The sequence below is a fragment of the Mesoplodon mirus genome (assembly GCF_964341445.2).
Source record: "Mesoplodon mirus genome assembly, chromosome: 9".
NCBI classification, from domain to species: domain Eukaryota; kingdom Metazoa; phylum Chordata; class Mammalia; order Artiodactyla; family Ziphiidae; genus Mesoplodon; species Mesoplodon mirus.
Window position 1 is genome coordinate 64770854 of NC_138985.1, and position 72089 is coordinate 64842942.

General features: G+C 40.3%; 4 protein-coding genes and 1 long non-coding RNA gene across 7 annotated transcripts in view; 1 reads left to right on the plus strand and 4 right to left on the minus strand.

Moving 5' to 3' along the window:
- Nucleotides 1-3856: 3856 nt before the first annotated feature.
- On the minus strand, nt 3857-6053 carry CYCS (cytochrome c, somatic). Of its 3 annotated transcripts, none has more exons than XM_082632179.1 (3): nt 5919-6053; nt 4379-4555; nt 3857-4265 (listed from the first exon to the last, which is right to left on the minus strand). In XM_082632179.1, exons 2-3 carry the CDS (start codon nt 4545-4547, stop codon nt 4117-4119), a joined length of 318 nt encoding a protein of 105 aa, XP_082488305.1. In that variant the 5' UTR covers nt 4548-4555; nt 5919-6053; the 3' UTR covers nt 3857-4116. The 3 variants fall into 3 exon arrangements, with proteins under 3 accessions (XP_082488305.1, XP_082488307.1, XP_082488306.1); XM_082632181.1 differs by lacking the exon at nt 5919-6053 and adding an exon at nt 5832-5900; XM_082632180.1 differs by lacking the exon at nt 5919-6053 and adding an exon at nt 5460-5752.
- A 111-nt stretch (nt 6054-6164) lies between these two features.
- Nucleotides 6165-49480, plus strand: LOC309810193. Its single transcript, XR_014294956.1, has 4 exons — nt 6165-6232; nt 13942-14053; nt 14685-14801; nt 49399-49480. It is a non-coding gene; the product is annotated as an uncharacterized lncRNA (long non-coding RNA).
- Nucleotides 17935-45444, minus strand: SPMIP4 (sperm microtubule inner protein 4; the record flags this gene model as incomplete). The annotated part of the gene is made up of 6 exons (XM_082632976.1): nt 17935-18200; nt 20383-20564; nt 26440-26469; nt 29842-29913; nt 37636-37812; nt 45314-45444. The coding sequence occupies 6 exons, from the start codon at nt 45442-45444 to the stop codon at nt 17935-17937; spliced, it is 858 nt and encodes a 285-aa protein (XP_082489102.1).
- LOC309810192 (large ribosomal subunit protein uL13) lies at nt 27797-28473 on the minus strand. Its single transcript, XM_082632065.1, has one exon. It carries the CDS (start codon nt 28435-28437, stop codon nt 27826-27828), a length of 612 nt encoding a protein of 203 aa, XP_082488191.1. The 5' UTR covers nt 28438-28473; the 3' UTR covers nt 27797-27825.
- Nucleotides 49481-69539: 20059 nt separating the features above from the next.
- The window catches only part of NPVF (neuropeptide VF precursor), a gene marked incomplete at both ends in the record, with an annotated part of 3292 nt that continues 742 nt past the window's right edge, over nt 69540-72089 (minus strand). Inside the window, 2 exons of the mRNA XM_082632392.1 lie at nt 69540-69591; nt 71113-71519. Coding sequence (XP_082488518.1) covers nt 69540-69591; nt 71113-71519 — 459 coding nt within the window. The remainder of the gene's footprint in view (nt 69592-71112; nt 71520-72089) is intronic.

Below are 72089 nucleotides of genomic sequence, written 5' to 3' on the forward strand. Positions count from 1 at the left end.
TTAACTAGTCCAATGGTTGTTTTTCAAAGGACACTTCCAGCTATAGACACATATTTAATGGCACCAATGTGAACACAGGCACATTTCTAATGAATAAAGAGCAAAAAGGAAGCAGCCCATTTATATGTCTGGTAAAATGGGGTTAGACTAAGACCAAACTGTGGTCGAAGTATCTTGGTGGTGGTTTCAGCTATGTCATTCAGCTAGTTTTTTCCAGTGTAAATAATGTTTTTTTTTACTTCTTTAATCTTTCTTAGTATACATTTTTTAAACATCTTTATTGGAGTATAATTGCTTTACAGTGTTGTGTTAGTTTCTGCTGTATAACAAAGTGAATCAGCTATACGTATACATACATCCCCATATCCCCTCCCTCTTGTGTCTCCCTCCCACCCTCCCTATCCCACCCCTCTAGATGGTCACAAAGCACCAAGCTGGTCTCCCTGTGCTATGCAGCTGCTTCCCATTAGCTATCTATTTTACAGTGTAGACAATCTTTATTGGGAGGTGTTGAGTGCAAGAAAAAATGGTAACAAATCCAGAGGGATGGAAAAGGAGGCAGGGCATGTTCCCCTCCCCTAAGTGAGGACTTTGTAACCAGGTCACTGGAGCAAGAGCACCTGACTATGGCCACTTTGGGTCCAGAACCCCTCAAATAAGCTCCCAGGCAGGAGGGCTCCTCACATGTGGGAAGGGAGCAACACTCTGGAAAGGGTATGGGCTATGTCCCACCCCAGGCTACTTGCCTCCTGCCCACAGCATACCTCAGTTCCTCAAGAGGAAGGCGTCACAGCTCACTGTAGGGGTGTTTCAGGACTGAGTTACTAATAGGTGTTACTAACCCTATCCCTCTCCAAACCCAGGTATCTGCCATATGCCTCAGTTCCCCTGCTCTGTGATTTGCTAGGTTGGACTACCAGGTCCCGTTAGTGGTCCAGCTCAACTGAGTAGTTCCCATAGTTTCCTGAGCCTAAATAAGTTTAACTTCACCTCTCATCTGTATAATAGTGCAGCTGGATTCTAAGAATCTCTAAGATCTCTTCCAGTTCCAATACTGAGACCTCTAATGCGACTAAAATAGCCAACTTTAGTTCATATAGGCATCAGCCTTGCCTGTATGAACTGTACCTTAATAGCCACTCTTATTCTGTGCTCAGCAATCTTACTTGGTATCTCAAGGTACTCTAATATGAAGAGCTAAAAGACCTCATCACTAGAAATGAAGCTAAGTTGTAGCTAAGTTGGTTTTGGTTTACTCTTGTGTGACCTTGATTGATATGAAATAGCTTTAGCCTAGTCAACTGGGGAGGGCGAGCCACTGGTAAGGCCTCTTCATAGACAGCATGTGAATTTCATCACACCATTTTCAATTTACACCAATCTTTAGGGGTTAAAGCAAAAATGTACAATATGTCTATGAAGAAACTGAAAAGGGACTTCCCTGGTGGTGCAGTGGTTAAGAATCCGCCTGCCAATGCAGGGGACACGGGTTTCAGCGCTGGTCCGGGAAGATCCCACATGCCACGGAGCAACTAATCCCGTGTGCCACAACTACTGAGCCTGAGCTCTAGAGCCCATGAACCACAACTACTGAAGCCCGTGCTCCACAATAAGAGAACCCACCGCAATGAGAAGCCTGTGCACTTCAATGAAGAGTAGCCCCCGCTCACCACAACTAGAAAAAGCCCGTGCACAGCAACGAAAACCCAGAGCAGCCAAAAATAAATAAATTAATTAACAATAAAAAATAAAAAAAGAAACTGAAGAAAAGTTTGAGGAAAAGGATGACAAAAAGGTGTATCCCTACATACCATGAGAATAACACCTAACTAAAATAAATTGCCAACTTATGAATGGAATATGTAGAATGTATGGTAAAATTATAAAGGTGAGCATATCAGATTTAGAGACAGGAATTGGAATCAGTGCTCAAGGGCACTTAGTGTACTTGTAAGAATCCTAGATTAAGAAAACAAAGAGTTCAGAGGAAGCACTTTTGTTATAGACCACGCATGGTTCTCGTTCTAGACCTGTGCTGTCAACACTCTCGCCATCTGTGGCTACGCAAACCTAAACTCATTAAAGTTGAATAAAATTAAAAATTCAGTTCTGTAGCCACACTACCCAAATTCCATAACTACACCTGGTTGGTGGCTAACTGGACAGCACATATTCAGTCTGTCATCACAGAAAGTGGTATTGGATAGTGCTATTCTAGACAAAATCCAGAATATAGGGGGCACCTGCAAGAAACACTTCTTAAATACACCTGGCTCTCACTTTTGATACTACTCACCAAGCCACCTATGAAGAAACACTAGGAATGAAGACATGTGGGTTATACAGTGCTAGCTTTTTGGGTTTCTCTATTTCTAAGAGAGCACACACCCCTTACAGCTAGGAATGTCCCTTCTTTTGAATTAACTATAGGAACTTATAAATCACTAGAGGCACTTATTGAGTACAACTGGCCTAGAAAGCAGCAGGGACTCAGCAATTCTCTGCCAGCATAGGCCATAGTTGACTTGGGAAACACAGAAATAAATCAGTTCCCTGGTCTCCATGTCTTCCCATATTGGTCCAGAACTCTCTCAGAAGCTAATTCCTACACCATCTCTGGATACCATCTGAATTACAGCAGGCTTTCTTTTGCTTCCTCAAACTGTTTCTGCACGTTTCCAGACTGACTGCTTTCTCACATTTCTCCAATGACTGAAAATAAGATTCACAAGTTACAAAGTGCTTTGCCAGGTCTTACAGGCCCACCTACTCATCCCCATCACTGTTGATAAGGCTTCTTCCTGGTTTCCTCACTGTTACACAAAGAGATGGCTCTCACTACCGGCACAGACTTACTTCCCCCACCGAGAATTTCTCTCAGCATTCTTTATGGCTTAGTTCAAGCTCACCATTCCATAAAGTTTCTAGGGACTACTCTAAACATGCACAAACTGTGTATAAAATAATTTAGTACATATACTACAACCATGTACTGTACATACCACAAAACTATGGCCAGAAACACATTCTTCTTTCTACATTTGGCATAAATGCTGCAGTGCTCATTCTGGCCAAAGAAACCAGGTGGATTACTGAAGTGTTCTGGGGCAGGCTGTCCTAGAAGACCAAGTAAACACAATCTAGTACTATGACGAGTAATAATGCTGCGTATTTTGAGGTATTATATTTTTCAACCATCTTGGTATGTCATTAAATCAAGCACATTAGAAAAATCATGATCTGTGACTGTTTTTAATTCTCAAGCCTTATGATCAGATAATTTACAAATCTGTGTTAATGATAGAGCTCCTCTACCGTAACCCTTCTGAGTTGGCAAAAGCATCATTACCAATCACACATCTACAGTAGTTCTACAGTTGTGTTTCTGAATACCTGTTTAAAAGACAATCCTGAATTATAACTTAATCTGACTTTGTAAAGAATTCACAAGCAAGTTTCCCAACCTATCATGTCACAGTGAATTTTAAAAGCATCTGATCTTAAAGATCATCTATAAAATGTGAGAAGTACTAAATATTCTTTATCTGATGCTATACATAAACCACACTAAAATGCCCTTCATTAAGTAAAATGCAATATTTTAGATGGAGAATTTTAATTAATTTGGCATATTTAGGACCAAAAAGATAAAGTGGACATTGTCAGTGTATCTTCAGCCCTTGCCTTAACAGGTGAATGAACACAACTTGAAACACAGGTGAATCTTGCTGGTCTATGAGACAGTGAAGGGAGCTTCTCAATATTTAAATATATTAATATAACCAGTTATAGAAATCTAAATATAAAACCAATCTCCTATAGGGTTTGAGAAGGCATTCACCATATCCCTGAAAAGTTTAACATTCCTTATTCAAGTTTAATCATCTCTTTAGAAGGGGAAAACAGGGATAGTACTTGCTGAACCAGAATTACTATCAAAATTCAAAAAGCTGACCATATTCATTTAGCCACAAGCCAATCTTATTTAAATCGGGACAGAAATATTACATCAGCTATTCATGGTATGAATTCTAGTGTATGAGATCAATTTAAATATGGTACACATAAAAAGTCATGAGACATTTGTTTCATAATAAATAAGGCAGTGGCCAACTATTACTCATTAGTAGCTTTTTTGAGATAAGCTATCAAGTCTGCCCTTTCTCCCTTCTTCTTAATGCCAGCGAAGATCATTTTTGTTCCAGGGATGTACTTCTTGGGATTCTCCAAATACTCCATCAGCGTCTCCTCTCCCCAGGTGATGCCTAAACAAGGAGGGGTGTATTGTTAAGTATGTCACACTCCTGAAAAAGTGTTTACCAAAGGTTACATTCATGCAATTTGTGCTTATGTTAGTTAACAATGGCCCCCCTCTTACCTTTGTTCTTGTTGGCATCTGTGTAAGTGAATCCGACAGCCTGACCTGTCTTTCGCCCAAACAGACCATGGAGATTTGGCCCAGTCTTGTGCTTGCCTCCCTTTTCCACAGTATGGCACTGGGCACACTTCTGAACAAAAATCTTCTTGCCCTTCTCAACATCACCCATTTTTAAATCTAAAAATGAAAGACTCAATTAATTTTTTCTCCAAGTAAAAAAAGTGTAAACCAATGATCAACTCTAGCCACTAACTCACTGCAAACTTATGACATTATATACCAGGTTGAATTTTGTTTTACTTAGTTCACTTGCAAAAGATTCTTTAACACAAAAAACACTATCTGGTAGAACTTCCTTAAAAACACGTCTCTGTGTGTGTGTCAACTAAAAACTGGCACTTGACATCTGCCTCTATGAGCATGAAGGCACAAGCCACCGCAGCTGCTGACCTTCAACACATCCTGAAAAGTTCAGGGTAGAGATCAGGAATGAGGCACTCTGTGGTCTGGGAAAAACTGGCAAAACAGGCCTTTAGATAAATAACCCCTGGTTGGGGAACCAAGATCCCACAAGCACATGCTGGGGCCGAGGAAAAAAAAAAAAGAAATGCTGTCTCGCAGTCTCTGGTCCCCATTTGGCCCCAAATAGAACTTACAACTCTTACGTTGTGCATTTTTTTCCAGTTGACATAAGTGATGAAAGCAAATTAGGAACCTACTTCAAAACCATTTCAAAAGATGACATCAAGGTCACAAAGTCACAAATCTGAATAAGCTGAACTATGAATATATTAAACCCAAACCACCAAAATTCCAACTTTTAAGGCGGTCTAATTATTCATACTACAATTTAAAGCCACCTCTCTCTGAAGATAAGGCAAAACACATTTTGACAAAAAGGGAGATAATGGTTGATTCAGCCTGCTCAGGTCCCTCTAAATTGCCTTGCTGTGGGTGGGAGGCCAGCAGCAGGCTTTTGAGGTCTCCCCGGGAATGCCCATTCTCCAGCTCTGGGATCCCCGGGGGAGACCACGAGGTCATTCATCCAAGCCAGTTTCAAGGAGACTGTGATGAAACCTACCTCTCCGAGGTGCCTGAGCAGGTTAAGGGGGGAAGCGACAGGTGGCCAAGAAAAGTAATGACTTATTGGAAGAGCAGCAGCTTCTGCTCTCTTGGAAAGAGGACGTGAAGCGCTGCGCACCGTCCCCCGACTCCCGCCCTCACTCCGGAGAAAATCTTGTCTATGATTGCCAGAGCCCCGCAGTCCCAACAACGGAGGGCCCGCGTCTCGGAAGGAACCGCGAACAAGCCGCCTCCGAGCTTTCAGGACCTTGACCGAGACCACGCCACGACCTAGTTAGGGTCCCGCCCCACCTCACGCCGTAGCCCGCCGGGCCGGGCGCAGTCCGGGGCCCCCCACTCCCTGTCCCCCACCCGGCCCCCGCTCACGGGCCTCAGTCCACACGCGCGCCCCCCACGCAGGCGCGCGCCCTCATGGCTCGGTTTCTCGCCCGCCGTGGCCTCCGCGCCCCGCGCCCACCGTTCTTTCTCCGTGTACGACTAAGCCGTTCCCGCTCCCAAGCCAAACGTCCCGCTTTCTAATCTCAAGGACACGCCGGTCCGCGTCTGAGTACGGGTGAAAATGCAACCAAACTGGCTCCGCCCTCTGCCCTCCTGACGTAAGGCCCGGCGAACTGATACGTAGTGACGTCGCCGCGCCCCATTGGCTCGGGTCTCCGGGGCTGAGTTAGGACCCTGCGCGCGCGCATGCCGGCTAGTACTGTGAGGGGAACAGCGTGAATGCCCTTCCTCTCCCGGCCTTTTCCTCCCGGCAGTTACGACAGGCCATTAGAGGTACGACACCGGGGTTGTGCCGGGAGGGGCTGACATCACCTCGGGCCTTAGGGTGCATGCGCGTGCCGACGGGGAGGGTGGAGCGGAGTCGAGGGGTGGATCGAAGGCATTAGCCTGTAAGGTAACGGGTCTCCTGCTGGTTGATGTAATGCTGTTTGAGCCGCACGTTTTGCCTGCTTAGAGGGAGACGGTCAACTTTGACAAACCTAGAGGTCTCCTGGCTATCATCCCTTCACCTGGCGACCTTTACCCAGACTCGGTCGTATTTCCGCGGCTGGCGCCAGCTGCACCCCAGAAAAATAACCCGGAACCAGGAGTTTAAGAGTTGGACACGAGCTCCTGACCTTGTGCTTGTTTTGCTTCCACCCTATGACTTTAAGTGATCTTCTTCCAAATCTCCCCTTGATGGAGCCTAGAAGACTGGGGCAGGTGCGGCAGCTGAGGCAGAGACTGGATTATAGCTCCGGTCCTTCAGCCGCCGGCTTCTTTTCTGCCAACACCTGCTTCTCGCGTTTGTGTGCAGAAAGAGCGAGGAGTGGGTGCGAACAGCCTCCAGAAAGAAACATTTTTACGTGGTTAGAGAATTCTTGGAAATCTAGAGAGAATTTGCATCCCAGCTAACCTAGGCGAAGGTCATGTTCAATTAAGCTAATGTGGTTGGCCTTTAGATAAATAACCCCTGATTGGGTAACTAATATTAGAAATTCTAATTCTAATATTAGAAATGCAGTTTTGATCACTACAACTTCCGGTAATCATACTTTTCCTCCAGAACTAGCTCCCCTTCCTGACATGCTCCGTTTTGTCAGTGGGAAATTTCTCGACTCCCTTCTCCCTCAAATTAAGCCCCCGAGTTCGAATGCATTTTCCTCCTTTCCCATATTCTGTCTAACGCTGCCGTATTCATTCAGTCAAGTGTTTACTGAATGCATATTATGTGCCAGGCACTGTCTAGAAACGTGGAGTAATCAGCGGGGACTTCTTTGGTGGAGCTAACATTCTACCATCTTCCTCTCGCCTCCAGATTAAGCAATAGATACCAGGAGGTTAACCCAGATTGCCTCAGATCCCTCTTAAACCACAGTTCCTATAATTTTTGCTCCAGACCATTTATTTCCCCATATGACTAGATTATTTTTATTGTTTTCTAACTGTGTCCCGATTTCCCATTTCCCTCTCTCTAATCTCACACACTGCTGCCACAGAAGTGTGCTATAAAACAGAGCAGAAATCACAACTTGAATATTCAAGACATTTTGTGCCTTTTGGAGGGGACCAAGATAGTGTTTAAGTGTCCTACTGAAGTAGGCTCATTTGGCTAGGTACCCAAGTTTTTGAAAGACCAAACTTAGCAACACTTTGCAAATTCAGCCTATACTTCTGAAGCCAAGTCCTCATATTGCCGCCCATATCCCTTAAAGGAATACTTGGTCCTTAAATAGGTAATTGTCCTATTAAAATCTTCTGTGTTTGTGGTATCAGAAGTTACTAGTCTTTGTTCAATGGACTGATGGGGAGTAACAGCATAGTGCTGGTACTGCAGGTCATGTAGAAGTAGCAATAAATCAACTGGCTTAGTGAATTGATTGACATTTCAAGTTTATTCCTATGAGGGGGAGAATAGAAAACCAGAAGTTCTTAATACTTTTAACTAAGGAAATTGTGGATTAAGAGTCTTGTTATTGAAAGTAATGGGAAAATGAGGAGAAAGAGAACAAGAGCAAAAATGAACACTTGGTACATTCCTGTAGTAAAGCAGATACCATAAAATTTGTGCTTAATATCGTGTATTCAGGTTCTAAAGAGATTCATAGTGCTTACAGTGTATTCAAGATACCTGAGAGAATTAGTTGAGGAGAACAGTAATATTCTGCAAGTTGCTCTGTTTCGTATTCATATATCTGTTCTCTCCACATCCATCTTTTCCTAGAGTAGTGGCTGGTAAGAGGTATAACCATTATAAAACAAATGCCTTAGATTTCTCCTTCCAGCAACACAATGGGTGACATTTTTAAAAACCTTCGTGATGAGAAAAATCGAGTAAAATACCACCCCCTGAAATCAAAATATAATGAGGTTGCAAGAAAGTGAGGGAAATCTGGTTGGGGGCAGGGGTGAGGCAGGGAATAAGAACTGAAAACTGTGATAAGCATAAGCTGATTTCTAGAGCCACCTTATGGACGTTTGCTGAAGTGAAAGAGCCTTAGGCTTTAGGAGCAGCTCTGGAATAGAAGTAAAGCTTATACAAGGGAGGAGTGGGGGAGAGGGGAGGGGAAGGTTGGTTGAGACCCCTGCATAACGCTGGAACACTTGAATCTAAAGGATAAAATATAGTCTGCTTACTGGCAAAGGGAAGAACCAAGGTAGTCTTGTCTGGCTTGGCCTTAGGTACTGGGTGGGAGGAAAAAGTATCCCCTGATAATTCATAACCACAGGTCTGCCCTCATGCAGGTTTAGGGTTTGATTTTATTTTACCTGCATGGTCTGAGGAACCTCTAGCAGAAAAATGAGCAAAGTAGTTGTGTATGGGCAGTGTATTCTGGTGTCTGGCAAAAACAAACTCAAATTTCCAGAGGAATGTCTCAACCCAGGCCCCTTGAATTCCCACACTCTTAAGAAATGCCAAGCATGAGATGATGAGAAACAAAGAGAAAAATTACAGTCCATAGGTGTTGGAATTATTAGATATCGTTGGGGAGGTAAAAACCTTACCAACAAAGAGGGACCTCTTCACATCACTGTGGAAAGAAAGCAAACACATTTACTGTTGAATAAGCACATTATAAAATAGCTGTATATAGGTAATCCACAAGAAACTACCAAATCAGAATAAGACCTCACACAATTTATACAGCTAAGCTAATTATAATCCTTTTCTCTCATGCTATTTTTAGCTAGCATATAACATGAGGCTTTGGGATCAGTAGTACCCTATTTTCCATTTGGCAGCACGACTATCACTTATTATTTGGATTAATAGTAACTTGTTTTCCATAGGAGGATTTGACATCACAGTTTGTGGCCAGATCCTTCTTAGTTTTTATTTTTTCATATTCCTTCACCCTAAGTTCACTTGGGATTTGTGGTAGCCATTTGTTTAATTAGTTGTCCTCATCCAAAAGAAAAATAAAACTTTTATTTTCCTGAGAAACAAATGGTTACACCTATATTAAGCTCCCAAGGTGAAGCTGTATCTGCCTAGGTGTTTACATTTCAAAACAGTTGAAGCCCAGGCCTTCAGAGAGACTTATTTACATTCCAAAAGGTTAGAGTGAGAATTTAGGCTCTTTAGAGTTTCCTAGGAAACACTCTTAGAAGGAGGGAGAGAGCGGAAATCGTTTCTTTTTCCTTTATAAACAGAAAAAATAATTTTTATTTATCTTTACAACGTATAGTATGAAATGACATTGAAAATATTTAGATAAACAAAAACTTGCAACAAACAAGGGACTATCAAAAATAATGTGGCAGATTTTAAAAAGAGCCAAAGATAATTTCAGTAAATGAAAGTTATAATCATTGAAATAAACTTAATATATAGTATGATAAGCTTTATAGAAAATTCAAGGACAAGCAAATCTAAGCCATAGCTACAACTAAAGGAAATGATAAACACAAATACATACTGTAATTCTGAGAGGGCAGGCCAGGGAATGGAATGAGGAGGAGCATATAGGTAGATAGAAGTTTTTGATAATATTTGAGTGATTGGATTATAGATTAATTGGTTTTTAAAAAATATAAAATAAGTAAATATGGTCAGCCATCCCACATTAAAAACTCAAAAGAATGGGCCACAAAGCACATTTTAAAAACAGTTTTAAAAAAGACACAAATGAAAGAAATAATGAACTGGAAGGTAGATATAAAGAAATTACTAAAGGTAATTTAGAAAACAAATGGTAGACTATAGTAAAGAGAAATTAGAGAAGTTAAGACATAGGAAAGATAGAACAAGGAGGTCTATTTAGAGTTCCAGAACAATAAAATGGAGAAAATTGGGGAGACGCCTATGTTTGACAATATAGTGTCTGAGAATTTTCCAAAACTGATGTAAGACACGAGTCTCAGATTCAGGAAGCATATGAATGCAAGCAGGATAAACAAAATCAACACTAAGACACATATTGGTGGAACATCAGAACCCTCAAGACAAGGAGAAGTGTTTAAAATAATCAGGTATAGAGACTTCCCTGGAGGTCCAGTGGTTAAGACTCTGTGCTTCCACTGCAGGGGGCACAGGTTTGATCTCTGGTCAGGGAATTAAGATCCCACATGCGGTGTGGCCAAAAAAAAAAAAAAAAAAAAAAAAAATCTGTTGTAAAATATTATCTACTTAAAAAATCGCAAATAGATGTATAACAGGTTTCTCAATAGCAACAATGAAAACCAGAAGTCAGTAGAGTAGCTAAATAGTAAAGTAAAACAGTAGAGTAAAAAATAGAAGTCCTTAACATCTCAACTGATTGAAAAAATAGGTGTAAAGCCAGAATTATGTATCTAGCTAAACTTTTATTCAAGAATGAAGGCAAAAAATATTTACAGAAAAGCAAAGTGAGAGTTTATCACCAACAGTTTCTTACTAGAGAAACCTCTAAAGAATGTACTTCAAAAAAGGTAGAAAATTATCCCAAAGGAAGCCTGAAATTCAAGAAGGAAGGGTGAAAAAAGTAAATACGTGGGGTCTTCCCTGGTGGCGCAGTGGTTGAGAGTCCGCCTGCCGATGCAGGGGACACGGGTTCGTGCCCTGGTCCGGGAGAATCCCACATGCCGCGGAGTGGCTGGGCCCGTGAGCCATGGCCGCTGAGCCTGTGCGTCCGGAGCCTGTGCTCCGCAATGGGAGTGGCCACAGCAGTGAGAGGCCCGCGTACCGCATAAAAATAAAGTAAATACCTGGATAAATCTAATGAAAACATTAACTGTATAAAAAATAAAAATGTCTAATTTGGAAAGTAAAAGCCAAAGTAGTTAAAATATTCACTGTAATATTTAAGATGGGAGAGTATGATCAGAGTTTAGTTTTTTGTTTTTTTTTTTAAACAAGATGTTGGGGGTAGGAGTTTATTAATTTATTAATTTATTTTTGCTATGTTGGGTCTTCGTTTCTGTGGGAGGGCTTTCTCTAGTTGTGGCAAGCGGGGGCCATTCTTCATCGTGGTGCGTGGGCCTCTCACTATTGCGGCCTCTCTTGTTGCAGAGCACAGGCTCCAGACACGCAGGCTCAGTAGTTGTGGCTCACAGGCCTAGTTGCTCCACGGCATGTGGGATCCCCCCAGACCAGGGGTCGAACCCGTGTCCCCTGCATTAACAGGCAGATTCTCAACCACTGTGCCACCAGGGAAGCCCCCAGAGTTTAGTTTTAAGTTCAATATATTGTTCTTGAAGTAGTCATGTTAAAACTTTAAGCATAACCACTAAATGGATAGGAATAGAGTGTATAACTTCTGAAACACTTAAAGGTAAAATGGAATTTAAAAATTTACCCAATCCTGAAGATGTTAGGGAAGGAGAAAAATAAACAGAATGTCAAAAGTTCTGCTTCCAGGAACAACAGAGTAGTTAATGCAGATGAACTCTTTGCTGAAGACAATTTGAAAAGCTGGGTGTTTTAGTTATCTACTGCATAACAAGTCACCCTAAAACTCAGCAGCTTAAAACACAAACATATTTATCATCTAACAGTTTCTGTGGGTCAGGAATCTGGAAACAACTCAGCTGTGTTCCGATTCTGGCTCAGGGTCTCAGGAGTTTGTAGTCACAAACTGTTGGACAGAGAGCTCAAATAAGACTGGAGAATCCAATTCCAAGCTCATTTGTATGGTTGTCAGGCTTCAGTTCCTTGTCGGCTCTTGGCTGAAGGCCTCTGGGTGGGACTGCTTACACTGTAGAAGCTTGCTTCCCCCAGACTGAGAGATAGAGAACCCAAGACAGAGGCCAGTCTTTTATAACCTTTTATAATCTTATGATATACCATCACTTCTACCATTGGTCACAGAGACTAACGCTGGTACAATGTAGGAGGGGCCTTCCCAAGTGTGTAAATACTATGATGCAGAGATCACTGGGCACACTAGGTGATAATAGCCACATGCTTATTTATCTATAGATATCTAGGTATCTACCTATATCTCTATAATATCAATTCAGCTCTTGCAGAGGTTATGGAACCTGGTACCTGGTAAACAACTCTTGCATTAGGTCAGCATTTCAAAGGGCTGCACCCTGGGTGTGAGGGTGAACTGGAAGGAAAATAGTTCATACAAGGTTTGTAGCCTGACTTCTTTTCTGGTTGGCCAGGGGAAACCTAAAATTTTGAATATGGAGTAAGGAATTCTGTTGCCTTCAGCCACCTGGCAAAACCAAATGAAAATTCTCTCTGGAAGAAGATAAAATCAGACTAGATCTCAAATTATTTCTACAATAAAGTTTTAAGATAAAGTACTCAGCAAAGAAAGAAAGATAACTAGATACACAATATGAGTGAGAACCAGCAGAAGCAAGGAAGAGATCATAGGGACTCCAGATTTTGGAATTATCAGACAGACTATAAAACATTTGTTTATTATGTTCTAGAGATAAAAGCCAGGCTTGAAAATTTTAGAAGGGAACTGGAAAGTATATTTTCAAAAAATATGACATAACAAATGTGAAAAAGAATCAAATAGAAATTTTGGAACTGATAGAAAACAGAAGAAAATACAAGATTAAAAAAATAATACAAAAAAAAGAAAACAATTTAGGATACAGTGATAATGTATAATGTACTTTTCATGGGGTCCCAGAAGGAGAGAAGAGAGAATGGGGTAGAAGCAATATTTGAAAGATATAAGACCAGAGATTCAAGAAACCCTGTATTTCCCAAATCTGTAAAAAACCAAAGACAAAGATAATAACTTAAAGCAAAATGAGAAAAACACATTCGAAGACCTTTTAGACAGTTAAGTTTTCTACAGCAACAATAGAAGCCAGAAGACAGGATATGGATAGCTCCAACGTACTGAAATAAAATAACTGTCAAGTTAAATTCTTTATCTGGCAAACATATCTCTTAAGAATGAAAGAAAAATAAAGACATTTCAAACAAAAACTGAGCTTGCTACCAGCATACCCACACTGAAGGAAATTCTGAAAGGTGTTCTTTAGACAAAAGGAGAATGATTCCAGATTGAGAGATCAGAGACGAAGTTAGAGATTAACTATTTTTTTTAAAATACGTGATTGTATTGGCATTTTATTTTATTTATTTATTTATTTATTTAAATTTATTTATTTATTGGCTGCGTTGGGTCTTCGTTGCTGCGCGTGGGCTTTCTCTAGTGCAGGGAGCGGGGGCTACTCTTCGTTGTGGTGCACGGGTTTCTCATTGCAGTGGCTTCTCTTGTTTTGGAGCACAAGCTCTAAGTGCGTGGGCTTCAGTAGTTGTGGCATGCGGGCTCAGTAGTTGTGGCTTGCAGGCTCTAGAGCGCAGGCTCAGTAGTTGTGACGCACGGGCTTAGTTGCTCCGCGGCATGTGGGATCTTCCTGGACCAGGGCTCGAACCCATGTCCCCTGTATTGGCAGGTGGATTCTTAACCACTGCACCACCAGGGAAGTCCCGAGATTAACTCATTATTGACCAGGGGATTTTTGCAGAAACTAATGCCCATGACCGGCGATTTTTATTTTGGCTGGCTAAAAATTAATTCTGTTATTTCACTATCACTTTGCAGGTTATTTACATTCAATAGTTACACCTGACACACCTGTAAAGTCTTATAATTTTCATGAAATGTTGTCTTCAATCCACTCTTCTGTAGAAGCAAAGGAGCAATCTCCAGCACCGTGAGTTTCACTTTCACTTTCCACATCAGAACCAATCACTAAGGTTTTTTGTCTTTTTCTTGGCCTAATATTTACATTGTCAGAATCAGAACTATATTCCGAAGAACTATCATCTTCTGAGACATTAGTATATATGTTGCTGAGACAATCAGAGAAAGTATCTGCATAAAATTCACTGAAAAATTCTTCTTCACTCAAAATTTTGTGATGCGTCATTTTTGAAAAATTTACTTTTATAATATACACAAGGTTGGAACAAAAACCTAATGGAGCAAAATGTGAATGATAACGACAATCACAAGTTGTATAATGAACCCTTGATAAATGTTAAGCTCTAACAACCTTGCATGGTGATGTTAATTGTGTCACTCTCTAAAAATGTATTAATATGTCTCCAGTCAATCATGTGTTTAAGAGCAATAAAATAGGTAAATATGTGGTTGAATCCAAATGAACACTGGTCAAATAGTAATGTCCTTTGTAGTTGAAATATATACATGACAGCAATAGCATATAAGTCAATAGAAAAGTAAATAAAATTGAAATATTCTAAGATCCTTGCATTATCCAGGAAGAGGGTATATTTTCTTTCTTTCTTTCTTTTTTTTTTTTTTTTTTTTTGGCCATGCAGCTTGTGGGATCTCTGTTCCCTGACCAGGGATCAAAGCCGGGCCCCTGGCAATGAGAGTGATGAGTCCGAACCACTGGACTGCCAGGGAATTCCCTATTTTCGAGGGAAACTAATAAGGTAATATATCATATTAAAATAGTATATTTTCAAAGTAATGGGAAAAACAAAATGGTGTTTAATTTTTTAAAAAAATACAAGAAAAAAGAGAAAAATAACTTAAACAGGCAGAAAAAAAAACACCACATTGTAAGATGGTAGAGTAAAACCCAATTAGATCGGGAGGGTGGGAGGGAGGGAGATGCATGAGGGAAGGGATGTGGGAACAGATGTATATGTATGACTGATTCACTTTGTTATAAAGCAGAAACTAATAAAAAAAAACCCAATTAGATCAGTTGTTATATTAAATGAAGTTAATTCTGTAGTTTTTTATTGTTGTTGTTTTGTTTTGTTTTGCTTTTTAAAAAAAATCTTGGCCAGGCCACACAGCTTGCAGGATCTCAGTTCTCTGACCAGGGATTGAACCCGGGCCATGGCAGTGAAAGCGCCAAATCCTAACCACTAGACCACCAGGGAACTCCCTAAATTCTGTAGTTTTATTTTTTTTAAGCATTTATTTATTTATTTATTTATTTATTTATTTATGGCTGCACTGGGTCTTTGTTGATGCACACAGGCTTTCTCTAGTTGTGTCGGGTGGGGGCTACTCTTTGTTGCGGTGCGCAGGCTTCTCATTGTGGTGGCTTCTCTTGTGGAGCACGGGCTCTAGGTGCACAGGCTTCAGTAGTTGTGGCACAGGGGCTCAGTATTTGTGGCTCACGGGCTCCAGAGTGCAGGCTTGGTAGTTGTGGCGCACAGGTTTAGTTGCTCCGCGGCATGTGGGATCTTCCCAGACCAGGGGTCGAACCCATGTCCCCTGCATTGGCAGGTGGATTCTTAACAACTGTGCCACCAGGGAAGCCCTCACAAATTTATTTTTTAACCTTATAATTTATTGAGCTGTAATTCACATTCCATACAATTTAAATTGTATAATTCAGTGATTTTTAATATAGTCAGAGATATGAGTAATCACCACAACAGTCAGTTTCAGAACATTTTTATCACATCAAGGAGAAAACCCCATATATTTAATTATTACTCCTCTGCCCCTCTATCCCCCCATTCATATCACCCCAATCCCCCAGTCCTAAGCAACCATTAATCTATTTTCTGTCTCTATAGCTTACTAAATCCTGGATTTTTATATCAATGGAATCATGTAGTATGTGGTCTTTTGTGGCTTCTTTCACTTAGTATAATGTTTTCAAGATTCCTTCATGTGGTAGCATATATTAGAACTTCATTCCTTTTTATGGCCAAATATTCCATTGTATTGATATACCACAATTTGTTTATCCATTCATCCATTAAATGATATCTGGGTTGTTTCCAATTGGGACTATTACAAATAAAGCTACTGTGAATATTCATGTTCAGGTTTTGGTGTGAACATAGTCTTCATTTCTTTGGGATAAACGTCCATCAGTACAATTTATGGATCATATGGAAGTTGCATGTTTAGTTTTTAGGAAATTGGCAAACTATTTTCCAGCACTTGCTAGCAATGTTTGAATGATTCCGTTTCTCCATATCCTCACCAGCCCTTGGTGTTTTCACTATTTATTTTCGCCATTCTGATAGATGTGTCATGATATCTCATTGTGGTTTTAATTTGCATTTCTCTAATGGTTAATGAATGACGTTGAATGTCTTCTCTTATGATTATTTGCCATTTGTATCCTCTTTGGTGAAATGTTTCTTTATGTCTTTTACCCATTTTCTAATGGGATTGTTTGTTATTTTACTGTTGAATGTTTAGAGGTCTTTATAAATTGCAGATATTAGTCCTTTGTTATATATATGGCTTGCAAAATATTTTCTCCCAGTCTATAGCATATCTTTTCATCCTTTCACCAGCCAAAGTTTTAAATTTTGATGAAGTTCAATTTGTCAGTTTTTTCTTTTATCGATCATGTTTTTTGTGTCAAGTCTAAGAACTCAAGCCTGAATGAAGCACAGACATATGTTCTCAGTAAGGTACATCACAGACTTCCTGCACTTAGGAACAGTGCACATGCACTATCTTGGGCCATTTTACACAGCAAAATCACCAACAAAGGGCACAAAATGTGAAAAACGTGGCATGAAATAGACTGCAAAAAGGACACATGTTTACAATATGAGAGCTGAGACAAGAAGGGAGAGCATTGCCTTGTTCAACCTTAGCTGGGAACTCTTTCTCCTGGAGAGTTGATGTCTGTCAGTTTTCTGGTAGCCTAGCGGGGAAGGGAGCTGCACCTCTCAGCCCTCAGGAGTCACTGGTTGTCCTCTTTTTGCCTCTATAGATCCATTTCCCCCTTCTTTGCCTTAGGACATTGTTATCTAAGGACTGCATCACCTGGGTTCCCTTGCTCTCTGACTTCTGGTTGGATTTGGCTAGTGGGAGGCACTGTAACAGTGGGCCCTTCCCTTTTCCTTAAGGGATGGGAGTGGTCTTGCAATCACTAGTTCCTGGGAACCTCATTGGAGGCTCCCTTAACTCTGCCCACATCTTGTAAAGAGTCCTTTCGCTAAACTCCCCTCAGTGAAATCCTTTGAGGGTCTGTTTCCTGCTGGGATCCTGACTGATACAAATACTTACTCCCCTGTTTTCAGAACAGTATCCAGTCCTCAGCTATGCCTGGTGTTCTCCATACCAGGAATACTCTTTTTTACCTTTCTTTGGAAAATAATCCCTCCAGACTTCTATCAGGGTGGGCAGTTGTCTAGCACTGGGGAATGGGGTGGGGTGGGGCAGGGAGAGATTCTAAGAATCAATTGTGTCTTAGCTTTCACCCAATCTTCCTTAATTTAGCAACCCTCCATCCCCGCCCTACGCCCTGCCTTTACTCCCAGACACGGTCACTCCTGGGACTGAGTTCCAGAGCCTTTTGAGGATTCTGCTGTATAAACTGGGCTGTTTTGCCCACTGCCGGTATAGGGTTCTGGTGGCTTTAGCCAGCAAGGATCTGTCTTTCATCATCTCTTTTCTAAAATGTTCCTAGTGTCCCAGCTCTGCTCCCCCAACTGACCTGGCTAGTTTATGCTCTGGATAAAACAAAACCAAAATACAGTAAAAACAAAAAACAAACAAACAAAAAACAAAGCTAAAAAACTTTCCTGTAGTTTTAATGTGCTCTTTAGAGTGAGTGAAACTAGACGCATGGAGTCAATCTATCTTAATCCGGAAGCCTCCATAAAGATTTTTCAAAATTGAGTTTGTGATGAGCAAGACTTGGAGTGTAGATATTCTCTGCCACCAAATGAGGCCAGATCCATTAGCTTTAACAACCAGCAGAGTTAGGAGGAGAGCTGACATCCTCTTATGAGAGTTGAGGAGGATGTCTAAGACAGATGTCTGAAGAGAAGGTTGCATCACTTCTGCATAGAGGCGGATGGAGTGAATACCCATAGTCAGAATGCAGTTCTGCAACCCTGTGCCCCAGTGCAACCCAGGGAAAAATGTTCAGTTAAAATTCCAAATTCCTATACTGCAGAGTTGCATCTTCCAAAGTTTTTTCTTTGGGAGTCTAGTCTGATGATATGCTCTGTGATAAAAGGATCAGATTAGTTTGAGAAACGTGCACTCTATCCCCCTCACTTTAGACGTTCCAAATATGTTTACATGTTAAAGGCTATGGAGAATCCTGTGATTAAGTCATGTGGTTGGCTTTCTTGCCCCCAGTTTTCCCCAATGTTATTTTATCATGTAACTTTTTGCTTTCTACAATACCTAATATAACTAGTGCTATAGAATAAAATTTGGAAAAAATTCCATAATTTTAGCCGAGAATAGTTGTAAAGAGGGTGTAACCAAACGACATGTTGGTCATGAAACAAAACCAAAAATTTAGAAAAAATCTCAACAAAACACTCATAGAAATTCCTCATGAACTTTCCATGGTAAACTGTGTCTAAAATGTACCTCTTGGCATAGTAAATGAGTTGACTCACATTTAGGGGTTAACTAAACCCTTGGTGGACACTTTCTAAAAATCATGATATTTAGAGACTTCCCTGGCAATCCAGTGGTTAAGACTCCGCGCTTCCACTGCAGGTGGCACAGGTTCCATCCCTGGTCAGGGAACTAAGATCCCGCATGCTGCGTGGTGTGGCCAAAAATTAAAAAAAAAAAAAATCGTGATATTTGGCTTTAGAATAATTGATATCAAGCCATCTGCTATGGTCTGAATGTTTGTGTCCCACCAATTTATATATTGAAATCCTAACCCCCAAGATTATTATTAGGAGGTAGGGGTCTTTGGGAGGTGATTAGTTCCTGGAGGCAGAGCCCTCATGAATGGGATTAGTGGCATTATAAAAGAGGCCCAGAGAGATCCCTTGCCCCTTCTACCACGTGAGGTTGTGGTGAGAATACACCTGTCAGTGAGGAAGTAGGCCCTCACCAGACACCAAATCTGCCAGTGCTATGACCTGGACTTCCCCACCTCCAGAACTGTGAGAATAATGTTTGTTGTTTATAAGCCACCTGGTTTATGGTATTTCATCATAGCAGCCCGAACAGACTAAGACACCATCCTTTCTTGCCACAGAGTTCATCAGTGACTAATTAAAGAGCCATTGCTACGTCTTCACAATGAAATCATTTTTTCTTCATAAAAGAAATGGTTATGTTTCTATATCAGAAGGTTAAAGGAAAAGAAACATCCAACTTAGAATGCATGCATGGAAAGCATTTTGGGTTTTGTCTTTTCTACTAACTTATTTTGTCCACATATTTGCATAAAGGAATAGGGTGCACACATTTACTTTATTAAGGTAATGTAGTTTGTAGAGCGGTCTGTCCCTCAATTAACTAGGTTTTGTCTTTGTACCTAATGTTATTTTGTACAAACATTTACATATAGGGACAGTGTTCATATATTTATTTTATTAAGGCACTATAGTATATAGTATATAGTATATAGTATATACAAAATATACTTTGAAATGTCCCTGGAAATCCTCTACCTCCAGTGAAATTTTATTAGAGATATAAAGGTCTCTGAGGTACTCCTTTGGCTCAGCTTAGCCAAAATTGTGTGCCTCCCACTTCTCCTTCCCTGCCTGAAATGACACCATATGATATCTTTTATGGATTTCTGACGAAGGTTAAGTCACTGAAATTCAAATAAAAAATTTCATTCTGTAGACATAACTGCTTTACAAATAGAGTTTGTTTTGTATTTTCAAAAGGAGGTATGAGCATAAAAGTGAATGAATGAGTTTCAAATTGTTCTCATTACTTCCTGAGTCTTATTTCAATGATGATCTTTTCAGTTTTATCACAACAGCTACACCCATGTCTAGACTCTGATGCTCTGAACCAAACATTGACCTTTGTGCTGATCACTTGAGCTAGGATGGAATTTTTAAAAGCTAAACCATAGAATGGTAAGGAAATAAAAATTGAAAATACAAGTAGAATAAAAACAACTAATTCTACAATGTTTGGTTTCTGGTTCTATCATTGGAAGCTCTGTCTAAAGAAGAAAGGGCATCTGCAGAGAATCTGATTTCATTGGTCTGTGACGGTGTCCTTTCTTTAATTTTATTATTGAATAAACTCCAAATATAAAAAGAATTAATGCTGTTCTGATTTCAAATCACATTTTACCTCTTGTCTTCAAAACCGCTGCATCGTAAGGCCTTGCTGGCACAGTGGGAGGAAGTGGCTGTTGGCTTTGGGCTTTAACGCCAGTGTAGAGACCCTCAGGTGATGGAGACATCGGGAACGTGGCTCCGCTGGAGCTGTGTGTGTGGTAGAGGTGTTCAGGCGGGTATGGGCAGCAGACTTCTCTGAGATTTAGTTGAGCCAACAAGACAAAACAGAATACAAAGAAGTACAATTGAAACAACTTAATCATCAAATATTTATTGGGACCCTTTCTTTGTGGCAGGTACTGTTCTAATCCCTGGGATATGACAGTGAGTCAAAGTCCTTGTACTCGTGGAATTAGCATTCTGGTGGAATATATACCATAAAACATATGAAATTTTCTTAATTTTTCTAGATAAATAAAAAATAAGTTTTATTTTTAAAATAAATCATACTGAATTCTTTATCAGTGCATAACTTTTGCAACTGATATAAAAATATGAAGTGGAAGATATATGAATTTTGTAGTTTTTGGAACATTACAGGAAGAATTTCTCTTTGCTTTCCATTCCTGCCCCTTGTTTTTAGAGGATCCCAGTACTTTATTTTATGGAATCCTTTTAGGCATTCAATTTTAATGTGCAAAATGATCCTTTACCATCTTGGACTGACCTTTCAACCAGATCATCTGTTTCTTTAAGCACTCAATCAACAAAATATGCCACCTGTTTATGTACACAGTGTACACAGTAAGTACTGTTTAGAAATCAAAAAGCCAAAAATAGCTCATATACTGAAAGAAAAAAAACCCCAACAATTTTAAAAGGCCATGGGGATACAATTTTCCTATCATTTGAAGAACTAGCAGAGTTCTTAAAAAGAACTAGGAGAGGTTTAAGAAAAAAACTGTGAGAGCTGTCTAAATTAGAAGAGAATCAAAGTTAGGAAGTCCATGGAATAGAGAAATGTTACATATAATTAGAAAATAAAGTAAAAAATCCAAGACCAGTGTTAGTGGGTGAATTATGTCCCTCCACCAAAAAAATGTGTATGTTGAAGTTGTAACATACAGTACCTCAAAATGTGACCTTATGTGGAAAGAGGGTGACTGCAGATGTAATTAGTTAGGATGAGGTCCTACTGGAATAAGGTGAACCCCTAATCCAATATGACTGGTATCCTTATAAGAAAGAGAAATTTGGACACAGACATGCGCACAGGGAGGATGCCATGTGAAGATGAAGGTAGATCAGGGTGATGCATCTGTGAGCCAAGGAACACCCAAGATTACCAGCAAACTGCTAGAAGTCAGGGGAGAGGCATGAAACAGGGTGTCTCACAGCTCTCAGAACGAACCAACTTGGCTGAAACCTTCATCTTGAATTTCTAGTCTCCAGAACTGTGAGACAGTAAATTTCTGTTTTTCTTTTTTTGTTTTTTTGTTTTTTCCCCCAGCAAGTACAACCAGAGAGAACTCAGACTTCCAACAGAGCACATGCAAGCAGTGAACAGGAAACACACACCAGGAGTACAGGTGCTCTGGGCTCTTAAAGGAGAAGAGCTAGAGAAAGGGTTTCAAAGATGAACTGCATTCCTAGTGCTCACAGTGAGAACCCACAGAAGCTATGGGAAAGCTGTGTAATGTCTGTATTTACCAGGCAAAATAAATGTACAGGTTATTCCGTAAATGTTCGTGTTAGTGTCTTGTTACAGAAATTATTCTTTCACTCTTACCCATCTAAGTATTGGCAGAGTTTGTATAATAGCTTCTGCAAGTCACTATGGATGGTGTGACTATGAAATAATGAGAATAATTTCTATAAGAAACATTTTTAAATGTCTCATTGCTTTTCCATCATATGATATTTTTCAATCCCAGTCATTTTTGGTTGGTTTGGCCATGTGTTCTCATGACGCTGATGCTAATCTGTACTGAATTTAGCAACCTTGGCATCTTGGTGGGCTCTCTGAAATACCTCTCAGTTCAAGATTCTTAGGAAGTTCCTGGTCTCTTACAGACGCCACAAGAAGTTAAGATTGATTTGTAAGAGAAAAAGCCTGGACTCTTAAGCAAAAGTCATTTCTGAGGCCAGTCAGCTCTTTTTGTTTTTGTGTAAAGTGATTCGGTTTTCCTGCTCTTGTCACTTGAACACATTTTTGAATTGGGTATAGCATTATTTTACCGCTAGTCACTAAACACTTTTCCAGTTTATTTACTTTGCTTAAAAAGTGCCACATCAACTACTAGACAGCTTGGTACAAGGTATTGAATATAAGGTTGTCACCTCTGTGATGACAGGAGAACACAGAATCAGGGCATTCCTGAATTCCAAATGACTGATGTCCCTGGGAGTCATGAAAACACTGGTGTAGTGACTGCTCTTTCATTGAAGCAATACTGGCTGTACTTCATTTTATTTGCTACACAATGATTTTCATTTGTTCTAAAGAAATATTACCGGTATCCAATTCAATGGATTCTATGGTGAACTAACCCCCCTTTGTGAGAGGAAATTATTTCCTCTTAACAACCTGTTTGAAAATAAGTGAGCATTTTTATAGTTTGAGCAAACTGTTTGTGTGAATAAAGCAGGAACAAACATGTCTGTGCTTATGGAGAGTGTCCAGTCTACTTGAATCAGGAAAGGATGGAGTTTCCTGTGGTCTAGTAAAACCCACGTTCTAAGGGAGGTCTCGCACATGCAAAGCCTTGGAGGCTTGCCTCATTCACCTTCAGGGAGAGCAGTCAGGAAGCAGGGAAGAAGGAAACCCTAGGGACAGTGAGGAATGAATGAGAAAGGCTGGGCTTCCAATATTGTCCAATAGCCAGGAGACACTGAGTCATAAAACACACTGGAAAGAATGGCTAATGGAGTAAATCGAATGCGAAGATTGTCTTAGTGCTAATTAACTTTTTCGGGGCAGAAAATTCATTTTGATTCTCTTGGGTTCTTCCCAGTATGTGCCAGGTTGAGCTAAGGTGTAAGAATCAGTAGTTATGTGGAATCCGTGGGATTAAATTTTGAACTTCTGATACCTTTTCCCATGGACTTGATGCGGTTTAAGGAAATGTGGTATGAGTACTTCCCAAAACGGTCATGTCTGCCCACTGTCCCTAGAAAATATCTCAGTAGGTAATCTGGGAAGGTCCTCAGCATGGGCAGGAATTATACTCAGAGGACATTGCCTTTAAATGTTGTTAACTACAACAGTAACTATGATACTAATAAAGCACTTATGTGCCAGGCCCTGTGCTAACTGCTTTATCTACAGAGAATAACCTGCTGATATGCATTTAGCCCCAGGCCAGAGTGCAGGGCAAGGTGACCCCATGTTTTACTAATTTGATGTTGCTAAGAACTTCCTGAACAAAAGCCATTACATTTGTTTTCATTATATCTTGTTTTTGTTACAGAGACACCAAAAAGTAGAGATTAACTTGCTAATTTAGAAAATAAGTTCTAAAGGCCAAGAGCTTGTTAAATCACCAAAAAAAGAACCATGAGGATTCGATAAGCTATTTCTTTCTGGGGATTGGTCCCCTTGATAGGAAGTAAATCTGCAAAATGTATATCGGTAGTTCTTGGGATCTTCTGGTTTTGTCTGTGTCCTGGATTTTCGCTTTGTGTAGAAGGGGTAAAGGTGGGAGTTAGGAAGGTAGGGAGAGGCCCCAATTAATTCTTATCACTTGGGATTGAGGCCAAAATTTTCTTCCCCTCAGATTCTAGAAATGTATATTTCCTAGCAAATAGCATTAAGTTATAGCTGGTAATGATTTAGGAAAATGTTTTTTACTTTTAAGACCTGAAAGCTGTGGACTCTGTGTGTCTTGTGTCTATTACATTATGAAATTTAATTTAATATCCTGTATATGTTGCAAAGGTTATTTTTGTTTGTTAAAAAAATTGCAAATTATACCTTCAACTAAATTTTCAAGTTGTAACCCATTCAAGTTTTGAGTACAATGACCAGAATGTATATTTATTCCTTTAAATTAAGACTGTGTAGAAAATAATCATATTATATTCCTGTTATATTAAATGATTTATAAATATTACTTTTCATTTTGAGTCCCTAAATAGAGAAGAAATAATAAGGAAAAGGCAGAATATCAAACACTCACCTAACTACATACACATTTAAAAGGAATTCAGTTTCTCTTTGAATCATTCAGTTAGAGGCATGGGCTGTCTCTGAACTCAATCTTCCCTGTTGAGCAGGCCTACCAAGATTTTAATCAAAATCTTACACAGCTCTTCCAAGGGGATGTTTGAGGAGTTGAGGTCAAAGGAAGAGACTTTGGAACTTATCAGGCTACAAGCAGAAAGGTGATCCGAGAAAAAAAAAAACAAAGAAACAAAAAGGGCTTTACTTTTCATGTCGCTACAAAGAGAATTTGAAAAGTCCAAAACAAAGGTCTTCACATAGTTGATTTTTAAAAAAGAAAACCCCGAACAACCTAGACTGTAATTTTAATAGCCTTTTGAGCAGATCTTTGCTTTAACTGAAACACAGTTTTTAAATGCCAGCTTAGTATTTCCGGTTAAGATTGACAGGGACTCCAGTAGTATCAGGCACACCTAGTACTCAGATCGTGGATTCTCATACCATTGTCCAGTGGAAGGAGCCGCGCTCCTTGGAGAAATGGCTGGTTCTAGGGCTGGGGCAGGACATATATAAGATGAGCCTGCAGTATCTTGTAGTGCCAGAAAGTAAGGAAGTGCTAAAAGGAAAAAAGAAAGAAAGAAAGAAAGAAAGAAACCCCACAGTGATAAGTGATGAAGTATTCAAAAACAAACAAGGAAAAAACCCAAAAAAATCCCTTATACACAAAACCCCACAATGATAGGGGTGTGGATATAGGAGCCAACTGAAAGAGCTCTCAATGGCCAATTTGAGTGACAAAATTAACAAAGTAGTACAGGACTACTACTAAAGTATCAAAGTACGAAATAAAATCCATGAGTCCATACTGATATAAATAAGTGATTAAATAAATAAATGAGGGAGAACACACACTTTTCCCTTACAAAATACCAAATAATTTATGTTGGTACTCTGCCCTCAAGAAGGTGGAGTATAATTCCAGACTTTTAAGTGTGGGCTGCACACAGTGACTTTCTTCTAAAGAGTACAAGATGGAAAAAGGAGAAAAAAAGGTTAACTGCACACTGGGGGAAACTGGTAAACACTACCTCAGCTAGGTAATCAAGGTTAGTGTCAGCAGTGATGTTATGTTGGTAGCATGTATACTTTTGATAGGATGTGATGAAAATGGTAGTTGACCTCTGTGGTCTTCATCCCCAAAACACACTACTCCAGTCTAATCATGAGAAAAACACCAGACAAATCCTAATTGGGGGACATTCTACAAAATATCTGACAGATAATCCTCAGACTATTGAGGTCATTAAAAAAAAAAAAAAAAAAGGAAAGGAAAGTCTGATAAACTGTCACAGCCAAAAGGAGCCTAAGGAGACATGACTACTAAATGTAATGTGGTGTCCTGGATGGGATCCCAGAACAGAAAAAGGATATTAGGGAAAACCTGAGGAAATCCGAATAATACTAGTGCATGAGTATTGGCTCATTAATGTGACAAAGGTACCATACTAACGTAAGATGTTAATAATAGGTGAAACTGGATATGAGGTAAATAGGAACTCTGTACTATTTTCCCAGTAATTTTGTAAATTGAAAATAGTACTAAATTTAAAAGTTTATTTAAAAAAAGGTTAGCAGGGAATATAATTGGGGGAAAACAGTAATACTGTTACTTTGGACTTGTACCAGCCTCTTCTCCTGCTTGTTTAAAAAAAAAAAAAAAAAAAAGGTGGGAGGGAGGGAGACGCAAGAGGGAAGAGATATGGGAACATATGTATAACTGATTCACTTTGTTATAAAGCAGAAACTAGCACACCATTGTAAAGCAATTATACTCCAATAAAGATGTAAAAAAAAAAAAAAAAACTTCTGTGAAAAGTCTCACTTGTCCTCACACTGTCTGAGATATACAGATGGCCAATATTTTTTTCTTGATTATAACAGAGAAGGAAAATATAGTTGTCTACTTACCCTAGTGTTGAATTAGATGGTGTGGGCATCCTAGAATAAAAACAGGAAACAAACCCTAATTTATATTAAGGACTTTTTAAAGCTTACATTCCTGTTAGAAACTTGCTTAAGAATAAAGATGTATCCCATTTGCAAACTGCAGTGTCTTTAAGATAATGATTTTGCATTTCTAACTTCTTCTAATGATAATAGAGCTCTGGTTCTTACTGACGTTCACTCTCACAGGTAGAGCACCAAAGTGTTCTGAGGTAGCCTGACACCATGCATGGGGTACAATTACATGACCTAAAGTGATCTGAATGTGGCCTGGTTGGAGAAAATATATGAGTACAGTGTGTGCTTTGTCCCTTTGCCCAGGATTGCTCATCTCTCATGATAGTAAATGTTGCCCAGTTGCAGAGAGGCTAGAAGAAAACTGAACAAGTTCCCAGAGGCATGCCTTTTCTTTTCTTTTTTTTTTTTTACATCTTTATTGGAGTATAATTGCTTTACAGTGGTGTGTTAATTTCTGCTTTATAACAAAGTGAATCTGTTATACATATACATATGTTCCCATATCTCTTCCCTCTTGCATCTCCCTCCCTCCCACCCTCCCTATCCCAGAGGCATGCCTTTTCTGAATCACTTCATTCAAAGGTTGTGTACTTACTAATTACTCTGAGCCCTACATGCCAAGAAATAACAATGCAGCCCAGGGACAAAGTCCACACTAGAGAAGGATTGTCCTCTGCTTTCATTGGATTTCAGCAATTAGTTTCAGCCTATGCAAATATTTCTGAAATATTTCAGTTATGAAAAATGAACTGACTTATCAGTTAATAGTAAAGGCAGTAAAATTTTTTTTTTTTTTCTTTAAAAATAATTTATTAGTTTTGGAGCACAAAATACAGGGAAGACACAAGGGCAATGCCTGTGACGCCTTGGGCCATACTTCCCTTCCATGAAGGCCTTTTAGAACCCTAACTCGTGCTGCCCACGCACTCTCTCACATCCTAACAGCTGCAGAGTATAGTACCTGACCATGCGGGAAGCTTAGACTCCCTGTAAGCGACGTGAATGACCCTTCCAATTAGGTCTTCCAGCTCACTTTTGCCAGTACGGGAACAGCACTGGTTGTTCGAGAACTGTTCATGTCCTAAAACTCTCACGAATGAATACGTCACAGGCAAATTCTGCCTGCACAGCCCTTACGACTGTCTATGCTTTTAAAAAGGCCTTTCTCAAACAGCAGTGGCTAAGGCGCCTTCGCTATACCCAGTCTTCTAAGCCCCAGGCTGCCTGTGGCACCTGGATGGCACCCCTGGGGGTCCCCCACATCCTAGGGTGGCGATGGAGGAAGGGCAGGCCAGGCCAAGCATGAAGAAGAAACAGTCAATTTTATTGGGCTCAGACTAAGAATCCATGGGTCTTGAGGACCTCTGTGAATCGGTCGATTTTTTTCTCTATGTTCTTTTCGGCCTGCTTCCGTAGCCTCATGAGCTGCTTCTTTTTCCGGTAGTGGATCTTGGCCTTCTCCTTTCTCTTCTCCTCCAGTGTAGCCGTTACTGCCTGGTACTTCCAGCCAACCTCATGAGCCAGGCGCCCTAGGTAGGCAAACTTCCGTGTAGGCTTCAGACGCACAACCTTGAGGGCGGCAGGAACCACCATCCGCTTTTTCTTGTCGTAGGGTGGCGGGATCCCATCAAACACCTTGAGGCGGTCCAGAGCGGCCTGGCCTCGCTTGGTCTTGTGGGGCAGCATGCCTCGCACTGTCCGCCAGAAGATGCGGCTGGGGGCTCGGAAGTGGTAGGGGCCACGGGAGGGGTTGGTGTTCATCCGCTTGCGGAGGAATGCCAGGTACTTCAACTTGTTTCTATAGAAATTGCCAGAAATGTTGATGCCCTCACAGCGCACAACCACCACCTTTCGACCCAGAAGCACCTGCTTAGCCACGATGGCCGCCAGGCGGCCCAGGAGATGGCCTCGGCCATCGAGAACCAGGACCTGCCCCTCCGCCATCTTCGGCAGCTGCCTGGAAGGCAGTAAAATTGAATATACTGTTTGCTTTTTTTATATGTTTCTCTATTTAGAAAGTGGTACATAAGCCATGTAATTTTATTAGTCCATAACGTATTAAAAACAGACAATTCATGTGAACCTTAAAAGGTTTATATCTTTCTTTATTTGGACTCTAAGTTTGTTGGAACTAAAAAAAAAAAAAAAAAAAAGCATGTTTTCCAGTTATATTTCTGGTTGAGTAGGGGAATGGGAAGCAATGACTATAAGAATCTATGAGATCTAGAGTTACCAGATTGGCTATTATATATGAAACATTAAATCAGCAGCTAAATTTTTTCTCATGTGACAAATTTAGCTGATATTGACAAGTACATGCCTAAAATTGATTTGATTCAACATGGATAAAATTATACATATATACACACATATATATGTATAACTGAATCACTTTGCTGTACACTTGAAACTAATACAACATTGTAAACGAACTATAATTTTAAAAAATGGAAAAATAAGAAAAATTAAAAAAGAAAAACTTTCTTAAAAATTCCAAGTTTGAAAGGATAAAATGAAAATGAAAAATGCTCAGAGACAGCAATTCCTTGACCTGAGCCTATCCATTTTACTGCCACTCTATCTAATACTTTTCAGTTTACTAATCCCAAAGGGATAGAACAAGGCCCAGCAACCACAAATTTCATGTCTTTTTGGCTCCCTCTTGTGGCTGAACTCTATATTAACTTCTTACCTATAAACAGATTCCTAACAATTCTAACAAAGGTAAAAACGAATGTTTTCATTTTTACTTCAGTGCTGTTGGTGTTTTATTTTTATCTGAAAATTTAAAAGCATGCCTTTGTAATATATACAACAAACTATTTCAAAGAGCAAAAAACAATATAGTAGAAAATAATTCCTCTAAGCAAAGGGTAAATTAAATATTCTTTATCTAAAAAAGAGACTTAGGGAGTAATTTTATTAAGAGTTATTTGTAGATTGTCATAACAACCTCTCTCATAAAATTCTGATTAAAAATTTTGTTGAGGGCACTGGGGCTTTTTATATGAACCTTTTAAGAAACGTAACAGATTCTTATTAGATTGAATAACTAGGTCAAAGGCAGGGAAATGGGCCAAGACGATCTGTATGAATCTTTTCAAACATTACTATTCCATATTTCCTACTTTTTTCTTTGTTTAAATGCAACAAACTGTTAGTGGATTTTAGTCTATTTATTTTTGTTGTTTTGGTCTTGGTTTCTATAATCAATTATCTCTATTAAAAAAAAGGAACACTTGTTTTTCTATAAGTTCCCACTTTGGAGCTTTTTTATTTTGCATATAACTCATTTCCACTTGAAAATGTTATTTGATCTCATGTAAGGAAAAGAAACCTCAAACTTACAAAGAATCATTTCCATAGACATCACTTTTTTTGTTCTGTGACAGATAATAAAATTGTTCAAGAGGAAGCTTTCTGAAAAGAAAGAAAAGATTAAATTGAACATCTTTTTAATAACACAGTGTAATGGTGAGATAGTAAAAGATAAAAATAGACTAATACAACGATGTATATATGGTAATTCAGTATATGAAAAGGTGGCATTTTAAATCAGTGGAAAGAGTTTACTTTTCAATAAACAATGCAGGAAAAATTCACTAGCCATTTGAAAAAAAAGATTTTTATTTCATATTACTCACAGAGATAATTTCAGATGGATTAAAAATCTAAAGAATTAGGGATAAGCATACAAGTATTAAAAGAAAATATACAAGAATATGTTTTTTTTCTTAGTGGTAGGGAAAACATTTTAAATAAGACTTTAAAAAAGTCAAAAATCAAAAGGAAGTTTGATAACATCAAGTGAAAAACTTCTGAAGACAAGACAGCATAAAAAAGCTCAAATAAAACAAAGATTGGAAGAAATGTTTACAATAAAGATACATAAGGGATTAATATCCAGAACATAAAGAACCAATAAGAATCTATAACTAAAAGACAAGCAATAAAAATGGGCAAAGAATAAGAACAGAAAAGGAAATATAAACGGTCATACATAAGAAAACATAAACGTAAGAAAAAAAGTACTAACCTAATCAGAGAAATGCATTCTGATAACGATGATAACATTTTTTTCATTAGATAGGCAAAAATTATACAGTTTGATAATATAATACAATTGGCCAATAGTATGGTGAAATGGATACTTTTAGACACTACCATGAGAATATAAAGTATTTGGCTATATCTACTAAAATTAAAAATATTCATATATTGTGACCCATAACTTCGACTTAGGATTTTCCCTAGAGAAGCACTCATTTGTGTATTGAGCTCAAGGAGGCCTGTACAAAGATATTTATTACATTCAGTTAATACAAAAGAAAAAAAGAAAAAGAAAATACAAGAATGGCTAAATAATCTGATGCATCCATATTGTAGAACACTGTGAGAAATTAAAAAGAATGAGATAGATTGTATTTACAATCTTTAGATTGCAGTTTTAGGTTCACAACAAAGTTGAGAGGAAGGTAGAGAGATTCCCAAACACCCTTTACCCTGCACATGCTTATCCTCCCCCATTATCAACATCTCCCACCAGAGTGGTACCTTTGCTAGGACTGTTGAACCTCCACTGACACATCATTATCACCTGAAGTCCATAGTTTACATTAGCCTTCACTCTGGGAGCTTGTGATGGGTTTTTTTTTTTGTTTTTTGTTGTTTTTTTTTGCGGTATGTGGGCCTCTCACTGTTGTGGCCTCTCCCGTTGCGGAGCACAGGCTCTGGACGCTCAGGCTCAGCGGCCATGGCTCACGGGCCCAGCCGCTCCGCAGCATGTGGGATCTTCCTGGACTGGGGCACGAACCCGTGTCCCCTGCATCAGCAGGCGGACTCTCAACCACTGCGCCACCAGGGAAGCCCATGATTTTTAATATATATTGTAGTGCTGAACTGTTCCTCGCTGCTCAATATCTTTTGAACACCCACCCTGTATCTCATCTACCCAATGTAGATTCCAAAAAACTTGCTTTCTCAGCCTTTGAGATTGGCCCTAAAGTATGAGGGTTATTCATACCCCACAAGAACGCTCACCGACAGAACCCCACACTGAGGATGTTTGTAATTAGGTAGATAATATGATCAAGTCTGTGGGCATCAGCCAGGCTTTCTCCAGTCACCCTGGTGCTTGCTCAGTGGCTTCATAAACTAAATTATCATGGGGGCAGGGGCAGAAGTTCTTATTTATGGACTCAGCAACATGACTTCCTCAAAGCTGACCTGGCCACATGTGAGTTTACCAGCAGTAGTTACCAACCCTAAGTAATTCATAGAGAAAAATCTCTCTGGGTGTACTGGTCAGCCACCTAGTGGGAGGCTGATTACATTGAACCCCTTCCATCTTGAAAGATGATTTATCCTTACAGGACACTTCTAATTATGGATTTCCCTTTCCTCCTCACTTCACTTCTGCCAGTTACATCATCAGTGGAATGTAACTGAATGCCTTATTCACTGCATGCCATCTTAAACAATATTACTCTTGACTAAGGAACTCAATTTATCACACAAAAAATAAGGCAGTGGTTGAATTTAAGGGTTCACTGGCCTTGTCATATTTACAGAATGGTAGCATAGCCTATTGACAATTCAGCTATGGCTGAATGTTATCCTGAAGTGTGGCACATGTTGTGAAGCGGTGACCAATAAATAGTTTCCCCCATAGCCAGAATGCATGGTCTAAAAAGCAATGGGGGGAGGTGGGAGTGATGCCTCTCCCTCTTATTATTACACTCGAAGAAATCTTTACTTCCTCCCCAGCCACCTTGGGCTTTGCTGGTTTAGAGGTTAAGGGAGAAATGCTTCCATCAGATGACACAACAACGGTCCCATTGAATGGGAAGCTGAACTGATGGGGTCGTAATCTGGGGCTCCTTATGATTCTGGAGAAAACAGCCAAGAAAGAATTATTCCAAGTAGGCTGGGATGATTGATCCTAAATATCAAGGGTAAGAGGATTGCTGCTATACCATGCTGGGGGAAAGGAGTATTCCTAGAACCTAAAGCATCTTTTGGACACCTCCTAGCATAGCTTCCAGTGGCATAAAATTAATGGAATACTGTAGTATTCTATTACTGCACAGGCAGAACCACTAAGAGCTTAGATCTCTCAGGAACAAATTTGGGGCTGCCCCACAAGGTAATGAATTCCTACTAGCTAAGGGCAAGGGAACTTGAAATGGGTAGTGGAGGAAGGAAATTACAACACCAATAATAGCCTCAGGACCAGCTGTAGACTGCAGTCACCTCCCATATTTCCTTCCTTGCCATGTCCTGTATACATACATATATATATGTATATACATATATATATATATAAAACTTTATTTCCTCTCCCGTTTCCTTATTATCTCATATAGGGTGTGTTGGCGATGGTTTACTTTATTTAATGCCTAGGTGTGGACTATCAGGACAATATTATGACTGAAATAGAGAGGAGTGACCATCACCAAGTGATCCTGGACTTGGAGCTGGATGCAGGAACTGATGAGACTTTGGATCTCCCCTTTTGGGGAGGTGAGTGCATTTTCATTTGTATGAAAAATGTTGCATTTTCTTACACTGGAGCAGCAATTCTCAAACTTTGCTGCACGTTAGAATTACCTGAGGGATTTTATTAAAACGCATATTCTGTTTCAGTAAATCTCGGGTGGGGTCCAAGATTTTGCATTCACCATTTCCTAGGTGATGCTCATGCTGCTGGTCCATGGACCACCTGTTCAATAGAAAAGCACGTTACTGTTGTTGCTGCTACTGTTTAAAGTGACAGTCAGCTGGCACTGATGGCTATCTAACATCTTTACCATATCCTCTGTACGTTTTGCTAGCTTCCCACATTTTGAACACCCCACTTCCCTAGGTAGCATCCAGAAAATCTACTTCCCAGCCTCCCTAGCAACCAGGGTGCAAATGTGTACCCTAAGTTCTGCTGTCATCCACACCTGCACTAGACTTTGATTTAAATGTGAGTAGCCTCAGAACACAGGCTTCAAGTGGGGCATCCATATTGCTCATTAGGTAGAATCAGAGGTGTCCACTTCAGAGGTGTCCACTTTTAGCAGAGGCACTTCCCTGGACGAGGCCAGTCCTGGGAATGAGTCTGCCTACTATTTCTGGAAGCTTAGCAATTAGACTATTTCTCTAGCCCTCCTACAGTTTTGTGAGTTAACCTATTATCCTCTAATAACCTCTTCTTAAATGAGCCAGAATGGATTCTGTTATTTGCAACTAAAAATCCTAATGCATACAAATGAATAAGTTGTACAATTAAAATTTAATTAAAAAAAAGGACTTCCCTGGTGGTGCAGTGGTTAAGAATCTGCCTGCCAATGCAGGGGACATGGGTTCGAGCCCTGGTCTGGGAAGATCCCACATGCTGCCGAGCAACTAAGCCTGTGCGTCACAACTACTGAGCCTGTGCTCTAGAGCTCACGAGCCACAACTATTGAGCCCACGTGCCACAACTACTGAAGCCCGCACGCCTAGAGCTCGTGCTCTGCAACAAGAGAAGTCACCAAAATGAGAAGCCCGCATACTGCAACAAGGAGTAGCCCCTGCTCGCCGCTAGAGAAAGCCCGCGAGCAGCAACGAACACCCAACGCAGCCAAAAATAAATAAATCAAATTTAAAAATTCATTAAAAAAAAGAGGAGTGAGAGAAAGGGGCAGAAAAAAATATTTTAAAAAAAGAACAAAAGTAGTTTTATTAGAAACATGAACTTTAAAAAAAGCAAATGTAATTTGGTCTAAATGAGATGTCTATAAAACACTTAGCACAATGTGTGGTATATAAAAATTCTTGATTAATGCTGCTGTTTAAAAAAGATATTTTCTTATTTTTATGGAATGGCACATCCTTATTATAAACATTTCAGTAAGTACAAAAAAAGCACAAGTAACCTCATATAGAACATGATTCTAGGTATCTCTCTAAAAAATAGATGTAAAGAAGTAAAGAACGGAGAGATGGACAGCTCTAGTCAGAACTAAAGTTTCAAGAATTGGATCAAAGTCCATGCAATTTCTAAAAGAAAATTAAATTTTTTATTTTGTTTTCTGGCCGTGCCATGTGGATTACGAGATATTAGTTCCCCAACAGGGATTGAACCTGGGCCCTCAGCAGTGACAGCATGGAGTCCTAACCACTGGACCACCAGGGAATTCCCTAAATACTTTTAATTTTATTAGCATCTAACAGATGAAAAGGTAAACCTGAAGGAATTCCTGAACTATAGATAAATATCTCTTTATTACATAGATATAATTTTATACAGATATTTTAGAAATTTAGGAAAAAGTTTTTGAAACATTTAGGATTTTGGAATCATTATCATTTTTTAGATAATACTGACTCTCAGGCATGAAAGATAAGATGATAAAACCCAGTTTCACTGGCTTCTGTTTCCTTTCCCTGATCTCCCCATTTTGGTTGTTTATATAATCTGTACTTTGCCAGGGCTTATAACATTATTGTAGAACACTGGTTCTATAATAATAATTTTCCCTCTACAGGGGAAAATTCCCACTCCTTCCAGTCAGGGAAGTGCCCATACCCAGGGGCTTCTGCTCATTCCCTGAAGTCATCACTGCATTCCGGAAGAGCACACATTCTGCAGAGCTTCATCTCTCTTGAAATCTTGCTGTTTTAAAATAGGGGCTTCTACCCTTGAGGCTTTTTGTCTTTTCTAATAGGATTATCTACTCAATCTTTTAATCCCTTCAAATTGGAGAATTAGCAGATTTTGTAGACTCACCTTGCCTCAGTATGCATTTGGAATGTAGGGGTGGGGTTAGGTATAATGCCTCTCAACCAATAGTGTGGCTTCCCCCTGTACTCCCAACGCTTACAGGGAGAGTTTGAAAACATGTGTGGGTGGTTTCATTTTGGTTGTCACAATGAATGCAAGATGCTACCGGTATTTATAGGTAAAGGGACAAAGATGCTAAATATCTTGCAATGTGTGCAACAAAGAACTGCCCTGTCCAAAATGCCGTCTTGAGAAACACTTAGGAACTGGAATAAACTACACAGAATTATCTTTCCTTGGCACATTAAAATTAATGGCATAATTTTATGGCATCTTTTTGTTGTTTGGGGGCTGCTGGTAAATTTTGTATTTGTTTCATTTTTTAGGAGATAGGAGTGGGATATTCTGTGATCCTATTCCCCACAGGGAGTGGGGTGAGTTGTATCACAACACCCACCAAAAATCTCCTCCAGGGAAGGTGACAGGGTGTGGTTATAAGAACAAGCTTTTACATGGGCCAGAGGAGGCTTGACCCGTCAGAGAACTGAAAAATACTCTGTTAAGTTTGTTCAAAAGGCTCTTCTTGGGGAAAAAGAAAAATATTGTGATAGAAGTTATTCCCTGTTAGGAAATAAGATAAAACCTATTCTGTAGTTGTTTGCCAAGTGATTTACATTGTATCAGAAGATATTTATACTTTGTCTTAAATATATTTTTAAGAGATAAATATGCCAAAATGATAACATTTAACATAAAAGGGTGTGAAGAGAATCCGAATACATTAGCCTGCATTTCTGAATCAGGGATGGCTGACATTTTAATTGGAACAAATATTTCCTCTCCCAGTATCCTAGGGCTGCATTCAATAAGATACTAAACACAAACCTCTCATTTCAAGCTGGGTTTCCCTTAAGAAGCTAGCCTTTTGCTTTCTTTTTACACACTGGAATTTTGTGAGTATACTTCTAATTCTTTTAGAATATTATGCATTTTTTAAATATACAGATTTTGGGGACCAGGGCTGTAAACTCCCTAAGGAGCTATACCCCTAATCTCTAGACCAATGCTTGCTATACTCAAATTACTGAATAAATGAATAGCTGGAATAAGCAAATGAATGAATAGATGAAAAGAATGTGGGATTTGGAGTTAAATAAAACTGGACTCAAATCCCTGTTCGGAAACTTCATAGTTGTCTGACCCAAGGAGAGGTAATGAATCTCTTGGGTCTCTATTTATTGTAAAACCAGGATAACAATATCTACTTTACAAAGATACCATAAATCTATATTATATTAGAAAGTAAGTTCCATGAGAGTGGGGGCTTAAACAAATCTGTTGGATGAATTAATGAACTTGAAGTCCTATCTATAATGTGTCAATATTTGCATCTTTCCAATTGGACTTTTCATTTGTCTGCTTTTTATTGCTTTATTGAGGCGTTCATAAGGCTGCCACATGTCCCTATTGTTACTGTTTTTCTCTCTAGCTGTGGCTTGTCTTTCCTGATTTATTTCTTTTAATCTAGTTAGCTAGATTGTTAGTACACTGGGTAACCAAGATTGGATAAAGCAGGAATAACCAGGCTCTGTGTGGAGAAGGTTTGATGGATTTTGCTTTGAGTAAATTTCATACTTCTTAGTACTTAATGTGACATCTAATTTACTGCTCAGATTTTTTTTGTGCTTTCTCTTCAGTTTTAACCTGTACTTTGAATAAAGTTGCTGAAAGGGTAACTTTAAGACTTATAAATGATGACTGAAATATTTTAATACTTGAAAACAATGCCCAGTAGATTCTAACTGATAAACACATTACAAATCAAAAGTTAAGAACATCTGGGTGACTTCCCTGGTGGTCCAGTGGTTAAGAATCTGCCTTCCAATGCAGGGGACGTGGGTTCCATCCCTGGTCGGGGAACTAAGATCCTACATGCTGCAGGGCAACTACTGAGCCCACGAACCACAACTAAGACCCAATGCAGCCAAATACATAAATTAATTAATAAAAAATATTAAAAAAAAAGAAAGTCAAGAACATCTGTAAAATTAGGCCAGCTATTTGCTCAAGCCAAAAAATAATAATAATAATTTAATCTCTCTCAGGAGCCTTCCTATTTAGTTTTAGATAAAATGTGATTAGCAAGGGAATTAAATTAATCAAAATTTCTGATCACATACTTAAACATCTCTAAGGAAAGCAAAGTCATTTATAGCAGATATTTTCTACTGACTTCACAATTAGAAATTTTATAATTAGTGTTCCCATCTGCGTCTTTCCATAAATAGTAAAAGTTGGGGAGTAGATTTAAGTTAACAAAGGACTCACAATAGAAATATAGATAATCAAATAATAATGACCTCTGTGTGAGGGACTGAAAATTTATTTACCTTGGCCAGGTTTCTCCACCAAATCCATAATGCTGGTGTCCTTTGCCCATGACACGAGGAGGTTCACATTTTGGCCTGTGTTCCTCAGGGAGTGAAATGGGTATTATGCCACCATATTCCCTTTCAGCGCCCCACGGAAGCCTACATCGTTGGAGTGACTCCCTTAATTCCTGACACCTGGGCAAAAAGAGAGACTTTTGAAATAGCTTCAGCATGGAATGCTATGGTCTGAATGTTTGTGTCCCCCCAAATTTATATGTTTAAATCCTAATGCCCAGTGTGATGGTATAAGAAGGTGGGACCTTCAGGAAGTGCCTAGGTCATGAGGAGCCTTCATGAATGGGACTAGAGCTCTTGTAAGAGACTCCCGAGGGCTTGCTAGGCCCTTCTACCATGTGAGGATACAGCGAGAAGGAGCTGGTCAGAAATACATATTCTCAGGCTCCATCCCAGACCTAGGAATCAGAATTTGGGGGGGTGGTGGTAGAGCCCTGTAATCTGTTTTACACAAGCCCTCCAGATGATTCTTTTGCATGCTTAAGTTTTAGATGCACTGCTCTGTTCAACAGTTACCTTCCATAGAAAACAGGTCTCCAATAGTCCCACCCTTTATAGCTGTACCATTCAGTAGGTTGGAGACATGGAAGTTTCCTAAATTTGGTGGGTAGGGCTAGTGTGACGTTGAAAACTGGTAGTTCAGATGACTTTCTCTGTTCTTTCTTAACAAGGGAATAAAGGGCAAGGATGCTTACTCACTGTTGTAACCATGTTTTACAGGAAGTACTCAGTGGAAGTCTGTTAAATGAATGCATGCCTGAGTGAATGAGCAAGGCCAAAGAGAGTGATTTGTTTCCTGGACTGCAACTTATGACACAGAATGAAAGCTTCAGGCTAGGGAGAAGCCCTCACAAAACTCTTAAGAATATCTGGCTAAAGATCTGCATCCTAATTAGGAAGGATTTAATGTCTTCCAGTTTCCACTAATGGCAGTCTGAAATATTTGGACTAACCTTCCCACTGAAAATAACTAAGAATGCTGAAAAAGCAGCTTTGGGGTTGGTGAACATGTGGAGATGGGGGGGCAGTGGCGCCCTCAGACCTCATGTAAGTTCTGCGCCCCTTCCCACATACCTTGCCCTATGCATCTCTTCCATCTGGCTGTTCTTAAGTTATATCCTTTTATAATAAACCTGTAATCTATCACCAAAAAATAAACAGTACAGGGTTCTAGAGAATAAAGAACATTGATTCATCACAGTTTCCACAACACAGCAAAAAGAGGACAGGTCATTGTAGACAAGGACTCTGGCACACTCACCACGGAATCCCCAGGATATAGTATAGTACCTTGCAAATATATGGTGCTCAACAAATATTCATTGACTAGATGGTTTTCCTTGAGAGCAGACAATGACACGATAATCTTAGAAAGGGAACCAGTTGTACTTTGGGTTAAATTTTCTTGGAGAAGTTGAATTCTCTTTTTACTTGACTGTTTTGATTTGCTGGGAGAAGACAAAATGAAAACAAAATGCTGAAAAGAAAAAAAAGAAAAGCGTCTTCTTAAAAACAACTCATTGTTAATAAGACAGAAAGGGATACCAGGGCTCCATAAGAGGAAAAACAGGAATCCAGAGAGGTAAACAAGCACAGAAGCCACTTTTGCCCTTAGGGCAGTGCTGATTCTGGCGAATTTTTGTTTTAAGGGTTTTGCAGGGTGAGGAGCACAGAAATCAGGCAAGTGAGGAACTGAAAGGACACCATCTCTGCAATAAGCTGGGACCTTAAAAGGCTTCCCTCTCATGTTAAAAGTGAGTCAGGAATAAACCAGCTCTCTCGTCTTCTGCCCAAGTTTGCACCTGTCCATGACTTGAACTTAGATTTAAGTGGTCTGGGATACCTCCTGTACATATATATGCAAGACCAACAGGATTCCCTTCTGGAGGGAGGATTCTTGTGGGAATCATTGTCCAGGATGAGTTCTAAAGGATGAGTAGGGCTTACGTAGGTGCAAGAGAGGGAATACCCTAGGCAGGGGGAAATAACATGTAAAAAGGCCTAGAGGTTAGAAAAGTTATGGAATTGAAAATTCCTGACAGTGCTGGCTCCAGAATCCTTCTTGGGGAAGGACTTGCTTGTTTTATAAAATATTTTGTTAGGTCGCTTGGTAAAGAGACAGAGACTCTGCAAGTACGGGTGTTGGTAAGGACTCAAGCAACCCAAGATTTGTTAAGCTGCTCTGCAGTGGAAGGGATTTGGTTTTTTGCTCTCGAGAGAGGCAGATGAGAGGAAAGGGAAGTAAAGGGAGAGGAAGAAAAGAAGCCAGCAGGATGGTAAGGGATTGCATTGGGTGAAAAGCCAGTGAGAGAACTCTGGTGACAGCTGGGCTAAAGAAATTTTAAAAATACAGAAGCTATGGCTAATAAGGGGCTTTTAGTTATGTATTGTATGGTGTGATATGATTCTTCCTTTTGACCCCTAACTGATGAGTGAAATTTACCAGGCTCACAAGTGCTCTGTGTGGATGGGGTCTTTGGAGGAACCTAAAAAAATGACTGAGTTTCACACCTGGGTCAAAACATTGTTGAACAGAATCAGTATAGGTGGAACCAGGAACCCAAAGTCAGTAATGACCAACCCCCCACCCCCATCCTGGGAATTTGGATAAATTTTGAGGAAGCCTTTGGATTTCCAGAAGGCACGGAATAAAGATTTGAGTGGAACTTATCTGGATCTTAAGGGCTGAGAAGACAGAGTTGAATTTTGGGTTATATCAGTAGAGCCGTGTGAGAGGGGAAGCAAGAGAGGAAGACGAGGACAATATCCTGCACAGCCTTATGGGCCCTTTGGACTATACCGTCTGAGCAATGGGGAGCCAGTTAGAAGCATGGGAAGGGAGCTCAGAGAGAGAGGTGTGGACTGTAGAGCTGCTTTCTTCTTTGTACCGGGATAGCGCTTGGCTTAATGTAATCCCCCTGTACATATTTGCTGAATGAAATGAAGGAGTAACACTTGGGACTGTCTTATTCGTGGAATGCATTAGCTCATAAAGTCACTAGACAGGGGCTGCACTAGATAGGCATTGGCAAATTATGGCCCACAGGCCAAATCCAACCTACTGCCATTTTTGTAAGTAAAATTTTATTGGAATGCAGCCATGACCATTCATTTATATACTGGCTATTGTCTATGGCTGTTTTCACCCTACAACAGCAGAGTTGAGTAGTCTGACGGAGACTATAGCACCTATAGTCTGGTCCTTTACAGAAGAAGTCTGTCAACCGCTGCATTAGCTAGTGAAGGAGAACCTGGTGACCACTGATTCGGGGTGCTGTAGAAGGGATGCAGGTATTCAGTTCTCAGACCTGTGAGGTGTGATCTATGACTGTGATCAACAGCCACAGTTTGGGGGGCATGACAAGTGAAAACTATTTAAACACATTTGATTAATGACAACCTAAGTTTTTAAAAGTTACACTTAAATGAGATGAGTTAATTTCTCAGCATCTGACCCTCATATATTACACTAGCCTAGGAAGATGAACCTGTAGCATATGTTCCTCAGTCATTTGGGTTGGCATTCATCTAAAGCCAGTAAGTTGCAGGAAACCATTTAAAATAAAAGGCAAAGCAAAAATAAGTCATATTTCTCTTTCATTTGAGGGTCTTACATTCCCCGCCCTGCCCTAGCTTTAATATTAACAGAATTTGTAGAAGGAACTAATTAAATTAAATATTGAAGTTTTAGGATTAAATAACTTCATAGCTTAAATAATACATGTCTCCAAAGCAAATAAAAATAAATGATTAGTGCTGCACTCTTTAGCCACATAAAATTAATGTGTACTTGTTTTTGAGAAAGATACATTCCCTATGGATGAATCAATATCTTGCTTTAGAGTCACTGTACAGAATTTTGACTCAGGGGGGCTGAATTTGGCCAGTAATTATTGGAAGACATGATTAAAGGAAAGCCTAGAACAAACATTTTTAGACAGGAAGCTAACAGTCAAAAAAAAAAAAATTCAGGAATCAGAAAGCAATGGGATGAAGCCAGAAACAAAAATGGGAACTTATATTTAAATCTTAAGCAATTCTCAAGACACTTCCTTAATTGATGTTTATTTTCCTAATGGACTAGGGAACTTGCTAGAGGTAAGGAGATGTCAACTGAATGGAAAAAGGAGGTAGGCGTCTGTGATTTTGAGTATCTGTACCTGCCATTCTTAAATTTTCAATGGAAGAAATACAAAAGAATACCACCTGCTTATTAATATTTTTAAAGGAGAGCAAGTAATTATACATAATAGTGACTAATATAATTGTTCCAAAATATACCAGTGAAGAAAGTAACTGAAGTACAAAGATTAATTTGCCCTTGGTCACTGGGTAAGCCAGAACTGCAATCCTGGTTTTCTTTTTGTTTACAGTGCTTTCTGCTAGCCCAGTGGTTCTCAAAATAAGCTGAAAAACTTCTAAAAATGCAGATTCCCTAGACCCAACTCAGACCCAGTGAGTCAGAACATTTACAGATAGAGCTTGGGAACCTGTATTTTCAGAACACTCCTCATGTGATTTTGATGTGCCCAGTTGTCAAACCAATGCTGGGTAACCATGGAGTTAGACTGTGTTGTCTATTCTGGAAAGAAGAAAAAATAGGTGGATGTGAGGAAATAATTTTGCATCTCTGTAAAATTGCCAAGTTAGTTTAAAATACGTTATAATATTTTAAAAAATCATCCTTTTAAGTACATCCATGTTTAGAAAATTAAGCTGCTGAGAGCTAACACATGCTAGGACTCACGTTCATCCTTACCATTATGAAGGCAATCCCTAAAAGCCAGGAGATTTTGTTTTTCATTGTTTTGTTTTGTTTTTGAGATACCTTGAGGTTTGAGCTGGGAGCTATAGACCCTGAACCTGGTCTGTAAGAAGTAAGCCTCAGCATTGATAGGGCAGAGGTACCAATATTACCCTGATGACACTTTCCAGAGCAGTTCAGAGGAATACCACTGAGAGAAAAGAGAACTTCTTTTTCTGTAAGCTGCCCAGCTGCTTTTTAAAAGGAAGTTAAATGGAGGGGTTCTGAGAATACATGATCATCCTGGCTTTCCCATTTGGGGACTATGAAAGGAAAAAGTTCACATGGAATAAAATGGAAAGCAAATTTTATTTATTAGGAGCTAGGAACATGGTTGTACATAGATATTGCTTCGAATAATACCTTATTATAGTTTATAGGTAATTGAATATATGCTGTGTTTAATTTTGTAGTCAGTTAATGAAAAGCAATATTTTCTCAAAGATGTTTCTCTTAGATTTCATGCCGGTTAAAGGGTTTTGGAGCCAATTACTAACCAACCGTAGGACCACTTAGGTAGAGGGGATCAAAATTTCAGTGAAACGCCTACTCAGATCCCTTTGGGCCAAATATAAATCCTCACATTGCTGCTTTTGATCCAGGGACAATTGCCTATCCCCAGATCACACACGATCTGCTAAGGGTTTCCTCTGACTCCAGGGAAACCCTGTCTAATCTGATGGTCCTCGGAGCTGAGTAGGAATTTAGGGCTCACAGCCACTTTTGGGAAGCAGGTAACAGCAGGTGCAGCAGGGATTGAGTCAGTAGAAGTGAGCTGAGCCCTCTTTCCCACAAATATGAAAATATTTCTTTTCATTAAGTGAAAACAGCAGTTTACAGAAAATATGTTGAATATGATCTTTAAATTTAAAAACTGGAGAGGACACATATTGAGATATTAACAACGGTTATTGTTTCTGGATAAAGGAAGTACAGAGGTTTTCTTCCTTGTGTTTTAATTTCATAATTTTTCCTTCGGTTGGAAAAATGGAAAATTTGTTTTCTTTGTGGATTGCCATGATTTCTATATTATTTATATGGAAATGTGTTAGTTTTTGATTAGGGGGGAAAGCTATCTTTTTATTTTTTCATATAAAGAGTATGTTTACAAATTGGAATAGATCCATGGAAGTCTGATCAAGACAGTGAAAGCCTCGATGCAAGAAGAAAGAGTAAAGTCTGTTGAGAACCAGTGTTCGTCTGGCAAAGAGAACTTAGAGAGAGCCAAAAGAATCTTTAAACTCTTGAGGGCTGCTATCCTGAAGATAACAGATTATTTTTATTTTGCATGGCTTTAGAGGGAAGAACCAGGGTCAGCAGATGGAAGGAGGAAATATTCTTAGTAGAAAGAAAATTATCTAACAATCAGGTGCATTAATGTGGTAGTGATGTCCCATTTTGGAAGTGTTTAAACTGAAGCCAGGTGACTTGTCTGATTTGTTAAGAAACAAATTCTTTTTTTAAAAAAAATTGAAATATAATTGATGTATAACACTATATTAATTTCAGGTGTACAACATAATGATTCAATATTTGTATATATTGCAAAATGATCACCACAATAAGTCCATCCATCACTATACATAGTTACAGAGATTTTTCTAATGATGAGAAGTTTTAAGATCTTTTCTCTTAGCAACTCTCAAATATACAATGCAGTATTATTAACTATAGTCACCATGCTGTACATTATCTCCCCATAACTTATTTATTTCATAACTGGGTGTTCGTACCTTTTGACCACTTTCTTAAGTGAGAAAGACTTCTTAGATGAGAGATTTGACCAAGTGAAATTATAAAACAGACAAACAAGCAAAAGCAAGAAAACAGGCTATTTTTCACCAAGGATTTTGAGATTTTTTTTTTTTTTCTTAAAATGATTCAGGGGCTTCCCTGGTGGCGCAGTGGTTGAGAATCTGCCTGCTAATGCAGGGGACACGGGTTCGAGCCCTGGTCTGGGAAGATCCCACATGCCGTGGAGCAGCTAGGCCCATGAGCCACAACTACTGAGCCTGCGCGTCTGGAGCCTGTGCTCCGCAACAAGAGAAGCCACGATAGTGAGAGGCCCGTGCACCGCGATGAAGAGTGGCCCCCACTTGCCACAACTAGAGAAAGCCCTCACACAGAAACGAAGACCCAACACAGCCAAAAATAAATATAAATAAATTAATTAATTTTTAAAAAATGATTCAAATAAATACAAAAAAGCTGGCACTAAGATCTTGGAAAATTACTTGTTTGTACCTGTTCCTCCATATGTGAAATGGGGGTAAGAATAGTACTTATAGGGCTGTTGTGAGGATTAAAAGAATTACTATATACAAAGCATTTGGTACAGTGCCAACACACAGCAATCACTCAGTGTATGTTAGATGCAATTTTAAGCATAATCTGCAATTAACGTTTTACAGGAAATTTGGTAAAGCAGAAGTTTAGATAGCAACTCTGAATAACAGATTCTAGGAGTACTTCTGAGCAGATGATATTAGCAGGTGATAAGAACCCACTCTACCACTCTATAAAATAAAAAAGTTTGATTAAAACATTAATTTACAAATGAAGGAACTGATCATTCTAGAGTTCTAGAATGTGGTAGATGAATTTGATGTTTGCCTTTTAAAAATACACACTAACTTTTTACTTCTTGCCAAGTTCCTAACAGATGTGGACACTTCAAGGTTTTTAGTTAATTGTCAGGTTATGCCTTCCCTATGATGTGATAAACAGAAGAGGCCCATAACCTTAAATGTTTTTTCTCACATGACAAAAGTACACTAATATATTTAAACCCTTCTTAGTTGTTTGCTTTTGTTTTACCTGTCCTCTGAGGCTGTTGGGCGAGCTGTTTGTAGTGGGGTGTGCAATTCATTAGAGTAAAAGGTGTCTGACGGTATGTCAGCTCCTTCAAGCTCCCTGCAGCAGTAGGGCCTGCCATGAATTACCTCCATGCTTCTTGGCTAAAAAGGCACAATCTGGAAAAAGAAAAGGAGGGCACACTTGGTTACGGAGTCAACTGACTTGGTTGCTATCACACTGACCCTCCCTCAGGGCAGGCAGGAAACAAGCTTTGTACTGCTAAATTGTTCAACCCAACGCTGCATAGAAATCATGGGCTTCCTTCCTCAGGGAGAGCCGTATCTGTGGATCATTGGGTGTCATGGCAGTAATAAATAGCAACTTAAGTTCTATGGAAATGAGTTTCAACTGAAACAAATCCACAAAGTGGAAGATGTTCTAAAGTAGAGTCTCAACACTAGGTGGATGACATGTGGGCCCATATAATAAGGCCTCTACCTCGCAGACACTGACTGACATTGGACTCTTGCCTCAAGTTTAAGAATAACTATTCAGGAAAATTCAGCTGATCCCCCCCGGCCCAGGTCTTTTTAAAAAGCAGGGAGACTCATCATCCAACGGAATCAACAGCTGTGCTTCTAAAGCCTTCAGGGATTCTGAACGAGAAGTTCTTTGCAGAGAGGTGGAGAATCAGTGGTGCAGTATGAGCGGGACCCCAAAGTGAGAATCCCACCCCTTCCTGGGACTTGGAGGGGGGAAGCCAAAGATTCACCTTGGCTAGGACCGCTGAGGCCTAGCCTCCAGGGCCAATCATCAGCGCCCCGCCCAGCGGTGCCTCGGGGGTCCGGACGCACCTGGGACATCAGCCTGGGAACCGCAGGCGACCTCGCCTCCTCTTCCCCTCCCCAGAGTTGGTGGGCCTCTGCGGGGCGTGGAATAACGCCGTCGTCTGCACCTGCGGCCCGGAGGAGCTTGCGTGCAGGTGCGGGTGAAGGAGAGCGAGGGACCGCAGGCAGGCCTGGGGTGGGGTTGAGGGTGCCTGTGACGGCGACCGTGACCGTGGCATCAGGTAATGCATTCTTGCGGGGCAGCGGGCTTCGGGGAGGCGGGCATGGGCGGCGGTTGGCTCTTAGAGGTTTCGGAAGAAGCCAGCCCACGAGCTCTGGGACCCGTAGGAACTGGAAGCCGGACGGAAGGTGGGGAAAGAGGACTAGACTCCCAGTCCAGGGCGAAACGGGCAGTTCGGCTGCCCCAGGCCCTGGGCCCCGCCCCTTGCATCGCCCCTGGTCCTGCCCCGCCCTCCGGCGCCCTCTGCAGGCCGCGTCAAGCGCTCCTTCGAGGGCTGATTGTCCTAGCGCTGCTCCCGGCCAGGGCGTTCTCTCCTGTGCACTGGGTGGTGGACAGGAACAGGGCCAGGGAGACTCTGGTGAGGTGGGAGCCTCTGACTCATCCGTGTTTCTTAGCCACACCCCCCCGGTGGGGAACGGTGTGGCCTAATCGAGGGTGGCTTCCGCAGGACTCAGCACGTGCAGCCCCTGGATTGCGCCAAGCAGAGCCACGGCTCTTCCTCCCCTGGTTGGGTGCGGACAGGGCAAACGGGCAGTTGGCCTGCGGTTGCCCTACCCAATCCCCAAAGACCTCGCCCATTACCTCATTTACGCCCACCCCCCTGCCAAATCTTCTCCAAAGAAACGAGTGTGCACAACCTTCCTACACCTACAGAACCCTGAGATTCTGTGATGGCTGAGAACAGGGCCCTTGAGGAGGACCCGGATGTGGGAAGGTTACTTTTCGGTGAGAGGTTGGCCCTGATCCTGAGGGAACGCAGGAAAAGCTGGGGGCAAGAGTGACCACCTCTTAGAAGAGAGGTGTAACAGAGCCGTTCTCTGCCTGTTTTAAATCAGCCCACCAGTGAGTATCGATTTTGTGCTGTGCCTTCTAGGTGAGTGTTAGCTGACGTGAGAGAAAGAAAGGTACGTTAGAGTATGCAAAGTGGTAATTTTGTACCTCTGGTCTGTTTCTTAGTCCCTGCACCTCTCCCCGACTCCTGTAGTTATCAGCCACTAAGCCTGGAAGAGTAGATTTTTCTGGAGGTAGACTTGTGAGTTAGGTGAAGTTTGACTTTCTCTTTGACCCCTTTAACATATTTTTTTTGGTTTTCAAAAATTTTTCCTAGAAGTTCACCCTAAACTTTTTGCTGCTTTGTGTTTTCAGGGTCTCCCATGAAATTATCTTGCCAGCCCAGCCCATTTTATATACCTAGCCTCCCAGTGCTTTCCACACTCCACCTTTTCCCATGCTTGACCTTCGTCCAGTTTCCTCATGGCTTGATTCTTCCTGGAAGGTAATAACTCTGTAATAGATTCAATCGGGGATATCTGATGAAGCTGTGTCACTAGCCACGTGTTAGTATGAATGTGGATGGTTGTGATACTAGGGAAGTTGAGGCAACTCCAGGTCGACTGACCAGGATATGTAGTGATAGCCTCCAGGTTGTAGTGGGCTTGAAATTTTATTTTCAGTCAAGTGAGTGTAAAGGGTAGGAAAATGTAATTATTTTTACCTTTGTTATTTTCAAATAAAATTTACAGGCAAGAAAATATTTGTTGCCAGATCTTTGTAAAACAATTGTTTTCTTTGGAAATGCTTCTACATCTGGAAGATGCTTAGGGATGTCAGGATTGGTTCTATTTGACCAACACTCCTTAACGTAGGCTTTTATGATTCAGTTCACACTGCTTCAGCCATCAGGTGATGTGTATGTGACCCCCCAGCAACACATAGTAGCCTCCTATCCAGGTGTGCTCAAAATGATTGATTTCTTATATATGTCGTGGCCACCAGTGGGGTCAGTAGGCTCAAATCCCCTTTCTATTGCTACTTCTCCTGCCATGTTGACCTCTCTTTCACTACCTCATTTACCTTAATGTATTTCTTGTTTGCTTTTTTGTATCACTAGTAATCCTTACAGCATGGAAGATGAAATTTGGAAATGAAAAAAAAATGTATGCATAGACTATTGTGTTTGAGTTGACAGAAATCCCAAACTACTAAAGACCTTTAACCTTTAAGAAAAGAATATGCAGGAAATATATAATAACGTAAAGCATGAATTATAGTCTATAACCTTTTTAAAAGTTAACCAAGTCACATTTGATAATGAATAAAATAAGGTTTTGAGGGACTTAGTACTTCTTGGCAGATATGAATTTTTTTTTGATGTGGACCATTTTTAAAGTCTTTATTGAATTTGTTACAATATTGCTTCTGTTTTATGTTTTGGTTTTTTGGCCACGAGGTATGTGGGATCTTAGCTCCCTGATCAGGGATCGAACCTGCCCCCCCTGCATTGGAAGGCACAGTCTTAACTACTGGACCACCAGGGAAGTCCCAGATATGAATATTTTTATTTTGATCTTTTTTCCAGTTTTATTGATATAATTGACATATAGTACTGTATAAGTTTAAGGTGTACAGCATAATGACTTGATATATATATATTTTGAAAATGAATAAAGGAAACCTCATTCAAAATGGAGTTGGGAAGGCCTAAGGGGGAGCTTTCACGCACATACCTCTCATCACAGCTTAGTTTACACCTCCCAGCCCGAAGAAGCTTAATTTACAGCAGGAAGAAGGAAGATTTTCTTCTTGCCTAGAAATAACCCAGCTGATGAGAAACTGCTACAACCCTGAAATCTCTCTCCTCCAGTGAGTTTTTTTTTTTTTTTGCGGTACACGGGCCTCTCCCTGTTGTGGCCTCTCCCGTTGCGGAGCACAGGCTCCAGACGTGCAGGCTCAGCGGCCATGACTCACGGGCCCAGCCGCTCTGGGGCTTGTGGGATCCTCCTGGACCGGGGCTCGAACCTGTGTCCCCTGCATCAGCAGGCAGACTCTCAACCACTGCGCCACCAGGGAAGCCCCTCCAGTGAGCTTTTAAACAAACAACCCCTCCCAACTTCCTATTTTCCTCTATAAAAGAGCACTCCTTCCTTTGTTCTCCAAACTGTGGTTTGCCATAGTTTCCATGGCCCAAATTGCAATCACGTGCTATTCCCAAATAAACTTGATTTTGCTGGCTAAACCGTTACCTTTTTATTTTAAAGGTTAACATTACTTGGTGTCAGAAGGGGGATCTGAAGATGAACCCCTGAAGAATTAATAATCCCTGGAATCATGCACGGTACCCACTTGATTGCCTTGTGCTCCCCACTTCCATTTGGTTCGGTAAGTCTCCTCTCAGATTCAAACTCCCTCCTTTTGATTGAGCTCTCCAACTTTATTTGGGATCTGTTTTTGTTTTTGTGAAGTCATTTCCCTTTTGGTGAGTACTCATTTGTTTTCTGGACCTCTGGTTTTGAAGTATGGGATCCCAATTCTCTAAATTCTCTCAAGAGTCCTCCTTCTGGGACCACGGCTGATTTTATGTTCAAAAACTATGGTCCTTTCTTTTGCATATTTTTAACTAAGTGGACCAACTTAACCAAAAATAGTTTATAACTCCAGGGGTCACTTTTGGAAACTTTCGACCTCTTCAAACTTGTTTTTCTCAGAACTAAATGGAAGACCATGGCTCTAAAATTAAACAAACCGAATAGGATGTGTATTTTAATTGGTACCTGGAGGCTTCCAAATGCATTCAATACTCTAAAATCGCCTCTTTACAAAATATCATTTCTAAATTAACTAAGGCAAACAAACAATTGCAAAAAAAAATGAAAAAGTCTTCTGAGGCCTCTTTTACTCCTCCTCTTTGTCTTCAGCACCATATTCTTCTTTTCCTTCGGCACCATCCCCCTCTTCTACACCTTTGTTTCCTCATTCTAATTCTCTCACTGAACTTCCCTTTTTCTCTGAACCTCTCCCTCTCTCCCCTTCTCCTGAACCTATTAAAAGCTGCCCCTTTAAAATCAGACCCTCTGAGGATCCAAATGCTAAACCCTTAATTTCTTATGTTCCCTGGACTAAAGCTGAACTATGTGCCATAGTCAAAGATTTTTCTCAGAGTAAGTGAGGATCCCCACAGGATTGCTGAGGAATGTAATATAGTCATTCAAACTTCCTTTTGGTTTCTGGTTTCTCTGACTTATATCAGCTAGTTCAGATGCTTGTTGGCGAAGGCCAGGCCCAACACTGGATGAAACTACTAATTGGGATGGTCCCGAGACCTGGAGACAAACCCTTGCTGTTGCTGTTTTATCATATGATGAGGCTCAGGGAATCACCAGATGACTCCATTTGGCAATTCCTAGGGCTTTCCCAAAGCCAGTCGATTGAATAAAGTTCAGGCTTGTACCCAGAAGCCCAGTGAGCCTTGTATGACTATCATACCTGGCTCTAAATTGTCTTTAAAGAAAATTCTGGTCTTCCTTTGAATGTTGAACCCACTTGGGTAGCCTTTAACTCTGTGTTCAATAACGGGCTGAACCAGGATCTTTCTCTTCTAGTTGAAAGGACCAGGATGGAATGAGAAACTATGTCCATTCCAGATTTAGTTAATTTAGCAGACTAGCTTGCCCACACCCTAGATGATTCAGCTAAAAGGAAGACCACTAAAGTCCTCAATTTTCAACTCCAGCAAATGGAGGCTTGTAAACAAAAACAAAACCTTCCCAGTCTTTGCCATTATTGCAAAAAGCCAGGACATTGGAAGAAAGACCTAGAAGCTTAAGCACTCCAGGTACCTTCAACCCTCTAACCAGCCTTTCCTGTGCTCTAACTCCCAGTGATGGGACTGCGAGCAATTACAGGTTTTTCCTCTCAATTTTCCCCCTTAATTGACTTGGAGAAACTACTCTCCAGATTAGGAATGAATCTCTCTCTGTCCTTATTGAGCTACACCCTTGGTGCTCAACCCCACTGTTATTAAACAGCCCCTACCTTGGAATACTAAAATGGTTCCGATAGTGGGGATCTCAACTAAATCTCAACAGATTTCTGTTACTAAACCCACCGCCTTTTGTTTAAGCCCTCTAAGAGATAATCACCCCTTTCTCCTTAGTTCCTCTGCCCCATTCATTTATTGGGCCAAGATTTCTTAGAAAAATATCATCCTGGAATTTCTTTCTCCTAAAAGAAGGAAATAATTCTAGAATTTGATAACAGCCAAAATAGCTGACTGGGTGACTCCGTTGACCCTTTAACATCTTTTATTTGCTCTGCCTCTGGCAGCACTAGAGCTAATTCTAAGGACACTAATCATTTGTCCCTAATGGATCAGCTACCACCCTCCTTATGGGCAAAATCTTCAACTGATATTTTCAGAATCCCCAGTGCCCCTCCCATTAGGGTACAAGTAGATTCCTCAAAGCCTCTCCCCAGAATCAGTCAATCCTCTGTAAATAAAGAGACCCTCCAGGGCATTAAGTTGATAATAGAAGACTAAAAGACCCAGGGCCTCGTTATTTTCTGTACTAGGCCCTGCAACATCCCTATTTTACCTGCAAAGACATCCAGTGGTGGAGGGTGGAGATTGGTCCAACACTTCTGAGTCATAAACAGTGTTGTCTTCCCTTGTCACCCTATTTTTCCTAATCCCCATATTTTATTAGCCTCCATACCCATCGAAAGCAAATTTTTTTTTACCATGATTGATTTATGTAGCGTCTTCTTTAGCATCCCTGTGGATAAAGCTAGTCAATATGCATTTGCCTTTATTTGGAAGAACAACAATACACCTAGACAGTAATGCACTAGGGTTTTACTGCGAGGGTTCTTACTTCTCACAAACCTTAAAAACAGATTTAGGGGCTTCCCTGGTGGTGCAGTGGTTGAGAGTCTGCCTGCCGATGCAGGGGACATGGGTTCGTGCCCTGGTCCGGGAAGATCCCACATGCCGTGGAGCGGCTGGGCCCATGAGCCATGGCCGCTGAGCCTGCGCGTCCGGAGCCTGTGCTCCACAACGGGAGAGGCCACAACAGTGAGAGGCCCGCGTACTGAAAAAAACAAAAAACAAAAAAAAACAGATTTAGATAATATAAAATTTCCTAGAGACTATTTTATTGCAATGTGTAGACTTGCTTCTCTGCTCCCCTTCTCAGGTCTCCTCACAGGAAGACAGCATCCACCTGTTAAAGCTTTTAGCCTCAAAGGGGCATAACCTTTCTAAGGAGAAACTGCAGTTTGTTCCAACCCAAGTTATTTCAGGCACCTGGTCTCAGATCAAGGGCTCACCTTGATCCAGATAGGCTTCATGGCGTCTGGAACTTACCAAAACCCCAAATTGGATGTCAACTACAAGGTTTCCTTGGGTTGGCTGGCTATCATGGGAACTGGTTTCTGAGCTTTTCTCTCATGACCCAGCCTTTCTATGCCTTACTAAGGAACACCAAACCTGACCTGATTACTTGGGAAAATCAGGATGACCTAGCTTTTAATACCTTAAGGGAAAGCTTGATAATCCTTCTTTCCTTGGACACCCTAATCATCAACTTCACTATTTCCTCTTCCTATATGAAGAGGGAAACACTGTTGGAGTACTTACCCCCAAACATGAGTATCACCATTGCCCCATAGGGTAGTACAGTCAGCAGGTAGACTCTGTGGCATGTGGATACCCCTGGCCTCAGAGCCATTCCAGCCCCATCCTTTTAGTTAAGGCAACTGAAGAACAGTCATGGGATCCCCTCTAAAGATCTTGATCTTTGTACTCCATGCAGTAGAAACCCTCCTGAATTCTCATCACACTTAATACCTTTCAGCCAGTTATCTCACCTCCTACAAAAATCCATTTGCTAACTGTACCCCACATAACTCTTTCTTGCTGTAATAGCTTTAACTCTGCCACCCTTCTTCCCTCCTCTGCAGATGATACACCTTTAGCTAAGGGCAAAACTGCAAACATTTATACTGATAGTATACCTTTGGGCTTGCCCATGACTTTGGGCTTGCCCATGACTTTGGAATGCTATGGAAACAGCAAGGTTTCCTTACTTCTAATAAGGATAAAATTTAAAATGGCTCTTGTGTCCAAAATTTATTAGATGCCATACTCCTACCAGCTGCTTTGGCTATTATTAAGGTCCCTGGGCATTCCAAACTCAACTCCCTGGAGGCAAAAGGAAACCATGCCACTGATATTTCTGCCAAGAATGCTGTTCTCAAAAAACCAACAATCAAACCTCTGATATGGTCCAAAGTGGTGTTTCCCCCAAATAATAATCTAGAAAAATTGACTAGAGCTGCCCAACAATTGGACTCAAGAAAGGAAAAAACAATACTGGAAATCTAATAACTTGGTTCTATAAAAAGAGAGCACTCTGGTTTGGGCCAAATAATCTGGTCTTACCAGAGACTCTAAAATTCCCATTACTGATAACTTTACATGCATTAAACCATTGGTCTGTGGATAAAGTAATAACGTTCATGAATCAGTACTGGTGAGGAAATATTAATAAGGCTGCACAAAGTGTCTACTTTTCTTGTCCCATCTGTCCAAAATACATTCCTGGGAAACTGTCTGCACTGCCCCCAAACACTTTAAATTACCCAATAGACCATTCGAATTTTGACAGATGGATTTTGTACAACGTCCCCTGTCTCATGGGTATAAATATGTTTTAGTCATGGTTTGTTTGTTTTCCCACTGGGTCAAAACCATTCCATGTAGATAAGCTACTGCCTCTTAGTGGCTAAAATACTATTAGAGAAGTTTACCTCTACCTGGGGAACCCCTCCTGAACTCCATAGCAACTGGGGAACCTATTTTACTAGTTAAATATTACAGCAAGTCTGTGCTCTTTAGCCAGTCCTATAGCATTTTCCCAGTGCATATCATCCTCAGTCTTCAGGACCAGTCAAAGGAACAAATGACACCATCAGTACTCAACTGGCAAAATTTGTGGGAACCCTCCAACTACCTCAGGCAAAAGTATTGCTGTTGGTCCTTCTAAATCTCAGATCCACCCCGACTGGAACTCATAAACTCTCACCATGGGTGAAATAATTGCTGGGTTCCTCATGCATCTGGCTCCTGCTTCCTTTGATCCACAGCTAATAAAAGGAGGTGTACTTCAGTATTACAAAGTATATACTGCAGTATTTCATCCATTGAAAATAACCAAGCTTTAGTAGAGCGATCTTTCCACGGTGTGCTCCCAGGAGATGAAGACCTCAAAACACCATATGTCGTGGCCTGGAGATTTTGTTTATTGGAAAAGACATATCCATTAAGACTCTCTTCAATATACTCCAATAAAGATGTTAAAAAAAAAAAAAAGACTCTCTTCAGCCACATTGGAAAGGGTCTTATCAAGTGTTACTGATCAATTCTTGTGCTGCCAAACTTCAAGGAGTTGACTCCTGGATCAATGTGTCTCATCCAAAGAAAGCTTCCCCCCCGCCCCCCTGCCCACCGCCACCCAAAAGAAAGCCCTAAACCCTGACTGGACCTGCACACCAACTGATGAGCTCAAACTGAAGGTTTCCAAGAATCAAAGCAGACAAGAGCTGAAGGAAACAGCTTTCACAAGATGACTGGACCAGGCCTGTACATCCTTTTCTCACCATTGCTTCTTACCTTATTTTCTCCCTCTCTTTCTTAGAGAAAGATAATGCTCTTATCCCAGTGCATTTCCCAATCTGTTGCAAAAAGGAGAAACCTTTCTGACTGTTGGATCTGTCACCAGAAACTCTGATCTGTTCATGATGTTGAACATCCCTTGGTCATATCTGTAACCAATTTCTCTTTAATCGCAAGTGTTATTGCTGATTATACCCATAAGCCTATGTTTGTTACCTATTAGGCTATTATGACTGAGTGTTCCCTTACTTTATTTCAATCTTTCCCCATACTAAACACCTCTACCTTGGTCAATTGTACAGCCTTCACTCCCCCACATTCTTTACTAAGTACGATCTGTCCCCATACACCCAAGGGAAATACAAATGGACGGACTCCTCTTTGCAAGGCTTTTAGAAAAGACCCTTTTAGGATGGGATGGACCTTCACAGAATGTTATCCCTTGTATCCCTGGCTTGAAAAGGTCAATCAGGAGATTCCAGCTAATGGATTTATCAATAACCAGACCTCAGCTGGAGTCCTCTGTGCTATAGCTATAGGTACTAGGAGCTTCAAATTCCTCTAGTGTCCTTGATTTTGTCTCCCCTATTGACTTTGGGTTTCCCTAAGAACTCCTTCTTAAATAGAATCTACACCTTGCAGCTCTTTCAGATGTTATCTGCTATTATTATACTAGAGCTTGTTGATGTGGTAAGGTGTGGAGGAGGGGAAGTGTTCTATAATATTATGATAAAATCTCAGTCTTATAGTGGGCCTGTGTTCCTGGACTGTGGCCTTTACAAGTCCCCTCCCCCCCCACCCCCCCAGGTGGGATAAGGCTCTGGTAAATTCTTTCCTCCTAAGGAGTAGTAAGCATTTATTATGGAGAACACTCTGGGCATATTTTTAAATGACTACTTTTCCCCTACCCTGGTCAGAGCCAGGAGGGAATCTTTCTTGACTCTTTATCATGAAAACCTGGTGGGGTTCCTAGAGACAAAATCCACAAAAGATAAAACCCTCTAAGACTGCAGCCTCAATAAGTTTTTCACTCTCTTGCTAATCCACACTCAGCTTCCAGAAACTCATCAAAATTATTGTTTAAGTGTTACCACCAGTTTATGGCTCCAATAGCTTCTGCTCCAGGTAAGCAGAACTCAGCTATGGTTTTTTGTATTTGTTTGTGTCTTCAGGTTTTAGGATGATGGTTTGCCCTGTGACTTCAATTCTCTGAGGGGTCCAAGAAAAGTCATTCATTTTTAGTTCAGACTTTTTTTTGTAAGGACAGGACTAGGAATTTCTAAGGTCTTTACGTGTCTGAGTTGAAACTAGAAGTCTAGTTTATTTTAAAACATCTTGACCACAGTTAATTTCATACCCATTGGCTCTAATTTATGAGTCATTTCTGCATCTGCTTTATTAAATTACCAGCATATTACCTTAAGTTTTTTGAGGCTTGGTTTTAGACTTTGTTAGGGTGAGCCTTTTCCAGTTTTGTCCCCACTCCTAGAGCATGGCCTTTTAAAAAAGGGTCTCAACTGAATGGCCAGAATGTTTATCAGAATCTGTCCACTCTAGCTGAGCCTGAAAGCCAGTGTCTCACCAGCACAGTTCATGTCTCACCAGCACAGTTCAATGTCCAGAATCTCTCTTCAGCTCTCACGCTCCTAGCAGCTGTCCTGTTCTAGGCCTCCTAGAGTCTTGCTATGTGGCTGAGACCCCCCCACCCACAACCCCCACCTGCTAGTGTTCTGAGTCCAAGATCTGTGGGTTTCCTTTGAGCTTCAGTATTTGATAACTCCTACATTTTTCCTCTGCTTCCCCAGCCCTAGGGGTGTAACTGCTCACTGTCATTGGTTTTTTTGTTGTTGTTGTTCTTTTTTTCTAGTCTCCTTTAGCTCATTCAGGCCTCTAACATCTGTGTAATCAATTTCCTATATTAAATTCCCTCTGCTGAAATGCCTAGTTTGGTTTCTACTTTCCTAACTATACATATCATACTATGCATAGTTAGAAAAGAAAAAAAATGTTGAAAAGTAAGAAACAGAATGAGATCTAAAGCACCATATCATTTACTTAAATTAAAAACAGGTAGAAAGACTGTTATAATCAAGATAGTGGCATTGGTCATTCCCAACATCAATTCCCTTCACAAGAAGCCCAACTAGTACAACTATCCATAGATAAGACACTGTTGTGAAGATACCCAGAAGGTATCTTCAGCCCAGAGGCTGAAGCACCTCTGTGTCCAAAGAGACTGAGAAGAATCATATTAGAAGGGTAAGAGGAGCAGCTACACTCTGACCACGTTGCCCCTCCCTGTCTGGCACAGTGCCACACTGAGAGGACCCGACAACAGAGCCCAGCCTACAGTGCAAAGCTCCTTGACATTGGTCTTGGAAACAATTTTGGATAACACCAAAAGCACAAACAACAAAAGCAAAAATAAGTGGAACTACATCAAACTAAAAAGCTTCTGCACAGCAAAAGAAATGATCAACAAAATGAAATGGCAACCTGTGGAATGGGAGAAGATATAATATTTGCAAATATATATCTGATAAGGGGTAAATATCAGTATATATAAAGAACTCATACAACTCAATAGCAAAGAACCCCAAAGAATCTGATTTAAAAACTTGCAAGGCACCCGAATAGACAGTTTTTCCAAAAAAGATGTTCAAGGTGCATGAAACAGCACTCAACATCACAAATTGTCAAGAAAATGCAAATTAAAACCAAAATGAGATACCACCTTATACCAGTTAGAATGGTTATTATCAAAAATACAAGAGGTAACAAGTGTTGGTGAGGATGTGGGGAAAAGGCAACCCTTGTGTACTGCTGGTGGGAATGTAAATTGGTGCAGCCACTATGGAAAACAATGGAGGTTCTTCAAAAATTGAAAACAGCTACCATATGATACAGCGTTTACACTTCTGAGTATATATGTATCCAGGCAACTGAAATCACTATCTTGAAGAGATCTCTGTACCCCGTGTTCATTGGAGCAGTATTTACAATTGCCAAGAGATGGAAACAACCTGTGTCCATTGATTGATGAATGGTTAAAGAAAATGTGGTACATATATATAAAATGGAATTAGTAAAAGGAATTTAAGCATCACCTCTTGTGTGTGTATTTTAGTTACACACATATCACTTTATCAATATATATCATAAATATGTACACAACTCTGACACATATTGGTGTTAAAATATGCACATTAAAATGAGCTGTCTTACAAATTTATGGTTACCAAAGGGGAAAGGGGAGGAGGGATAAGTTAGGAGATTGGGATTGACAAATACACATTACTTTATATAAAAGAGATAACTAATAAGGACCTACTGTATAACACAGGGAACTCAACTCGATATTCTGTCATACCCATATGGGAAAAGAATCTAAAAGAGAATGGATATATGCATATGTATAACTGATTGACCTTGCTGTGCACCTAAAACTAACACAACATTGTAAATCAACTATACTCCAATAAAAAATTTTAAAAGAGACATTTTATATGTTTATATATGCTACTAACCAAGTTTCTTCATTTTTTCCATTCATTTATTCCATAAATATTAATTGAACAACTACTGTGTGTCCAACACAGGGGATGGAAAGTTGAAAATGTCTGCTCCCTGATTTCAGAAAAATTCTCCTGTTTAGTAAACCATTGCCTTCCAAAGTGGGGTGAACCATCACCAAGATGGCACAAGATGATTCAATAGAGCATGGAAAAAATTTTAGAACTTCTATACATTTTTAGCCCAACAATTTATAATGTCTTTTTTTGTTATATTTTATACTGGACTCTATTAATTCAGTGATACAATAAAGGAAGAGTATGAGGACATAGGCACTCATATATTTTTCAAGGGAGTATAAATTGGTACAATATAAAAGGAAGGCAGTTTACCAACATCTATCAAAATTATGACTAGAGCATTTTGGCCTAGGAATCCCTCTTCTAGGAATTTTTCCTACATGCATACACACATAGGGCTTGAAAATATGCACAACTGGGCTCTAATGCACACACAGATTATTCAGTGTAACACTGTAGGTAATAGGAAAAGATTTGACATAACTTAAATGTTCACCAAATAAATTGTTATTTCTGTGCAGTGGGATACCAGGCAGCCATTAAAAGGAATGATGATACTTTTTATATATTGTAACAACCTCTGAGTTATATTTTAAGGTTAAAAAAAAGTACTGAACAGTTGTGGAGTATTCTACCATTTGTGTAGCAAATGAAAGAAATTATGTTTCCTTATAAATTATGTGTGTGTGTGTGTGTATATATATATATATATAAACATTTCTTATATATGCATACTATTTCTAGAAATCTGCACAAGAACCTGGCCACTCTGGTTGACTTTGAGAAGGGGAACTGATAACTGGATCTCAGTGGAGGGAGGGAGGTGTTTCACCATATTCCTTTTTTGCACCTTTTGAATTTTGAACCATAGTACCTATTTGTTGCAGATTGGGTTTTCTGGAAGCAGATGCTGAGGTGGAGTTTGGGGTACAAACTGTTTATTAAAGATCTTTCCCTGGAAAGAGGGAAAGGAAGCAGGATTGAGCAGAGGGACAAGTCCATCTGTTATATGAGCCTGACAAAACCTTGGCTAACCTCTGGGGAGCTCTGGAGCACTGATGGCCTCTCAGAGCAGTCCTAGGTGGGTGGAAAGGGTCTTTTTACCCCTGCCTCAGTCAGGCATTGGATGCCTCTGATCTGGGAAGGGCATTATGGTGGGGTCAGGTAGCTCTCTGCAGCTGAGGCAGTCCCTGACAGGGCTGACAGCTTGGGTAGCAAATCTTATTTTGAAGGGAGATCGAAGTAGTGTGTCTCAGCAATGTCATCACTTTTCCTACCCGTACAGTTTGTCAGAATTTGGATGGATGTAAAATCCCAACAATGTATGAAGGAGGAAAAGTCATTTTCAGATGAATAAGTCTTGGAACAATGTACCTTCCGGGCACCTCTTTCTACCTGTTTAAGTCAATGATTTTACCCCCGTCTTTGAATTCTAATGCAGTTTAAACTGATACAAGTAGTATTATCATGTTTTTTTCTTTTCCTTAGAAATTTGAACCCATATAGAAAAAAATCCTAAACATATTAAAAGTAATTGCTTCTGGGAAATAGAAATTGGGGGTAATGTGGTTGAGACTTGAGACAGTGGTTTTTCATCCAACTGGAACACTTTTGAGAGTGAAAGAGGGGGCACTGGAAAACTGGGATGCAGTCACCCTAACTATAAGCCTTGCAGAATTCTTTTGACTTTTTAAACTTGCGCATGTATTTCTTTGCTAAACATAAAATTAATCTTAAAAGAAGATGGATAAGGTTTTGGAAGTCAATTAGTACAGCTTCACACTTGCAGAAATGACATCTGTGATAACTCATTTTTGATATTCCTATCTGTTGTATAACCAGTCTCTACTCAAACGCCTTTCCGTTGCACATGTGGGTCAGATCTATTCCTGGGCAACTATAATTGTTAGGAGCTTATTTCAAAACTGCTAGTTTATAACTTTTGCCAATAGGTCATAATACAGAAGGCTTTCTGACTAGCTCTGGTTTTAGATGTGCATCACTTTCATTAGTCCAACAGAGGTGACACCTCCTCAGCTTTTCTGCACCACTGTGCTGTATTTATTAGTATTAGAGTGAACAGTGCACACAGATCTGAAAAGTGGGGAGAGCAGCTTTGCTTAGGCTAAGAAACAAGGCTTCAGAAATGATTTAGTGTCTTGGGTAAGGTCAGGAATAACTCTACAAGGTAAAAGCCTTATCAGGTTTGAGTGACAAGTGAAAGGCTCGTGCATCAGAGAAATCGCTGACTTAGGTGTTGTGTAACCCCTGGCTCCATGCCTGCTCCATTCTTCTATCAGGCTGCCACCATTGCCCTCCTGCTGTCCTCTATGATGTAGGACATGGCCAAGATTCACACAGAGAGAAGGTTGAAGGGACAGTTGTTAAAATGTCACCCACAAAGACTGAAATCCAAACGGCTTAATTCACCGTGATACGTTTGAATCAATGAGAGTGAAAAAGTAAAGAGGTTGTGGTTTCTAATCAAAGGAAGTAATGCTTTAGTTACTGAAATGCAAATGGCTTAATTGGGAGGGACAGAAATTAATAGAAATAATTAACAAAAATTATAAAAAGTTATATTAAGAGGAAACTTAAAGCATCTCTGTCACAATTAGATCTGCAGTTGGTTTGTGGTAAAAGAAAGTACATGTAGAAATTCAAGAGTCAAATGTAAATATTTTAGCATTTGATCAATTTGTGACTTCATTTAATATTTCAATTTTGTGATAAATACGACCTTTGCATTCCATTGTAGATATTTTAATGTAGAAAGAACCTTGCTGATTCTTAATGGGTACTGTCTATTTTGTTTGTTTAAGTATTCTGCCTTTCCTTAAGGATGTGCTGATTCCCTAATGCTAATAATCCTTAACTCATAGGTAGGCTCAGGCTGCAAAAATGTTTACTTTTGCCTACTATAAGCTGTTGAATTGAGATGATTGTGCATTAGTTTAAAATTTTAAAGTTGTTAACTGAGCCTTTAGTGTGCAGTATATTGTACAGTATAAAACAAGAGGATCTTAAAGACTTTTTGTTGTGGTGGTGGTGGTGTGGATATTATTGTTTTGGTCTAAGAATTTAAAATTGGTTACATATAAATGTGGAGCATTTTCTTCCCTCTAGTGGTTAAAAATAACTTTGCAATATCGGTTACAATTCAGTGCTTTAAATTACAAGGGAAAAGCTATGTGATATTTTAAAAGCAGTTTGAAAATTATGTAGGTGCATTGCCATAGCTAATTAGTATTGCTGCATACTTTAAGAAAGTGAAACAATAGTTTTATGTTTTATTAACCACAATATACCAATGCCTGGAAATCTGCCAAGAGGTAAAATAAATTTTGAGATAGTTTTTCTTCATGATTAAAATAATATTTCTCTATCTCTACAAAGAGAGTATTAATTCCACATTAATCTCATTATAATATTATGCCACTCCTCATTCTAATAGTGATTTTCCTGTTTGACTCCTATAATACATTAGTTCCTATATATAGGAAGAGAATAATGGGTGATAATATTTCCCATTTCCTAAGCTACAAATATGATAATATGTATTACCTTTGTGTTATATTGTGAGAGGAAAACTTCATGATATATGAAAAACAAAAATGGGCTATTAGGAAGAATGTGATAGAGCCCCGAAGTTCAAAGAGAAGTGCTATAACATAACAGGTGAATGGCTGTCATCCATCCTCCATTTCTCAGGGAAATTAAACTAATCAAATGCTTCATTTTCATTACTGTTCTGAAATAAATGTGTTCTCATATCTGACTGGTAACAGAACCTTTGCTGTCCCAGGTATTTCTAAAGAAGCACTGGCTTCTGCCCCAGGTGAATACAAAATAGTATGAACTAGTGAGATCATAAAATACTTCAGGAGAAAAAAAAATTAGCAACAATTACTTCCTTTCAAAATAAGCTTCAAGGGAGTTTAGGAAAAATTTAATGTTCTGGTGAAAAAATCTAATATTCCTAAATAAGTCTGTCAGAATCAGAGCATCTCTAAAAAGCATCAACCTTATTGTTGTCAGAGGCATTTCCTGGCGGGCAAAATAATGTTAGAGCTTTGGGTATGGTTACTTAAATATTAGTAGTGTGAGTATAATTAGAGAATAGTGCCCGACTATGTAAAAAGTAAGTGAAATGGCCTTAATACCACTGAATTGTACACTTAAAAATGGTTAAAATGGTAAATTTTATGTTACGTATATTTTACCATAGCAGCATAGAATACATTAAAAAAGGCAAATGAAATCTCCCTGATTTTTTAATGTTAATACTTCTCACAGTGAATAAAATGTGCAATGTCTAATAAACATTTTAGGAACTCAAGGCCACTTAATAAGTAGTAAGTTAAAATAAACATTGGGTATAATGTTCACCAGATGATATTTTCCTAATTCAATCTGACTCCAAACAGCAAAGTGATTATATTTTCCACAGGCTTTCAGTAACAAACATCAATCTGTGAGAAGCAGGGAAAGGCTGCCAACACCCGAGTACTCCCACAATTCATGTCATCAGGCTGGGACAGGCTTACTTCGGATTTATTTTAATTCCCTTATTGCTTTGTCCCACTTCATTAATGGGATTGATAGGAAACTGCAGACAACCCAGGGAGTGAGAGACCTAACCCGGCAGGAGCGGAGCGTACTTACTGATGCCTTTCTCCCGCTCCACTTGCCAGTGACTGTGTAATTCAGTGGCTCTCTTGACCTGTACGGTTCTCCCACTGAAGCAGAAACTGATATTTGAGATTCATCAACAACAATAGCACTTTGTTTGCTGTAAGGAAAGAAAATCATTAGTTGCTTCTTTAGAGTCTAAGTTAAAAATGGTACAGTGTTTCTTCTGTGATGTTTTTACCCTTTATGGTCATTCATTCTGATAAGGTAGGCACCTCCCTACCTGCTCTTAAAGTAGATACCTTAAGGAGTGGCTAGGTTAAAGCTGTCTAGGAATCTAAGGTCTTTTTTTCTCTCTCTCTTCCTTTCTTCCTCCCTCCCTCCTTCCCTTCTTCCCTTCCTCCCTCCCTTCCTTCCTTCCTTCTTTCTAAAATCTGTATATAATGTTTAGAACATTGAGACTTTCTTCCTAGGCTCCATTTCACTCATATTTTCTGTTTAAAGCTTCATTCAACAAATGTTTCCTGAACGCTTACAGTGTTTGAGGGCTGGATGGGAGGTGGGTGACGCGGTGGTGGATAGGATAGTGGATGGAAGAGGAAGAGGGTAAACTTTGACGTGAAACGGACCTCGGTGGAGCCCATTTGTTAGCTCCCGTTTTTTCAGAATGTTCTCTGTGAGCTCAGTTCTCATGTGTAAAAATGAACGTAACAGGAGTGGTTAAAACAGCATTAAATGTTAAAACAGAGTTATCATAACAATCAACAGTCATTATTATTTAGCTGGGGATGGTATACAAAGAAGATTAGGACAGTCTAGTGCAGGGGCTCCTAATTAGGGATGATTTTGCCCCCCCAGGGAACATTTGGCAATGTCTGGAGACATTTTTAGTTGTCCCATTTGCAGGGTGACATCTAGTGGGTACAGACTGCAGGTGCTGATAACCATCCTGTGATGCATGGGGCAGCCCCACAACAAAGAATTGTCCAGCCCTAAATGTCAATAGCGTTGACCTTGGTCTAGTGAAGGAAAAAAAATTTAAAATATGCTATATATTTTATACAACAAGGAAGTGAGCTTGAGGAGAGGCTGGGCAGACCCGTCTGGTTGTCTATCCGATATCCATGCTTTTTTTTCCTATCATCATCGTGGTTGAGGCAATGTGCCCAAAGGAGAAACTACATTTCCCAGCTTCCCTTGCAGATTGGGGCAGCCAGTGACATGAAAGAGGAAGTTGTTGGATGGGGCCCTTTGGAAAAAGAGCACGGCTGTGCTTTGCCCCTTTGTTTTTGCTGCGAGATGGCCTGGTGGAAACCTTGTGCTTAGGATGATGGAGCAGAAAGATGGGAGGAGTCTAGATCCTTGATAACTGTGGAATTCCCACATCAGCCCAGAACTGCTTCCTTCCAGGCATTTTTTTTTTTTTTTTTTTTGAGGTACGCGGGCCTCTCACTGTTGTGGCCTCTCCCGTTGCGGAGCACAGGCTCCGGACGCGCAGGCTCAGCGGCCATGGCTCACGGGCCCAGTCGCTCCGCGGCATATGGGATCCCCCCGGACCGAGGCACGAACCCGTATCCCCTGCATCGGCAGGCGGACTCTCAACCACTGCGCCACCAGGGAGGCCCCCTTCCAGGCATTTTTATGTGTGGGGAAAGAAAGGCCTCTCTTGGTTAAAACAATTTTATTTAGCTTTTCTGTTAAATGCAGCTGCATCCAAATTTGACCAGGGTCTTGAAAGATTTTTGATAAGTATAAAGGGGGCCTTTGAGCCGAAGGAATTAGCATGAACAAAGGCACAGAAATGTGAAAGTGCATGTTTCTAGGGAATAACATGTAGCTTGGTATGCTTATTAAATAAAATGATAAGTTGCATAGGAAAAGTGTCACGTAATGTTTGCAGGAAGATCTTTAGGGAAAAAAAAAGGAAAAAGAGAAAACACACATGAAGTAAGTAGAGGCCAAGGCTTTCCCCTTTCTTGACTATTTCATTTTGTTAGACCTTTCATTTTTCTCACTGAGAAATTGGTCCCAGAGCCAGTACATTTTTTTCTCCTTTTTGTGTTTCTCAAGGTCATTGTCACAGGATGATGTATGAAATGTGGACTTGAGAGCACATGGAAGTTCCCTTCCCTGAAAATCATCGACGTATAGCATGTGTCATCCCCAACTTCCCCCTGAAGCTCCACACTTTGCTCACCTTAACAGACTGGCCAAGGTTTAGGTTAAGCCCAATCCAAATGGAATTTCCTTGAGGAAGTGAAGTGTTGGAAGAGAGGAGGAGGGGTGGAGAATGAAGTATTTGGGAGGAGGTGCCTGGGAAAGCACACTAAAGAGAAGAGCACAATTACCACCTCGCTTCTATTTTCTGCTACTATAAAAAGCCAGTATTTGGAGGAAGGTCAGGCTAAACCACTTGAGTGATTCTGATCGTTTTGGCACGTTATGTTCTTAGCACTTAAATGGTCAGTCAGATAACAATATTCATTTATAAATTGAATTAGATGTTAATTTAAAATAATTCTAGAAATAGAAATCTTCTGTGGCAGTAATTCTTAAACTTTATGGGGTACAAACTCCACTGAGAATTTACCCCAGAACTCTGAACTCTTCCCCCAGAAAAATGCACATATATGTGTAATGACACAGAGACAATGTCATTTTTAGCAGCTGTAAGCATTCTTTACAAGTAGAGATCCATCTTTGTTGCAAAGAATATTCAAAGTGAAGTTTTAATCAAAACACCAAAATCTGACAGATGTAAAATTCCAAAGCCAGATCACTATGTGCAGACTTTTTAAAGGAAATGGTTGGAAAGTGGTTCCACTAAGTCCTCAATTTTCTCACCCACGTGGAGACCATGAAAGGATAAGATTTGGGTTTATGAAGAGATTTCTTTGGGGAGCATTGTTACCCTACTGCGAATGCGCCCCACCCATGCCCACGTGCTGGGGATTACTGAGTCCATTACTCTTCAGGGAGGATCTTCTATACGATGAGGAAACGTGTTCCATGTGGTTGAGAGAAACAAAAAATTAGTGCTCAACTCCAGGTCAAAAAGCTAAAGAGTCTGGGGGCAACAAGATAGAAGAGGCATGTTGGGATCACACCCAGTGTGGAGGGCGAGCTGTGGGTAACCAGGTATGAGCTGCAGGGAAGAGAGGTTTGCAGAAGCTGTTTCGAGTCCTACTCGAGAGGACCCCTAGAAGACTGTGTCCCAGGGTGAGGGCTGAGGCCAGCCATGATGCGTGGTACCATCCTCTGGGTCCTGAGAGTGAATCCATACACCCTGGCAAGAACTGTTCTATAACTCCTTGCCTCTCATCTCAAATTCTCTTCCATCCCAGAAGAGTCCAACAGAGCCAGAGAGTGACGAAGCAGTTGAGGTTGGAAAAGAGAGCAGAAGTCGATCTCATTCCTGTCCCCCAACTCAGACCTCACATGGGAAGTGTTGAAGATGAATGAAAGAATGTAGATTGAAACGTTGATTACAATGGAATTGAGACTGTGCATTTTGACTTAGGCCAAAGAACAGCTAAGAACATCAGGGAGTTTCTTGGCATCTGACCAAGTTTCCATCCAGGGCCAGGGGAAGATTTCTGCACATCTCCTTCCCCACCCTTTACATTTTAAACGGGGTAGTGAGACACACACAAAAAATTGCATTTTGACTACATTTCATGAATTGTGCAGTTATATTTTTTACCCACTGTGGGATGTAAGTAGACCTCTCAGGCCTGTGTGACAGGCTGGCCCTTGTGTTTCATGTAGAAAACGAAAGCTGCTCTGATTAATAAATGGGGGAGGGGGCACTGGATTTTGGGAGAGTGGGCAGAGGAGCCAGCAGGGCTGAGATGGCGGGGAGCAGGACAGACTACATAATTTGTGGGGCCCAGTGGAAAATGAAAAATGCAGCACTCGTTCAAAATTATTAAGAATTTCAGGGCAGTGACAATAAAGCACTTAACCAAATGTGGGGCCCTGTGCACCTGCATGGGTCACATGCCCATAAAGCCACCCCAGTGAGCCTCAGAGGTTAGAAGAGGAGGAGACCCTGCTAGGGGTCCAGGTAAAGAGAGACTTGGGAGAAGAGGCTTGTCTAGTCAAGACTTTTTCAGTGTAATGATGTGCAGTGTGATCGCCTCTTTGAGATCCCACAAATCTGCAGAGAGATCGCAAACTTCCTTATGCGAGTGGATTTCTTGTAGAAGCTGGTGAAGGGGGTGGCAAGTGGCTAAAACAGAGTAAGCTACCTGGTTAAGGGGACAGCTGACCCCTGGTTATTCACCTAACATTTTCCATAAATTTCAAAGGTTTAGGTAAAGAACCCATGTTCTACGACAAGAAATTTCCTTGCATCATGTAGTATCAAGGGATTGATTGGCCTTTTTGTTTATTTATTAGTGCAGCAGGATGTTGCATACTTTCATTTTGCTCAGGATGGGCAACTGGGGACCAAATCTGGAAGTACAGAGGCTCTAAATACTTGACATTGTAATGGAAACCATGGATGGTGGGGGCCAGACACCCCTTCTGGGTTTACGAAGAGATGGCAGAGCCACATCAGCCCCTGCCGTGGCCCATGCCCCTCCCAGTGATGTATGAGAGGTTGACTGGGAGGAGGCTGTGCAGCTGCCCCTCACCCTGAAACCAAGCAAGAGAGGTTCCTAGAAAATCACTCGTACAGAGTGGGATCACGAAACAGGTACTGGCGGTTCATTTCTGATGGGTAGTTTGTATAGGCAGTAGGCTTGCCAATCTGCCTCTGCCCCTCCTAAGCAGGGCAAAGGGGGTTGGAGACAAATGGGGGCAGTGGTGGGGCAGCCGAGGAGCAGCTTCAGTCCTGCCTTGGCATGACAAGGCCATCTGCCTTTTCTATAGATGAAGTGGATGCTGAGAAGGTAGCTGTCTTGAGCCTTTCTTTCTGGCAATAAGAGGCCATGGAGAGTACAGGTGGGATGAGGGTGGTTGGAAGAGATCAAGGAGCATCCAGGTCTCTTAGGTCACTGACCTAGGCAGTGTGAAGTTCCCTCATTGCTTCCCGAACTCCTTTGTAGAAGAAGCAACATTATATAGAGAGGATGAGACAGGGACTCTTGATTCCCCATCCCCATCCTGCCCATCCCCCTCCCTTGCCCACCCAACACCCTGGAGAAGATAGGAGAGGAGATATTTTTCCAGAGGCCTACCGTTTTCCCTCCCACCACCCTACCTCAGGGGTGAGAAAGGGGCGGAAGAGAAAAAGAGCAGCCTTGCTCCTTTCCCACTTCACGTCCTTCCAGCCCCCCACCCTGCCAGCAATGGGGGAGGAGAAACTTTGCTTTGGATATGAGGCTGCCATCTTCAGCTGGACTTGACTGAGTTTTTTAATATCAAGAAGTGACGAGGAAGTTTTAGAGTCTGTCCAGGGTATCATTAAGGCGGTCTCTACCCAGCAGGAAAAGGAGATTCAACACAGCCCAGCTGGGGGCAGGATGGGCGAGAATTAATACCATTTCTGGCTTGCACCCTAAGGAATTGAGGTTGCTCAATAAACTGATTAATATCTGACTAAGGACTTCTCATTCTATGACAGAAGTTGAATCACTGTGCATTCATGTGGTGGTGTACTGTGTTTATAAATTGTTAGTTTTAAGAGTGTGATTAGATTTTCTCTGCAAATCAAAAACTTGAAATATTAAGTGAGGAGAAAAGAGACACACCAGAAGGCAAATTTCCAGATATAGATAGAAGAGACACTTAGAGAGGTATCTAATAACTGCCTTTTTCTTTTTTTTTTTTTTTTTTGCGGTACGCGGGCCTCTCACTGCTGCGGCCTCTCCCATCGCGGAGCACAGGCTCCGGACGCACAGGCTCAGCGGCCATGGCTCTCGGGCCCAGCCGCTCCACGGCACGCGGGATCCCCCCGGACCGGGGCACGAACCCGTGTCCCCCGCACCGGCAGGCGGACTCTCCACCACTGCGCCACCAAGGAAGCCCTGCCTTTTTCTTTTATCTTTCTTTTAAAAAAATTTTTCAATCTGTCACGGATTCACTAACAGTTGATGCAATGGCAGAAATAGGTGTATAAAAATATTTGTAAATAACTTATTATTCATGTTCATTTATTTGTCAAACATGTTATTCTGTTAAATTATTTAATATTCATCATGAAATTTGCCAGGCTACTCCTCTATTTAATTTTTTACTTAAGTGTGACTGTGTTCACACGATAGTGATGTGGCAAATCAGTCTCTCTCTCTCCTCTTCTCCCCATTACTAGAGGCTTCTTAAGTATATTCAATGCTCTTTTTATTTAGACAAAATTACTTCATCTTTCATTTCATCTTTACATTACAATATTCTTTACATTTTTTTTTAACTTTCAATATGTTAGCTGTACTGAGAAGGAAAAGTTGCTGTGAATGATAATCTATTAAGAGAGGGCAATGACTTCATTCCTTGTTGTCTTCACCTCAGAGTGGTTACAGCTTTATGTCGTCTTTAGGAACAGGCTCCAGATTTCTTATTTTTCTTGTTTCAATTCTGCATCATCTATTTTCTTCAATCCCAGTCTCCTAAAATGTAAGTAGTACAAAATATTCTCATCCATCACAACAATAGCATGTACAAGAAAGCATATGCAAATGGAGGTCATGATCCTAATTGCCTAATTATACCTGAATTGAATTGTGTTGCACTTGAAATGAGTAAGATGTTGATGGGATCCTGAATTTGTCACGGGCACTTAGAATGACAATGTTACCGTTGACTCATCTCTCTCCCTCATCGCCACCCCACTCCCAACATCTGATTAGTTGCCAACCTCTACCTGTACAATATCTCAGGACCTCAGCAGAAACATCAGTGGTTCTCCTTTTCCTGATAAACAACATTCAGAATATTTTATGTGGCTCTGAATATCTGCACCCTCTGCTCTTACCCCACCCTTCTTGTCTTCTTTCCTCTTCTCACCAAACTGAGCCCCAGCTCTTCTTGGCTCACCTTGCTTTAGTGCCTTTGCTCATACTCCTCTCTTTGCCTGAAAATACCCTCTCTCTTCCCTCTAGTCTCTGAATGTTCAAAACAGAGTCACCATTCAAAGTCCAACTCATGAAATATCCCTGGATTCCCACATGAAGAAACATTCTTTTTTTTTTGAATTTCTGTAAGACTTTATTAGTGCCTCTCATATCATTTCATTTATCCTATCAAATATTGAGGGCTTACTACCTGCCAGACAGTTCTAGGCATTGGGAATATGACAATGGACAAAAATTATGGGATTTATAGAACTGAAATTCTAGTAAAAAGGATGAACCCTAACTATATAATATGTCAGGTGAGGATAAGAACCATGGTAAAAATAAATCAGGAGTGCTCTGAGAAGCTCTCACTGATAAGATGTCACAACCTGCCTCCTTATTTCCTTCAGGTCTTAAATAAAGGGTCAGGTTCAATTTTATATTAAAAAATTTTTTAACATATGCTCTGTACTAGAACATAATAGGTAGGCAGCTTATTAAATTTTTGAACCTCTTGTGGTAGCTTGTGCTCTGATTTGTACTAGTAGATAATTCAATAAATACATATCAATATAAAGAATGATTATAATAACAGGAATTATTTATAAAATGAGATCCTGGAAAAAGAAATTTTGATTTAAAGTTGAGGAAAAAGATCTTCTGAATTTGAGACCTGGTTATTGAGATGGTGTCCTTTGTACCTGCAGGCAACTCCCTCATGCAGGACCTTTTATGCTAGAGAGGTCAAATGTTGGACAATACGTCATAGGCATGAATTCCCGATTCTGTCATTGCCTGTTACTACTTAGTGAGTGGCTGTAGAGTAATGAGAGGGATGCCCATATGTGGCTTAGAGGAAGCTATCTCATTATTTCATACCTGTAGTCATGTTTATAACTGACCTTCTATAGCTCTCAATTTACAGGTGTTTGTTTCCCTGTGCCTTTTCCTTTTGCCTTCCAAGAAACTTAACTTTCTTAGAAACTTCTTTTGAAAACATGTAAGCCTTTTTAAACTTTCTGGATTAGCTCTACATAACTGCCTATGCCTTTTAATTGGTATTCAAGTATTTACCTTAGGTTCTTTTGATCAGGATTCTGGATTTCTTGGGGCTGGCAGGTCATGGAGTAAAGTAACCCATTGGCAGATGATGAATGCATGGATTGTTGGAGCAAAGCACTCAGTGTCTTGGTGACACTTTTGGCTATTGTTGTTCTCCCAAACCTTTGGGGCAGATTAGGAACACATCTCGAGATGCTGTCCTCTGTATTGCTTCCAAATCTCAGAGGCGGGTTGGCCATTGCCCCAGTGCTTCTTTCTTCTTCCACGGTCCTCCCAAATCTCAGTGGAAAGTTGGCTACTGAGGGTGGCATTTTGTTGACTGCAGGTGTACTCATCTTAATGACGTTTCTTGGACCCCAGTCTTTTAACTCTTCAAAATTGAGACTTCTTTCTTTTTCCCAGCAGAGATCTCCTCTAGGCTATAATTAGAAATAACCATTAAAATAACATTATTATTATAAGCAATGGATTTAAACCCCAAATTAAGTTAAATCCAGACTTTAATCTGTAGAATTGTTAAAGCTATGAACAAATTTGTGCTTTCATATGCAGAATTTTTAAAATAAATAACTTGTATTAAGCTTCTTAAAGCAATCTAGTTTCACCGTCCCTGGACTATTGTAAGACAACTATAAAATATTAATAAAATATATACAGTGCATGCAGCAATGTGTTCGAGCAGCAAGAACATAATGAAGTATTGAAATGAGGCAAAAATTTATTTTACTGCAGTTATTCTCCTTCAGTTTTGATTCATGTTGTTTATGAAATATTTCATAGATTTTTATATTTTGCTTTTAGAGACACCTCCCACTGCCTCTCCATTTCTCTTGTTTCCCTCCTCTTTAAAAGCCAAAGTGGTGGGCTCATGAAAGCAGAGATGCTAGCCATATTTTAGGGTACAGCTGGAGGAAACTTCTTTTTTACCTGCTCATATTCAGGGTTCCACTCTAAAAGCATTTCTCAAGAAATTGATTGTATTTTTGTCA

What these genes read in the sequence shown, in the direction of transcription:
- CYCS (XM_082632179.1), bottom strand. Translation starts at nt 4,547, where the DNA reads ATGGGTGATGTTGAGAAGGGCAAGAAGATTTTTGTTCAGAAGTGTGCC. An exon ending in AGATGCCAACAAGAACAAAG is followed by an intron (nt 4,266 to 4,378) that starts GTAAGAGGGGGG and finishes CTCCTTGTTTAG; the next exon opens with GCATCACCTGGGGAGAGGAG.
- LOC309810192 (XM_082632065.1), bottom strand. Translation starts at nt 28,437, where the DNA reads ATGGCGGAGGGGCAGGTCCTGGTTCTCGATGGCCGAGGCCATCTCCTG.